The sequence below is a fragment of the Adiantum capillus-veneris genome, chromosome 22, assembly GCF_014529385.1.
Source record: "Adiantum capillus-veneris isolate H3 chromosome 22, ASM1452938v2, whole genome shotgun sequence".
Lineage (NCBI taxonomy): Eukaryota > Viridiplantae > Streptophyta > Polypodiopsida > Polypodiales > Pteridaceae > Adiantum > Adiantum capillus-veneris.
The window spans coordinates 109,182,550-109,246,141 of NC_140952.1; the positions used below are offsets into that span (position 1 = coordinate 109,182,550).

Here is a 63,592-nt window from a genome sequence, read left to right on the forward strand (position 1 = left end):
GCACTCTCATAATACCATCTGTGGAGCGATTTTTTGCATGCCAACTCAAAACCTCGCTCATACCCTTCGATCTAAACATGTGTTGGATGCGAGGGATGAGTGGAAAATGCCTCAAAACTTTACGTGGAATTCTGTTGCTCTGCATTCCTTCTTTGAACCTAGGCTCCCCGCACGATGGACATGTATCACAATCGGCATGCTCATTACGAAAGAGCACACAATCGTTCACGCAAGCATGAATGCAATCATAATCCATCCCTAATGCAGTCACCACTTCGCGTGCTTTTCGTCTATTCTCTGGCATGTGATTGCCAGCTGGCAGAATCTTTCCTCAAAAGTGTACCTCAAAAGTGCGTCGACACTAGCATTGCTCCATCCAAACATCGCCTGAAGGTTAAGGACTTCGAGAGCTGCCTTTAAAATGGAGTAAGAGCATCTATCATATAGTGCGGTGTGTGCCGAATCGAGTAGCTCACTCCTCATTCTTTCGGAAGCTTCTTCGCATGCACACTCTGGTTCATGCTCCTCCTCTCGTGCAAGGAGATCCTCAACCATTCTATGCAAATGGTCGTCTTCTGCATCCACGTAAGGAGATGGGATGTGGTCACTCGTAGAGGGAGCATCATTTGGCTGATTTGATGTGCTTCCTCCCTCTCTAATGGATTCTTGGCGCATGCGCTCTTCCACCCTCCTTTCCCCTCCTCCACCAACCACACGCCAATGAGGGGTGACGTCAATAGCCGCTACAATTCGCGGATCGTTTGTTTCCATCCGTGCACGCTTGCGAGGATCATCCCATAGTCCATAATCTTCTACATGGCTCAAGCATATTCGTCGAAGTCGAGCAATGGCGCATTTGCACCGCACGCATGGGCATGGTAATCGCTCGGCCAACCACCCTGATCTATCCGGTTCAGTGGACGGGCCAAAATCATCCCAAGCAACCTACATTAATAAATTACATATACTAATTAAAATCAAATTACCAAAAAATGTTAATAAAATATCAGTAAAAAGTAAAAATAAATAAATTTAACATGCATGGTAATCAAAACTTTTAGGTAAAAATGTCATTTTCAAAGTACTAAGAATACTTTCATTTTATATATATTTTATAAAAAACATAGTATCAATAGATTTTGAGGATCAATAGTAATAATGTCAGAACGTGGCCATCTGTGTGTGTGGGCTGGAATTGTGCCCCGGTAATAGTTGAGGTAATAAACGCAATAATGCAGCCGGTAATGCTCGCAGTAATATGAGCGGAAATTCAGATTTCAATTTTTTTTATAAATAGGGGCACTCGCGTGCCCCACGAAGTTCAAAACCCTAAAATTCGAATTTCATCGTCTTCTCCACAGAAGACGAGAGCGCGAAACCTCACAACCTTGAGCTCTTCCTCCATCTCTACTATCCTACTCTCCACCATCTCTACTCCTTCACTCTCCTACCTTCTCCTACCCTCTCCCAACAAGCTCTTCAATTCCATGTAAGTTTTATTGTTATGTTTTTTGATTTTTTCACACGCATACACTCATACACACGCATGCACATACATGCATACACATGCATACACACACACTAATTAGTGCATGTGTTCTTTACACACAATAATTAGTGTGTGCATTATTCTAATGCACACACTAATTAGTGTAAGTAAAGACACACCAAAACCTAAATTTGTTAATTATTAGTTACTTGAAAAATCTAAACTTGTTAAATTTGGGATTGGCCATGCACACACTAATTAGTGTGTGATTAGTGTGTGCATTGGCCAATGTGATTGGTCAATGTACACACTAATTAGTGTGTGATTAGTGTGTGCATTGGTCAATGGGATTGGCCATTGCACACACTAATTAGTGTGTGTTAACACACACTAATTTGTGTGTGATTAGTGTGTGCATTGGCCAATATGATTGGTCAATGCACACACTAATTAGTGTGTGGTTAGTGTGTGCATTGGCCAATGTGATTGGTCAAGGTACACACTAATTAGTTTGAGATTAGTGTGTGCATTGGTCAATGGCATTGGCCAATGCACACTAATTAACACACACTATTTATTGTGTGATTAGTGTATGCATTGACCAATGTGATTGGCCAATGCGCACACTAATTAGTGTGTGATTAATGTGTGCATTGGTCAATGGGATTAGCCATTGCACACCCTAATTAGTGTGTGTTAATTAATACACACTAATTAGTTTGTGCATTGGCCAATGTGATTGGTCAATGCACACACTAATTAGTGTGTGATTAGTGTGTGCATTTGCCAATGTGATTGGTCAATGTACACACTAATTAGTTTGGGATTAGTGTGTTAACACACACTATTTATTGTGTGATTAGTGTGTGCATTGACCAATGTGATTGGTCAATGCACACACTAATTAGTGTGTGATTAGTGTGTGCATTGGCCAATGTGATTGGTCAATGTACACACTAATTAGTTTGGGATTAGTGTGTTAACACACACTATTTATTGTGTGATTAGTGTGTGCATTGACCAATGTGATTGGCCAATGCGCACATTAATTAGTGTGTAATTAGTCCAATTACACAAGCCAATGCACACACTAATTAGTGTGTGTTAACATACACTAATTAGTGTGTGCACATTAAGCCAATTATACAAGCCAATGCACACACTAATTAGTGTATGTTAACACACACTAATTAGTGTGTGCACAAGCCAATGCACACACTAATTGGTCAATTGGTGATTGACCAATGCGCACACTAATTAGTGTGTAATTAGTGTGTGCATTGGTCAATTGGATTGGCCAATACACACACTATTTAGTGTGTGATTAGTGTGTGCATTGACTAATTAGTGTATGTATATTAGTGATCAATGCACACACTAATTAGTGTATGTTAACACACATTAATTAGTGTGTGCACAAGCCAATGCACACACTAATTAGTGTATGTTAACACACACTAATTAGTGTGTGCACAAGCCAATTACACAAGCCAACACTAATTATGTTAAATTAAACAGTAATCAACACAAAAACATAAACATATCTCCATGATTAAGTCGTAGGTGACGTATTAGGCCCCAATGGCCGTCCAAGTGATCGCGCAATCGATCACACTAATCATAAAAACAATAATCTCTTATTAGTCAATACACACACTAATATCTTATTAGCACTCAAGGCTTTGCAAGACTCTTTTATAGGTTGTAGACACACCTTGGATTCTTTCCACATTGGATACTATAGAGAATCCAATGTTTGAAAAAGATCAATGTGTAAATTTTTAATCATATATTCGAATTTGTATACCCTAGTTTAATCTTTGTCGTAATAAATGCAGACCATGTATTCTTCTTCCACACCACGCTTTTGCAGCATTGAGGATTTCACGGCGGACGGGATGTCATATCCCGACGCTCTCTCTGCCTATCATTCACAGTCGTCGCCTCAGCAGTCATCATCAGGGTTCGGCTGGTTTCGGGACGCTCTTGGTGGGTCCGCTGCCGTACCTGTGACCGATCCAGATGTGGAGAGGGCATTGCGTCTTCGGGTGAGTGGTTAGGTTCGCAGCAAACCCTTACGCAGCGCTATTCACCAGCGCAGCTAGCAGCTTTTGGATTATCAGAGGTCTCTACTCCAACTGGTGGCACTCCATACCTGCAGAGTTTTCCAGCTACAGCTCCAGGTTCATCTTTTCTTTCACAGGATCCAACGCCCCAGGGTCTGACGCCGTTGGGTACGATGCCACAGGGTCCGACGCCACGGGCATCCACCTATCCCACCTTCTGCCCCAGATTCACGTCGACGCTCTTCTGGCAGTCAGCGTCAGGGCAGCTCGCGCGCTAGCGCCGGTCAATCGCGACGAGGGAGCGAAGCTAGTTGTTGTTTTTTTTTTGGGGGGGGGGGGGGGGGGAGTACTACAGATTCTCCTCCACAATCACCGCTCCCTGCTCCAGCAGAAGATGAGGACCATGACATGCCTTGACCAGATGCTCGCGGGTTATACTACCAGCTTCATAGAGTGCAGCATCACAGGTTTATTGGCTGAAAAAGTTAGTTGATTTGAAGATGAATGAGGGCACACCCATGTGCAACCATCTCAATGAATTCAACACAATTTTCAGTCAGCTTTCTATGCAAGGAGTCAATTTCAACAATTCGGTCAAAGCAATATTCTTGCTAGTTACGTTGCCAGAAAGTTGGCATACTTTTCGCACAGCCATAAATAACTCAGCACCTCCTGATGGTTTAACATGTGCTAATGTTGAGGGCAATTTTCTTATTGAAGAGGTTAGCAAGAAGAATCTTGATACTCCTCGTCGTATTAGCAATGCTCTCATTGTTCGTGGTTGATCACAAGAAAAGGGCAAGCAAAATCAGAGAAGAAAATCTCGTAGCCGAAAATAAATTGAATGCTATCATTGTCACAAAAAGGGTCATATGAAGAAATACTGTGGAAAGTGGAAACGAGAGAAAGGTAAAGACAAGAAGTCGGAAGAAGGCAAGACTAAGGAAAGCACTATAAAGATTAAAGAGATCAACAATGTTTTTGTTGAAGATTCTGATGGAGACATTTATCTCACATCTGCCATGGATTCAGCATTTTTGGTTGCCATTGATGACTATGCTTTACAGGATTGGGTTATTGACTCAGGTGCATCCTTTCATGTGACTCCTCACATAGAGTGGTTCAATACATATGATGCAGCCCATAAAGGTCGTGCTCGTCTTGGCAATGATTTTGCTTGCGACATAGTTGGTGTCAGCGATGTGCAGCTAAAATTTCAGAATGGTTCTTCATTCATGCTCAAGAATGTGAGACATGTGCCGAAGCTTACCAAAAGCTTGATTAGTACAGGAGGTAACAGGACAATTGGATGACGCAGGATATTACTGCACATTTGGTGATAGTTCGTGGAAGATCACCAAAGGTTCTTTAGTGGTAGCACATGGTTCAAAGTCTGGGACTTTGTACATGCTACATGTATCCAATGTTAAAAACCATGTAATTTGTGTAATCGAGCAGCTAAGTGTTTTTTTGTGGCATCGCCGGTTAGGACATATGTCTCAAAAGGGAATGAAAATCTTGTCTCATTTTGGTTATGTGTCTGGCTTCAATTTCTCAGACTTTTCAATTTGTGAGCATTGTCTTTATGGTAAACAAACACAGTCACCACACAAAAGCGGAAGCACTCGAAAAAGTGAGCCATTAGAGTTAGTGCATAGTGATGTGTGTGGACCTATGCCTAACGTATCCATGGGAGGTTCATTGTACTTTGTTACATTCATTAAGGACTTCTCAAGGAAAGTGTGGGCATATCCTCTCAGGAAGAAGGATGAATTTCTTTCAAAATTTTAGAATTTTGTGGCATTAGTGGAGAATCAGTCTAGCAAGAAAGTCAAGTGCTTAAGGTTAGACAATGGTGGTGAGTATGTCACTAAAGCCTTTCAAAATTTTTGTGATTCCAAAGGTGTCAAAAGAGAGTTGACTGCTCCATATAACCCTCCACAAAATGGTGTTGCTGAGAGGATGAACCGTACCATACAAGAGAAGTTACGTAGTAGCAAGTTGTCTAATGCAGAGTTGCCTAATGGATTTTGGGCGGAAGCGTTAGCAACTGCTATCCATCTTATTAATAGATCTCCTAACAAGGCTTTAGATGAGAAGGTACCTCAAGAGTTTTGGTATGGGAAGCCACCTTCTTACAAGCATCTTAAAGTCTTTGGTTGTGAAGTGTATTGCGGTGTTCCAAAGGAGTTTCGAAGCAAGTTGGCTCCTAAGTCAAAGAAATGCATATTTCTTGGCTATGGCAATCTTGGCGAGATGGGATTTTGGTTATGGGATCTTGGAGCTAAAAAGATAGTTCGCAGCAATGACGTATACTTCAATGAAGAAAAGATCATAAGAAGCATGTGCATACAGTGGAGGTCAGGAGAGTTATCTTCCAAGAAAATGGAATTGTCCACAATAGGGTTGAAGTGCCTAATGTCAGAAAACAAGTACAGAATCCTCCTGCAGTACAAGATTTTGTTGAGGGACAACCAGCTAAAGCAATCATTAGAAGGTCTACAAGAGTTTCAAGGCCTCCTGATAGATTTACTCCCTCACTGGACTACATTATGTTGACAGGTTGCGGAGAGCCTTCCTGCTATAAGGAAGCCATGTCAATGGATGACAAGGCAAAGTGGGTGAAAGCAATGCAATCAGAAATGGACTCGTTGCATAAGAAACTTGGAAGTTGGTTTGGTTGCCTAAAGGTAAAAAGGCATTACCATGAAATGGGTGTACAAGCAAAAAATTACACCTCATGATAATAAACCCAAGTACAAGGCACGACTTGTTGCTAAAGGATTAAGCAGCAGGGTATTGACTTTGATGCGATCTTTTCTCCGTTTGTCAAGATGAATACTCTGTGGTGTGTACTTGTGTTGGTTGCTAAAGACAACATGGAACTTGACCAGATGGATGTCAAGACGGCGTTCTTGCATGGTGATCTTCAAGAAGAAGTTTATATGCAGCAGCCAGAAGGTTTTGTTGAGAAGGGCAATGAAGACTTGGTGTGTCAATTAGAAAAGACTCTTTACGGTCTAAAACAATCATCAAGGGAGTGGTATCATAAATTCTACTCGTTCATGATCTCTCAAGGCTACAAACGTAGCGATATGGACCGTTGCCTCTACAGTAAGCGCAAGATGGTAGTTTGCTGATTTTGGTCCTTTATGTGGATGATATGTTAATTGCCGGGAAATGCAGAGATGAGATTTCAGCCTTGAAGTCAGAGTTACATGCAAAATTTGAAATGAAAGACATGGGTGAAGCAAGCCATATCCTTAGCATGCACATTAAGCGAGACAGATGCAAGAAATTGGTCTATTTGTCTCAATCTCAGTGCATTGCTAAAGTGCTCGAGCGTTTCAATATGGAGAAGGGGAAGGCATTGAGTACTCCATTGCCTCCATATGTGAATTTTTTTAAAAATGATTGCCCTAAGTCTAAAGAGGAAAAGGCTGAAATGGCACAAATGCCTTATTCATCTGCAATTGGGAGTTTGATGTATGTTATGATTGCTACACATCCTGATATTGCTTTTGCAATGGGAGTTGTTAGATCAGTCTTAAAAAAATGTCTCATTTGATTGAGTGAGCAACATCTGGTTAATATGGAGCACAAGGATCAAAAGTACATCATATGAATATTGACATTCAAATTGCTCTTAGTCGAACTATTTTGAAAACAATGTCTAGCGAACTAAGCATTTCATACCAAGCATTGGAGCTTGCTTTAGACCTAAGTCTATACACCTTCTTTCTTTGGCTAACCATTTCTTTGGAAACCTATAAACCCCCTTCATCACATTGGTGAAACTAACCTACAAGATGAATGTTGAGGTGATATATAAACTTCTCAAAAAGGGATGGACAAATGGCAACAAACATGTCATATGCTTAGAGGTGGCTAATTGTGGCTCAGAGAGGGCTCAGAGGAGACAATCATGCATGCCAAATAAGTTAAACAATGGCCAACATGGCTTAGAGGCATGCTTCTTATTGCTTAAAGGATGAGAGAGCACATAACCTTCAGAAAAAGCCCATAACATACCCCCTTTAACCAAAAGAGCAAAAGTGTCCCTCCTCAAAACATACTAGGTTAAGGACGAAGTGATTAGGACTATTAAATGCAAGTGGAAAGGATGGTCTTACCACATACTACTAAGTATGGGCAGTGTTTAAACCCTTGACATACAACCAACTAGATTGATATACACATGGCAAAGGTAAATACCACATAGAAAAGTGCAATGCATAAAAAACGCTTAAATTTTATGGGGTTTGAAAATTTTTAGTTTCAAATTTTAATGAGAACCTCGAGAGGATCCTAGTAAAGATTTTCACATCCTTGTCTTAGATTAGGCTCCTCCTTCTCAATCTCCTCCAAGAGGTTATTGAAACTCAGAGAGCTAGTACCATGACGTGCATTACAAATGTCATAAACACCAGTACCATATGGTTCCATGTGAGATGTGTGGAGTGGCCCTAATCTTGTTGTAATTGTAGAAGCATAGTACCGAGTGTTGGAATTAGGGTTGCAGAGAAACACACACAGCTTGGAGAAGACGAAGGAAGCTCAAGGCACATAATAGAGAGTGTGTTACTTAGTGTGCAATGGAAAGATAGATAGCCCTAGAGTGATGGGCGTATATACAATGCACGAGAGAAAAAACCTCCTAAAGAGGGAAAAAATGCCCCGGCGGTCCTAGTGTGTTCACACACATCACTACCACATGTATATGGTAACAAATCCCCCCTGGAGTGATGCGGTGAACGAGAGCTGGCACATGAATAAAGGGAAGTGCCATGCCCTGAGGACAGGATCAGTCCACAAAGGGGTGTAAGCCCAAAGCTTTGCGGAAAGCTTCAAGCTTCTCACGAGACAATGCCTTTGTGAAAAGATCTGCAAGGTTGTCCTGTGTTGGCACATAAGCCAAGCTGATCTCTCCTGCTGAGAGCCTCTCCCTGACATAGTGGTAATGCACCTCAATGTGCTTTGTGCGAGCATGAAAAACTGGGTTCCTCGCAACTGCCAATGCGCTCTGACTGTCAGTGTAGATAGTGTTGGCAGTGTCCTGTCCAACACCCAAATCAGCCATAAGGCGTCTGAGCCATACACACTCAACCGTAGCTGTGAAGACTGCCCTGTACTCAGCCTCACAACTCGAAGTGGCCACAGTAGGTTGCTTCTTGCTCAACCAAGATATACATGAACTGCCAAGCATGAAACAAAAACCACTTGTGGACACTCGCGTGTCAAAACAACCAGCCCAATCTGAGTCCGAAAAAGCATGTAAGTCTAGCGGCAATGATCCCCTTGGGATAAAACAAGCCAAGATGTAAAGTGCCACTAAGGTAGCGGAAAATTCTCTTGACAGCCTGCCAATGCTTAGACCCTAGGCTATGCATAAATCTGCTGACCTGTGAGACTGCAAACTGAATATCCGGCCTCGTGTTGCATACATAAATGAGGCAGCCAACCGTAGTTTGGTAAAGAGTGACATCAGCAGGATCGCCAGCATCATGTAGACTCAACTTCAAACCTGTTTCCATGGGAGTGGCAATAGGTTTGCAATCCTCAAGTCCAAACTTACATAGCAATGTCTCTATGTAACTTTTCTGACACAAGGCAATACCACCATCACACTGCTTAAACTGTATACCCAAGTAATGATGCAAGAGCCCCAAATCTTTCATCTTGAAAGTAGCATTCAAATCAGCCTTAAATTCAGCAATATGTCTCTCATTTGGTCCAGTGATCAGCAAATCATCAACATAAAGAACCACAATGAGAAGTACATCACCCTCACGCTTTACATACAATGTGCTTTGTGTTGGACTGTTACGAAAGCCTTGTTTCACCAAATGAGTGTCAGCTTTCTCATACCAAGCACGAGGAGATTGCTTCATCCCATACAAAGCCTTGTTACATTTGCACACTTTGTCCTCTTGTTCTTTTATGACAAAACCGTGAGGCTACGTTACATAAACTTCCTCAAATATGTCACCATTCAAGAAAGCAGTAACAATGTCTGATTGATGTACATCCCAACCAAAATGAGCTGCCAATGCACATAGAAAATGCACAGTAGTCATACAACAAGTGGGAGCAAAATTCTCTTCATAATCTATGCCTTTTTGCTGTGCATAACACTTTGCAACAAATCGAGCCTTATGGCGATCGATCTCGCCATCCGGCTTGCGTTTCAACTTGTAAACCCACTTCGTACCAATGGCATTTTTGCCAGGAGGCAAATCACATAAAGTCCATGTGTCATTTTCTATAAGTGCATCATATTCTGATTGCATGGCAACCATCCAATTTTTTGAATTTTGTGCTTCATCAAAAGACGGAGGCTTCTCAACATCATGTAAGCTAGACACAGCCAAAGCATAACAATCTGATGCATAAGATGCATGGAGAGAGCCTGAACGAGTACGACTAGACAAAGGTGCATCCAATTTATTGTCACGCAAAGTGTGCACCAACCATTTTGGCATACCTCTAGCCTGCTCATTTTCAGCCCTTTCCTCATCAAGTACATCATGTACATCTGCATCAGTAATAGGCTTATCTAAAACATTTTCAAAAACCCCCATAGGCTGTACATTTGCCTCATTGGAACTTACATTCGTATTTCCACCACTGAAAAGAGGCAACAAAGTGTCATAAATGTCCTGTGAGCTTACATTATTGTCTCTAGTACATGACAGCAAGGGCTGAACAGAATCTTCCACAAACACTACATCCCGAGAAACCAGAATACGTTTTGTTTGCAGATGATACAACCTGTAACCTTTGCTTTCAGCACTATAACCAACAAAAATACATTTGACAGCCTTATCATCCAATTTTCTGCGCTGCACTTGTGGCACCAAAGCATATGCCAAACAGCCAAAAACACGCATGTGCTCCATCGAAGGCTTTCTATCATGCCATGCTTCATATGGAGTAATAGACTGCAAAGCTTTCGTAGGACACCTGTTAAGTACATAAGTGGCACACATGATGGCCTCAAGCCAAAAAGAATGCGGCAAAGCTTGACTTTTGACCATACATCGTGCCATTTTCGTCAGTGACCTGTTTTTCCTCTCAGCAACACCATTTTGCTTAGGCATATAAGGCACTGTACATTAGTGTTTTATCCCACGACTAGCCATAAATGCATTAAATTCATGAGACATATACTCCCCCCCTCGATCGGAACGGAGGGTGCCCATAGTACATTTCGAGACATTTTCATCCATAGCCAGAAATTGTTTGAAGCACATAAAAACTTCGGACTTCGCTTTAAGCGGAAATACCCATTCATGCCTAGAGTAATCATCAATGAAAGTCACGAAGTACAGGTAATTGCCCAAGGACGGAGTTTGCATGGGCCCACAAACATCACTATGCACAAGCTGCAACCTGCATGTGGCCCTAACTGAACCATCCTTTGGAAATTTAGAACACTGCATCTTACCCCAAATACAGCCTTCACAAACATGTTTGACAGGTGCTTCAAGAGGGGGCAAAGACGCAACCATATCAGATTTCTACAAACGCAGCAAACTGGCAAAATTCAGATGACCAAAACGTGCATGCCAAAGTTTTGCATCTGAAATAGCCCTTGAATCTGCAACCGCATTTGCAAAATTTTGTCCACACTTGTCATACAAAGTGAGCTTATACAGCCCACGGCACAAAAGCCCAGATGCAACAATTTCATCACCAAAACTGAGATCATGAACTGTACATCTGTCATCCACAAATTTGACTACAAGTCCAAGCCTAGCAAGTGCGGATACAGACAAGAGATTCTTCTTGATCCCAGGTACATAAAGTGCATCAACAAGTGTGAAGGAACTGCCATTAGCAATAGTGAGCACAATCTTTCCAACTCCTTGAACTGGATAAGAGGCGTTGTTGGCACAAGTGATTGAATTCCCATGAGGGACTGACTTGAGAGAGGTAAACAATTCACGATGTGAGGTAATGTGCTTTGTAGCACCACTATCAAAATACCACACATGTGAATCTGCAGCAACTGACAAGTATGCATCATGGACAGCAGGATTGTAAGTGCACTCTGCGCTAAAAGCCCATTCTGCATCAACATCAGCAACACAATCTCCTTTCACAGAAGACTCAACAATGGCTGCATTTGTAGTGGAACCAGCATTTGCAGTGGAACCACCCTCTTTCTTCTTAGCCTCTTTGGCCTTCAACTTAGGACACGACTTGATCAAGTGATCATTGACTTCACAATAATGGCAACGCATCTTCTTTTTGCCCTTATCACCAGAATTGCCAGATGAAGTACTACCAGCAGAAGCATTAGGAACAGAATTTTTGCCACTCGCAGCAGAACCATAAGAAGTGGCTGCATTACTATTACCACCCTTTCTTTGAGAAGCAATAAAAGCTTGTTCGACTGCACGCTGCCTAGTCCTGTTTTTTCTAGAAAGTGACTCTTGCAACAGCAATGTGTATAATGCATCAAACTTGACAACTTCAGGATTTCCTTGGGTCATTAGTCTCCAAGTACTAGCAAAAGTCTGGTAGGAATCTGGTAAGGCATCAAGAACAGTCTGCACAAGGGAACTGTCTGAAATGACTTCACCTGCAGAAATAAGCTGCTCATTGATATCCTTGACACTAGCAAGGAAAATGTCCATATCATCTTCCTCATGCATAATCTTTGACTCCAGCTCCTTACGTAGCAAAGCAATTTTAGCCTCATTGCGGCTTGCATAAAGACCTGCTAAAATATCCCAAGCCTGTTTTGCAGATTTTGCTGAACGGATGTGAGGAACAATGGTGCGATTCACAGACAACGCAATCAATGCATGAGCCTGCGCATCCTTAACATCCCAACGAGCTTGTTCTGTCGTAGGCAAACAACTCTAACAGCTGCAATCCTTGCAGCAAGACCTGCAACATCCTCAACATCGCCTACATCCTCAGAACGAGGACGTACATCAATGCCCTGCACAATGTTCCAGACACCCTTTGACACAAGAACATGTTGCATCATATAAGCCCACATAGGGTAGTTGTCCCCATCCAACCTGTCCTCAGCAGCAAACATCTTGAACACATCTGTGTTGTTGTTGTCAGCCATGGTAAATGCTGCACCTGATGTGAATACTACCCGAAAATAGGAGAAACGGAGCGGGAACAACCTGTGCTATATAGCACAAACCGTAGAATACTATAAGGCGCCTGTTATGCAGAAAACGGCACTGACAGAAATTCTGCACAAAATGACGAAATAGCTTGTGCAATACTGCCTGTAGTGGAAAAAGAGGCCAAAATGAGCCCAAAAATTTTGTCGACCTGCGAACACTCGCCAAAGCTCACTGAAATCAGAGAAAGAGAGCAGGCATGTGCTGGAGCAGCTGGCGACTAAGCCCGGGAGGGCGTGACCTGCTCTGATACCAATTGTTGGAATTAGGGTTGGAGAGAAACACACACAGCTTGGAGAAGATGAAGGAAGCTCAAGGCACACAATAGAGAGTGTGTTACTTAGTGTGCAATGTAAAGATAGATAGCCCTAGAGTGATGGGCGTATATACAATGCACGGGGGGGAAAACCTCCTAAAGAGGGAAAAAATACCCCGGCGGTCCTAGTGTGTTCACACACATCACTACCACATGTATATGGTAACACCGAGATCACGAGTACAAGGTACAAAATCAACATTGCCCTTATCCTCCTCCTCTCTCCAGAGTTGCATCTTGATTGGCTTTGATTTGCATATGGGCTTAAGCTTTTTTGCATGATGTCGAAATAATACTTTTTCTTTGTTTCTCAGAGCGGTCGAGGTGATCGAGATATCACAAGATGAATCCATGAATCCTTGTAAAGAGCTTGTGATGTGGAGAAGCTCTTTAGGTTGACGCTGAATGGTTTCTAAAAACTCTAGAAGTTTTATATGTTCTATGTAACAATATTACAGAGTCTCAAAAGACATGCTCATAGAACATGAGAGCATTGAAAAACAAGCCACCTATGATTGTTTGCTCCAAGAGCTATACGTGATGGTGATTAGGGGCACTGTGAGCACAAATCACGATTGCCCAAAGGTGCATGTGGGGGTTGCCCTATAGGTGCAAGTTGCAATTGCCCAAGGGTGTGAGTGCCAACCATTAGATGGCATGAACGTGGGTTGATGATGGTAAACCAAGAGTGTGGTGTATGCAAAGACATAGGAGAGGTCTAGCTCATGGAGGCAATAGATGAGTTTACTGTAGCTACAAAAAGAAAAAAATGTTGGATGTTTAAGTCTTTGAACTAATTAACTCACACAAGATAGCTGTGATAAAAGAGATAAATTTCAACCATTGTCAAAGTGAGCCTGATTATTGTGGCTAGTAGGATCTCTTGTAGATAAATAGATAAAGCTCGTTAGAGTATTTTGGATCAATCTCCAGGACTAACGAGACAAGAAAATAAGAAATACTAAAAATAGATGAGAGACACATGTTCTCCTCTAATACCATGATGGAAATTTAGAAACACGAGGGACATAACTTAGATGAAAACCTAAATAACTATAATGATAATGAGTACAATCAATGACGATACTAGCTCTAGGCTAGTTCAAGATGCATAAGATGCTCACCATGTGAGTGGATATGAGGCTATTTAATATATGATATGATAGGGTAGATCTAGAGAACCAAGGTGTGACATATTGAAAAACATTACAGTGCTTTATGAATCACTTGCACTAAGACAGAAGAAGGTATTTATGCCCATCTGGATGACTGGAGCAGAGAGGTCAAAGAAGATATTCAAAGAATCATGTCAAGGATCCAAGAAGGTCAAGCATTTCTAGACAATGTGAAAGTCGATATAGACTCCCTCTCCTGTGGATAAGGAAGCCTAACTACTCGGGTATAGCTATTGCCTAGAGGGGTTTTTTGTATAAGCTTGAAATTTTATGTAACTAAGCTCAATGGCCTCATCTAGAGGGCACCCAATTCCTATATTTCACCTCTCTTATAATATAAACTTTCCTTCCTTTTATGGCAATGAAAAGAAATGGTCAGAATTTGTTCATGGCTCAATCATGGGTGGGTCGCGAGGGTTGAACCCTTCAAGATTCCGACCTTCAAAAAATCTTTCAGTGGCTTTCATATGTTCTTTAAACACCTTTGTAAAGCCATTAATTTCACCAAGAGTAGGTTCACTACTTGATACTCTCCTAGGTGTAAGGATCGATGAAGACGGATAATGATTAGTCACATTCCTAATTACGACATTAAGTTGACGTGCTAATTGAAAAATTGACATAAGCAATCAAAGTACAAAATAACACAAAAATAGATAGATTAATAAGATGCATACATTTGTACAATGAGCTATGTGCTTATATAGCACTTTCAGAGTGTATCCTTAATCCACATCTTGAGCCACATGTCCTAATACATGGCACAGGAGGTGGCACTCTTAACTGAGAGGTAGTGGCATGTAGGTGGCATATAGATAGTCATAGGTAGTCATGCAAAGTGTAGGGTTGCTTCCCACTAGAGTGTGTGAGACATTTCACATAAGCATAGGATGGAAGCGAGTTTAACCCTAAAAATCGCCCCCTTAAACCTGATTTCATTAGGATTGTTTTTCACTTTAAGTGGCAGTCGCATTTATTTACATTGAGTCATGGGTCGGGCTTGTTGATTCCACATGTTTATTCATGGGTGATCGTCGATGATAGCCACACGCTAGATTTAGTAGAGAGAGAGAGAGAGAGAGAGAGAGAGAGAGAGAGAGAGAGAGAGAGAGAGAGAGAGAGAGAGAGAGAGAGAGAGAGAGAGAGAGCATGTTGGATTGTTGGCCAAGTGTGGGCGCCCATATGTTGATGGGACGACTCACATAAGTGGTCTATAACCCTAACTTTTGCTCATTCTCGAACGTATGATTTTGCTCTTGCTCTTCTCCTCTCATGTGCTATCTCTTGTTGTGTGTGAGCGTGAGCGTGAGTGAGAGAGAGAGAGAGAGAGAGAGAGAGAGAGAGAGAGTGCGAGAGAGTGGGAGCGAGTGGCGATACTAGAGCTACCAGACGATTGAGCAACGATGTTGAGCTTCCTCTTCACGACAGCCCGAGTTTCCTGCATCGACAGCTACATAGAGGCGAGTGACACACCCATCTGCGTCTATGAGCTTTCCTACATCTAGGTTCTGTGTTGCAGTCTCAGTGGCTCACACAGGACGCACATCAAGTCCCCCGTGATTAGACATTTTTGGCATTGTTGCCGGAAAGGCGATGTGCGTCAAGCTTCAGACGTAGTTGTGCTACTAGTTTTTTACAATTTTTTTGTACAGATCTATGTGCGATAGATTAGATCTGTCCATTCGTTCAATTGTTGTTTTGCGTAGATCTGTTGTTGCAGCAGTGTAGATTTGTTGTTTTGGGTGAGAAAAGTTGTTTTGTAAGTGTAGTTGCTATGTTTTCTGTGTTCTCTGCATATATTTTTTCATTTTCACTCATTTTTGTAATTTTTATATTTTTTGCATCAATTTTTGTAGTTTTTACATTTTTTTGTAATTAAAAAAAAATTAAACCTTTGTAATTTTTTTTTTATAATAACAAAAGATTTGAAAGAAAAAAAAGAAAAACAAATAAAAATTTTGAAAACAATAAAAAAATAAATTAAAAAACTAAAAAGAAAAAAGAAAAAACATCCCCATATTAGTTTGTGCTATAAAGAATGAGTGTGCAACAAGAAAGGATGAAAAATTGAGTGTGCAAAAGGGTATGAGCGGGCCTCGGCCTCGGTCTTGTTATATATATAGGAAGTAGGAATCTCCATAGCTTCCTTTCAAGTGAAGGAATAGTGTGTCCCATCTTATATATATACCCCACTTCTCAAGGGCAAAAGGAAGCTTGTGGGATAAAGGCTCCTTCCTTTTCCCTCCACAAGCCTCCTTTAGACTTTCCCCTTTTGCTTACATGCCCAAGTTAGAAACGACTATTTTGGGGATTATGAGAGCTTCGAGTAGACGAATTGTGTGTTGTTCCACATTACACATCTCAAAAAGTTAGGAAAATAAGAAAAAATCAAGCGAAAATGATCAAAATAGCTAGTGGCGATGCCTCTTGGGATAGTTGCCAACGCTTTTAGGGTATGTATGTCACATATATCTAGGCTCCGGTCGAGTCTTAGAGTTTGATAAGCTTGAGAGTGATTCAAATTACATGAGTAGTCACTATCCATCTACATTAGGTTCCGGACCTTCGATCGGACCCAAGGTAGTGCAACCAAGACCCACATATCACGTCTAGTGACTCTTCCTTTGACTACGACATCATGGAGGAATATGCTACACAAAACCCTGAGAGGTTGAGTCAAGACATGCATGCCTTGGGCCCACGGTCCAGGCCGAGCGTGTTTAACCTCTTAAAAGAGACTTGTAGTAAAGCCCCCCACGCTCCTTGAGAGTGCCATGTGAATATTCCATCCACTGCATTGTCTGGCCCTTCAGAGCTATTCCCCTCTGAAGTTATATTACTTGATGGTAGGAGTCTTGCCGAACTGCAAGAGGTTGAGCGCTATATACTTACAGCTAGGAAAAAGGAAATTGAAAGCTTACACAAGGCAGAGCAATGGAGAGAACTAAAGACAAAGGCCCCTATGAGAGCAGTCATGCCAATCGCGCAATCGAGTACTCCCGAATTAGCAGCCACTAAGGGTCAGACCATAGGGAGCCATATTGCATCTACTTTGAAGGACACTCTAGCACCTCAATCCTAGATGGGGCATTTCTAAATGAAAGTTGGGAGTATGAACTACAAACGGAGACTTGAACCAACCTATACATGGGTCACGCCTACCACGTGGGTTGGTTAGATGTCCTACAATCCACATCGGATGCTACTAGCGTAGAGGAGCAACAACAGAGAGTTTGTGATCTCATCCATAGGATTATCGAGTTGGAGAGGCAAAACAAAGGGATTAACATTCCTTCAATGGGTCTCATGCGATTCTTGGTTACGGGGAAGGCCAAACAACCAACCTTATAACAAATGGAGACTCGCTCAATGAGTCCAATGGATCATTCATATGTTGTTTCACCGGGAGTCTTAGTACACGTTTGAGCCCATAAGCAATAGTTTTACCTTTCCAAATTTATATCATCTTTCTCTCGACGACACTACGGTTACCATGCCTACCCTAGTGATGACCATAGCGGAAAATACACCATGGACCTCATTTGTTAGTAAAGCACCGCTACCTAGTATCACAATGCCTACAACATTACCCACAATTGTGTATGAATCATGTGTACATATTTCCCCTCGTACTCATGTAGTTACTACACCTCCAATTGTTTCAACACCTTATGCTCCACGAGCACCCTATCCAAGCCCTTGTTCTAGTGGATTCGTACCAACTAGCATTAACATATCACATCCTGCGTCTGTTAGGCCTAGGGCCACACATATGAACCTTGGGCCATCGCATGGTGCAATACCGTACCAAAATTGGGACCCAAGTACATCCCATATGTCAACCCCTATTCCACATGCAGGCCAAGGAGCGTCTCTACCCACTATACCTGCTCACTTGGGTGACTTGGCAAAATTTTCTCAAGCTATTGATCGATCTATTGCTGAAAATATGTGTAGCACTCCTGATAGAGAGCCTAGAAGCAAAGGTTTATATAAGCTCACACAAAAATTCAGTGAAAACGGAGATGTTAGAAAGCATATTGAGGTATTTGAACACGTATGTGTCATTAAATATATAATATCTAACCAACCCAAATGATTTTCTCATATTAAATTGATCATTTAATATGGGATAATAAACGGGAACAAGGGTTAGAATATAGACATGTGCTTACGGATCTATCTCAACACGAGGCCAATGGTAAAGGGACCCAAATGAGAGATGGTCTGTCAAAGAGCAAGGCTAACTAATGAAGCTTAAAAGACCTTATGGTTAGCTTCATTAAAGACCTCCAATGGTTAGTGTTAAAAGTCCTTTGACCTTAAGCAAACTAGGGCCGAGCTTGAGGTGGGAACCCGACCTAAACTTAAGCAAGCTAGGGCTGTGCTTGAGGTAGGAACCTTAAGCAAGCTAGGGTTGTGCTTGAGGTGGGAACCCGACCTAAACTTAAGCAAGCTAGGGTTGTGCTTGAGGTGGGAACTCCACCTAAGGTGCTTGTCATGCTTGATGACTAAGGTACTTGAGGTCCTTGTCACATTTAATGAGAAAGTTTCTTGAGAAGTTTTCTATGCATGGGGGGTAAGATGCTTGAGTCGTCCTTTCATGAGAGAAGCAAAAATGGTGCATGACTGGTCTAAAAACCATGTCTACTTACAGCTCCAAGAGTCTATCATTCGAGTTGATCTTGTAATTGGTCAAGTACATTCTCTAGGAAACAGATTTATAATTGACCACTAATTTGACACCACAATTCACTCAGCCCCATTGCAGTATTGTTACACATGTAAAAAGGACACTGATGTTGGGAAAGATTCCCCTTATATGGATGTTTTACATGGAATGGTTGAATCCGACAACGTGGACTGCGTCCACCTAGCGACAACCATAGACACTTGGAAAAATAGAGGGATGACCTGGGTAACACCTGAGGGGAATGAAGTGCCACAACTTGTACCTTTAAATATGATAGGAGAAAGCATGTAGCTCCCAATGATATACAAATTGAAGGCTTGACTGACATTGAAACCAGTAACGTCTCAGAAGACTGTAGCCCACACAATTCATCATCAATTGAAATTGACTCTGAGGATGAAGAATTTGAATTGAATATTGGTGAAAATATGGAAATGAACCATTTAAAGCCCAGTAGTACCTAATTGACAATCTATCCTAGAGAGGAGAAGACACGAGTAGCGACTCTAAAGTGACTCTGCATTAGAGACAACTCATAATCAAAAATTAGACAAGAGGAGTAAAATATTTAAGAGGCAATGATATAGAGCAAATGTGCGTGCTTGGATCAATAAAAAGAAGTCCATTGCGGATTGGCATAGTTATGTGGGGGCATGTGATGCTCATCAAAAGTTGGTAGATAATTGGGACGAATACCTTCAGAGTATCATGTGGTATAGTCCACAACCCTTTCACATTGCACAATTAAAGATTTCAGAGAAGCCAAAGTTAAGTCGTGCTATAAGGAGACGCCAAAACCAAGAGTTATCTCAACGACAAAGAGAAGCAAAAGTGAAATCACAATCCATGGCATAACAAGATCCCACAGACTTACATCCTGCACCTAAAGCATTTCAAATCCTACATCATGGAGGAGCGTAAGGTTGTGTACATGAAGGCACAAAGAACACCTACTGACAAAAGTAATGGAGTCTATGATGGTCTGATGATAGTTAAGGAAATAGAGTTAACAGACCCAGGTGAGGAGTCCAAACCTGTTTTCATTGCCCAAGACCTAACGGAAACCGAGGGATATGTACTCAAAGAGCTCCTCAAGGAATTTAAGGACATATTTTCTTGGACATATCATGACATGAAGGACGTTCCACCTTCCGTAGTGCAACATACAATTGCAATGATTAGCACTGCTAAACCAGTCCAAAAAAGACTCTACCCAGTGAATCCTAAGCATGTGAAGATTGTTCAGGAAGACCTAAAAAATAGTATCAAATGTGGATTCATATACCCTATTGAGCACTTGAAACGGGTGTCTGCAATAGTTATTGTGCCAAAACGAACGGGGAACTTAGAGTGTGTGTGGATCTCAAGAAGGTTAATGCAGCCACTAGGAGAGACCATTATCCCTTGCCATATTTGGAACATGTGCTTCAAAGAGTTGCATGCAAGGAAGCTTATAGCTTTTCAAATGGGTACTCCTGTTACAATCAAATCACGATTGCACTAGAGGACCAAGCTAAAACTACTTCCATAATAGAATTTGGAGTGTTTAGATTTCATGGTATGGGTTTTGGCTTAATCAATTTCCCTGCTACATTCCAAAGATTAATAAAAAACACTGCTTTTAGAGAATATTTAAGAGAGTTTAGTGAAGCTTTTTTAGATGACCTTTGTGTTAACTCTTCTTGGAAATAACATCTATCATGTGTCATAAAATCTAATATCTAACCAACTCAAGTGATTTTCTCATATTAAACTGATCAATTAATGTGGGACAATAAATGGGAACAAGGGTTAGAATATAGACATGTGCTTATGGATCTATCTCAACACGGGGCCAAGGTTAAAAAGGATCCAAATGAGAGATGGTATGTCAAAGAGCAAGGCTAACTAATGGAGCTTAAATACCTTAGGGTTATCTTCATTAAAGACTTCCAAAGATTAGTGTTAAAAGTCCTTAGGCCTTAGGCATAGGCCTTAGGCAAGCTAGGGCTATGCTTGAGGTGGGAACACGGTCCAAGCTTGAGGTGCTTGTCGTGCTTGCTGACTAAGGTGCTTGTCGTGCTTGGTGATTAAGGTGCTTAAGGTGCTCCATGACTAAGGTGCTTGAGGGGCTTAAGATGTTCCCAAAGTCAACCACAATTCCTACTCATGGGGGGGTGAGCCCTAATTGTAGGGGCAAGAGAGAGAATACACACACCCTCACACAAGGCGCAAGCCTAGTCTAAAGAAGCAACAATGACACAGGTCAAGTTCCTCTCCATGTTGCCCTCATAAGGTGCCTAAAGCCTATTGGTTGGCCTCTAAAGGGGTCCAATAATCTTTTAGCTAATTAAATTAATTGTGTATGCATTTATCAAGTCCTCTCTCTCAAAGGGGAAAGGGGGACACTTGTCCCAAGGCTAGCATGGTTGCTTGATATGCACTATGCATGTGAGTGGCTAAGCTTGTAGGGGTCCAATCAGCTTGAAGCTTGAGCTACAATGAGGGGTCGACCAAGGAATCTAGGGGCTTGCTTGCAGAGTATACTCTCCCGCGTGCGCGCACACACACACACACACACACACACACACACACACACACACAAATAGTGTGAAGTGCAAAGTGCAAGAGCTCCATCTCCTTCTCCAAGCTTGTTGAGAAGTTGAGAGCCTACACCAACACTCTTGGCTATGGAATGCAAATCCAACCAAGAGCCATGCTTCAATGCTTAAGCTTGACATCTTCTCCATCTTCATTATTATTATGCTATGCTAAGCAAGAAGAGTGATGATAAGTGAGGAACCATTTCTTTCTCCTATGAATGTTTATTGTTCCTCTTCCCTACCCTCATTCCCTACTAGCTCTCTCCACCTTTAAAGGTGTTTGAGGCCTTGGGACTAAGGCTGGGGATGGTTAATGCTTTTACAAATTTTTATGTTATGCTCGTGATGCATGAAGCTTTCCATCTTCACTGCATCCCCTAGGTCACAAGGAGCACAAATCTTGTATTGTACCAAGTCTCTCATCATGGGAGAGTCTATAATACAAAAGCCTATTAGAGGGGGGACCAGCTCCACATAAATCCTGTCCTCAACTGTTGTCATGTCAACCATTTATAGGCTACTTAAGGACCTCTCTTCTTAAGCAAGAAAAGAGAAACCAAATGCTCTGATACCAATCTAATGTAATTAGCCTATTCAACTTGAGAGTAGCGGAAATTAATGAGAATACTTTCGAGAAATAACTTTGTGAGCATAGCGGGTAGACATAATTGAAGATAGCAACATAATCATAGCAATTAGTTAACTTGGCATGAACAATACTTTTGCAAGAGAGAGAATTTAGAGAACATGACAACAGTTGAGGACCGGATTTATGTGGAGCTGGTCCCCCCTCCAATAGGCATTTGTATTATGATTTCTCCCATTAAGAGAGACTTGTTACAATACATTCCTTGTGTTCCTTGTGACCTAGGTGATGCAATGAAGATGGAAAGCTTCATGCATCACAATCATAGCATAACATGAACTTGAAGAAAGCTTTAACTATCCCAAGCCTCAGTCCCAAGACCTCAAACACCTTCGAAGGTGGAGAGAGCTAGCAGGGAATGAGGGTAGGGAAGAGGAAAAAGAAACATTTCATAGGAGAAAGAACTAGTTCCTCACTTATCATAACTCTTGTGCTAGCATACATAATAGCATAGTAATGAAGAAGAAGGAGATGGCAAGCTTAAGCATTGAAGCATGGCTCTTGGTTGGATTTGCACTCCATAGCCAAGAGTGTTGGTGTAGGCTCTCAACCTCTACTTGCTTGGAGAAGGAGAGGGAGCTCTTGCACTTTGCATACCACACAATGAGAGTGTTTTTGAGTGTGTGTGGATGAGTATACCCCTCAAGCAAGCCCCCTCCTTGCTAGGTCGACCCCTCCTTCTAGCTCATAATTGAAGCTCATTGGCTCTTGCCAAGCCTAGCCAATCACAAGCTTGGGCCATTTCTAGCATTAGGTGTAGGCTTGGGAAAAGTGTCCCCCTTTCCCCTTTGAGAGAGAGGACTTGATAAATGCAAAAACAATTAGGTAATTCAAGTAATTTATCATTGGACTCCACTTTATGGAGGGATCTTGGGGTTTGAAGAAAAAACAAAGTTACACATGAAAGCGTGTGTGAATAAGGCTCGTATGGTAGGCCAGGTGATGACGAGTGCCTGTAGTAAATGGGTGGATGCGGCTCTGATGGCGGGCTCGTTGATGTAGGCCTGGAATGGAAAGGGCATGTGGACAGCTTGTACAACAGCCTTTGGTGAGGCGACACGTTGAGACAGGTGCAAGTCGTGAGCTATTGATTCAGTTAAAAAATGCCAAATTGCAAGTCTCACGTTGTCAGTTGATAGCCACTTAAATAGTTTGTGAGTAGTGAGGAATTATGATGCTTTTAAACTATGATATTACTTGAGAGCCTACACATGCATGCAGAGCCACGAGTTACTCAAAAAAATCCTTCCACTTGACACTAGTTAAGAAGTAAACTTGCCAGTACCTCAACCAAGTGTAACGAGCTGCCTTAAAATCTTTTTCCACTTGGCGATTTGGGATTGTTAATGAGATGAAGCAAATAATTATGGTTGGTGGCCTAATTAATTATAAAAGAAGAAAATAAAAGAAAACTAAAATAAAACACGAGAGAAAAATTATAAAAAAATCTCATGCAAGAGAGATATTTATAATTACTAATGATAACTATTAGCCTTACAAAAACGCTCTGATGTCACTTGTAAGGCTCGATTAAGAAGGATACTGATTAATCGCATTCATTTACGACATTAAGTTGATGTGCTAATTTAAAAATTGACGTAAACAATCAAAGTACAAAATAACACAAAATAAATAGATTGATAAGATGCATATATTTGTACAATGAGCTGAGTGCTTATATAGCACTATCATAGTGTAGCCTTAAGCCACATGTTGAGCATAGGAGGTGGCACTCTTAGATGAGAGGTAGAGGTATGTAGGTGGCACATAAGTAGTCATGCAAAGTGTAGGGTTGCTTCCCACTAGAGTGAGTGAGAGTAGCACCATTACAGACAATTCACATAAGCATAGGATGGAAGAGGGTTTAACCCTAACACTAGGAGCCAGTTCTGCCCTCTGCCCTCTGACTTGCTACTCTCCTAGGAGCCAGTTTCGTCCTCTGTCCATTTCTCATAAGTGCTATATGAAAGTCATCAAAGAAGGATAGACGGTGGAGGGACAACAGGGCGCTTGTATGGATATACGTGAGCTATGCGCACGCCGCACACATATGGAATGAAATGTAATGGTACACAAATCGTTAATGGCTCGATTATGGGCTGGCCGTGGAGGTTGAACCCTTCAACCTTGAAACGAGCAGTTTCCGTTGACCGGATGGTTTCGGGGTAAGCAGGGAAAAGCACGTTCGAAGTAGCGGGCGGGTCAGGCTGGCAGGCCGCCTTCCTTTTGACTTCCTCGTTCGCATAGCTTGCAGGCTCACCTTCTCCTCTTTGTCTCCTCCATCGGCCCCTCAGGCCTTCTTTTAGGGTTTGCCTCTGTCAGACGCCCACTATTGTCCGATCGCTTGACTAGTGTGTCTGTCTGTCTATAGGCGCGCGCCGCACTCCCATTTGTGCTTGGATTTTTCTCGATTTTAGTTAGGTTGCCCTTCCGCCTTAGCATTTCCGGCCATTACAGTCTCGCCTCAACTCCTTATCCCCAGTCGTAAGGATTCCGACTTCGTCTGTTTTTGGGCTTGCAAATCTCTGATTGTGGGTATCTACTATCGAATTGAAACCTTGATTTAGCCATACTCATCGGCGCTTACAAATTTAATGCAGAATGATTCCTGTCTGTCCTATGGATCCTTCCGAGCAGGTGATGAAGCAAGTAGATCTTTTCCCCAGCAGCGATCTTCCTCATCCTCCGAGTGGGGCTTTGCGGGCTGATTTTGTAGATAGCTCCGATGCAGTGGACGCCTCCCTCGAGCCACCTGGCCTTATTACACAACTTACCAATCTTGTCAGTGAAATCTCTAATTTGGGAGAATACAGGAGAATTTTTAGAACAGAATGCTCCAACCTCACCAGGAGAGTAAAGCTTTTGGCTCCCTTGTTTGAGGAGGTCAAGGAAGTCAAAGGTGGGATCCCTGATCAGGCTATCATACGATTCAAACATATTGAGGGGGCTTTACACGAAGCGCGAGAACTGCTCAAATCTTGTTATTCTGACAGCAAAATCTATCTGGTATGTTTTTCTATTTATAAGAAAATTGTCTCAAATTGATTCAATGCCCTAGTGCACAGCTTTTGCTCGCACCTATTCAGACCAAACACAGAACCAAGGTGCATGCGTACAAGCTTGGATGCGTGCACACACACATACAGAATGAAAATTACCATGCCTAAGGCCTCAATGTGGTGTACTTCTTTGCTCACTCTTGGCACTGATTTCTTAATTATGGATGCTCTAGTATTTAGTTAACATTGTGGATGATGGAGCTGAATGGGTTTATAATTACATCTGAATTTGTATAGTTTACTGGATTCATCCAGAAGTGTCTGGGGATACTTGTTTCTCTACAATTGTCCACTTGCATTATTTTGACCTGAGGGTTGGGTAGTGTCAAAGTGAATCTTTGCTACTAGCTGTAGCATTTTGTAATGTGGTGCTGCTTCGAGTGTGATAAGTAGAGGTCGTCTTTGAGCTCTCAGGCCAAGTGATTTTGGTACGTTGAAACCATATTCAAGCGACAGGGATTGAATGCCTAAGCTTTGGAACAGAAATTAATATTTCACAATGTTCATGGCAGTTTTTGACGGTTTGCATTTTTGCAGCCGAAAGGATCTTTGGTATTGCTTCTCTTTATGAGTTTTTGTACTCTTTGTGAGTTACTCAACGAATGTCAGGAAATTTTTCATATTTTCTATCATCAACCTTCACCAAGGCCTTGTGTTAAGGTTCAACCTTAGTAATTTTGCGATCTTTTCTTTATTCACATGAGTGTCTTGCTCTTATTTCTCTTTCAGTTGTTTTAAATGTTTTTGCCTTTGGAGTGTGTTTGAATATCTTCTTGCCATATATTGTGCATGGAGTCGAGACATGTTGTCTTCTTGTATTAGAGAGGATTCTCATAGCCTGAAAGCTGGATATTACATGTTACATGGGAGTCGAGACACCCATTTTTTTGGGCTTCCCATTTCAAATGGTTCCCCTCCCACTGTCCTAGTACCCACCATGGATCAGACCCATTCTCCTTGGTTTGAAGCCCACTTATGGAAACAAGGTTCCCCTGTAAGCCTTGTTCTCGATGCCTATTACTTTGAGATATTATCGTATAATAGAAGTTTGTTGCCATTAGCCTCATTTGGGAAAGGCAAGGGTCAAAGGAGAATTGATGTCAAAGTGGCGACTGAAAAGAAGAATTTACATAGCATTATGCTGATTTGCACTTGAAGATGTCAAAGTGGCGGGCAAAAAGGTGAATCAGATGATGAAAGGGAAATGGTGATGACAGTGCACTTTGGATGTGGATAGCCATCAGGCCTACGATGTCTTGCTGAAGATCTTACTCCGAGCAGCACTAAACTACCGTGTGCTGATGAACTGCTAGGGATGCTCAGGGGCATTTCTGGCGAGGAAAAGGCCTGTAGAGGCTAGCGCTGGTAGCCAGTAGCAAAAACGCAAGCAAGGCTGATGAGATCTTGCAAAAACGCAGGTGGAGGGGGGTCCTCTGCGATGAAAACGCAGCTGTCCGATTGCGTGCGTGGTCATTTGCAAAACGCTGGCAGATTTGCATAAAAACGTTGATGCTGGTTCTTCTTGGGAGGAGTACCTTGATGCGGAGATGCGCCTTGGACATGAAGAGCCTGAAGCTGCTGATACCATGTGATGCTTGAGCTCTGATACCATGTGAGAGTGCGCGTGCGCGGAAGCGCGAGAGGGGAGAGAGAGAGACAGTAGACCACAAAACGCTGGTGTAGGGAAAAGGGGGCGATCAGCCCCCCATGACAACCAGAGCAAGAGACCCTTAGTACAATTAGTATGTGATGGAAGTGGGTACCCCCCTGCCCTTTAAATGTGTGGCCAAGGGGAGGTAGGGCAAGGCCTGATAAAAATCCCCACGACCCAACAAAAAAATGATGTATGGAAATATATGAGGGCGCCCGGACAAAGGTGGACGGCTGGCCCCAAACTCGGGCGGTCGGCCAGGTACAACCTAGACTATGGGTGGCCAGCCTGCATACTAGCCGTCCAAGTATGCCCTAGACCTGTGAAGCAGCAGAGCGGTGTAAATCTAACAGGATGTTGACATCAGCGATGATGGAGACAATCCTCTAGAAGCTTCTAGTACAAGCTTGTAGATAGGATCTTCCTTCTAGAATCTTTTAGACTTTTTTGGGAGCTTGATTTCTTGGCAAATTGCTTTTCCATCTTGGGTCAAGGTGATGGTTCTGTTTCGGATGTGAATGGTAGCATCGCTTTGATATTCCCAAATAGCATTGCAGTGCCCCAACTTCATAATGTGAAAGTCGGCCTTGCCATGGGATCCCTGAATGGTGATAGAAAGGGCATCAATAAGCAGGATGTTATTGGTATTCCCTATTGTCAACTCTATTACAGGCTTGGACACCCCAAGCGAGAAATCAATAGCAACACACGAACAAAAACTACAAAATTACTGAACTTAAATAGAGAGAGAGAAGGAGAGTCGACACGGCACGGCAGAGTTTCGAGCCAAGACGCACTAGCCTTGTCACAGAGTGATGACGTGGCCCAATTGGAAGGGAATGACTGACTTTTGAATTGATTGATTCACAAATTGCTGACGTGTCAAGCCACTAAAGAATGGATCCAACTTGCTGATCTCGGCTGAGGGGCCTAAACCCTAAGAAGCAGCAACAAAAGAAGCATAAGCAACAAAAGATGGTTTACCAACTTATGAAGTCTGGCCGAGTGGCCTATTTTTTTTAAAAAAGAAGTGTTCCCTCCAACTTTCAATGTTTTGTTTCGAGCCGTTGTTTTTCTCAGAGGCAGTGACATACAGTGGTGGATGTAGCTACCAAGCCGCACACTCCAAGGAATTGGCAAGCTTTCAAGAAATTTTTTGCCCGAAGTTACATGCCTTCATGTATCTTCTTTCGGAGTGCAACTTTTGGCAGAGTGGGGTATCCTAAAATGCTTGCCACGGAAACCCTAACAGATTACAACTTGAAATTTCTCGACATCTCTCAGTAGGTGTCTCTTCTCGAGGTGATAACCTTGGAGGTCCGATGTGATTGCTATGTCTTGAGACTACCATCGCCGCCATAGGAACAGTCTGTCCAAGAGCTGATAGACCATGTTGAGGTTGGCTACGACCTTGTGGAAGGAACCTAACCTTAATTTTTGGTACAGGTTTTAGGATGGAAAGTCAATCGACTTTTCGAGCTCCACCGATGTCGAGATTGCTTTTTAAGTTTGAATCTGTTTGAGAAATTGCTTGAAATGGATGGGATCTATAATAGGGAAAATAGGTCTGTGCGTTGTAAAAATACTCCTGATGGGTTTTGATGGAAATCTGATGATCATGCTGTGTGCAACCAGAGGATATGCATCTACTCTAAGTGTCTGGACATGTACGGACTGCAAACAGACTCTAAAAAGTGCCATAACACTTCGTAAGCTAGGCTAGCTGAACTGAACTGAATCCATGTCATGAAGTAGCTTGTCCACGTACACATAGGGTTAGATGTGCACGTGACATCCCCTCCTTTTTAAAGTGAGGTACTAGTACCAAATTGTATGGTGTCGAGGGAGATCGCCAACAGCGTCTGGAAGAATCTTGGGAAGGACTCTTTGTCGGCCCACTCAGATGCATGGGGCGTGCGATACTTGAACTTCATAAAGGTCTGTAGCGATTGCTGCTTTGGCCACGTCGAAAGCGACACAGTCATCTGTGGCTCCTTCAATGCTTCAACTTCGTCTATAGTCATGCGTCTATCTTCTTCAAGAATCTCCGAGGAGGAAAATTCCTGAAACCACTTCCAACACAAAAACATGAACATACCCATTCCATGTAAAGTGACTGGAAAAATTATAGTCTGCTTTAAAGACTGCATACAATGTAGATGAACCAAGAGACGGAGTGCCAAACTGTTTATCAAACACCCGCAAACAATGGATTCGAAACTTGTCTTTCTGATCTAAATCAATCAACTGTGGCAAATCACAATGGAAATGCTGATGCTTGATGCTCAATTCTTCTTGTGCTCTTTCACCAAGGAAGAGACATGGAATGTGAATTCCTTGGGTGTTGCGTGACACATCCAACCTTATGTGTCCATGGACAAGCTACAACACGATAAGGGTTTAGTCAGTCCAGTCAGTCTAGATTTAGAAGTGTTCTTGCACTTTTGTGAGCCTGTTCGCAGACCGTGTATGTCCAGTCACTTAGTATAGATGCATATCCTCTGGTTGCACACAACATGATCATAAGCATTCCCATCAGAATCCTTCAGGGGAATTTTTCTGTGCATTTAGCCTATAGTTGGAAAGTAGGTAGGGCAAATTGAGTAAGTGCAAACCTAGACTAGCACTAATTGGGAGAAGAGGCAGCAGGAGCACCATCGCTCAACAAGCAACTTCTCAGCAGAACCCCTAGCCCTAGCTTTTTTGCTCCACAGCAACCACCTAGCGTTTTTGGACCTGATCAGCCAGCGTTTTTACTTTTGCAGATCCCTGGCGATAGAAGACTCAACAAGAGACCTAGCGTTTTGTAGTTGCAGGCCATCCGGCGACAGCAAAGCCATTTTCAGCCCTAGCGTTTTTGATTTGCAGATCAGTCCCAGCGTTTTGCAGATTTACCGCGACGGATCATCAAGAACCACCAGCGTTTTCAGTTTTCAGCCCTGAGACACCGCACACCAATTCCCGAACCTCGTAGATCTCACCTTCCCGCAGCAGTTCCTCGTTGCACGGTCAGATCCCGCGCAATTTACAGTTTCAGCCCGGAAAACGCAGATTTCTGGATCTGCGTTTCAGCGCGTCGTCGTCGCATCGTCGCCATCGACATCGTCACCGACACAGAGTCATAATTCAGCAGGTAGAAAATTTGCAGATTTCAGCCCTTAGCGTTCTCAGATTTCAGCCTGTCTCGTCGTTGTCCTCATCGTCGTCGACATCGTCGGCAAGTCCAAGCATTGTAGAGATTTGTGCAATCATAAGTAGACTGCCCTCGCCATGGAGAGTGGGGCCTTCAGAGGAGGGTTTTACAACGTCTCTTGTGTCGTATTCTCTTCTCTCTCTATCTCTCAGTTTCATACACTTTCACGCACAGTGTCCATTTACTTTGTTTGTGATCATAGCACTCTCTCATTAAGAACGGAAGGATCTCCCTTCCATAAGAACAAAAAGGAACCTTGAGCAGAGTTCGGAGCACTCATCTTGAGCAAAGTTCAAACATTCATTCCGCTGCACCTTACATTGGGTGCAAACTTTTCATCTTTCCATGAGCAATCTGCATACATCCGTGCTCATTCATGAGTGAATCGTGTTCATCGTGCAATATGGCATGCCTATGAAAAGGGATCACAGAAAGACGGTGAGTAAAATATAGGAAACCATCACGAATGAAGCACCGAACAATGCGTGCTGACTAATCATGCGCACACATAATACTTCCTGTAGAGGTTCTTGGAACCTCGACTCGAGAGCCAAGATCGGTTCTTCGTGATCTATCGAATCTGCAATGAGGTTAGCTTCACTAGACAAAGTATCAACTAAACCATCATCCTTGTGAACAATCACATCTTTATTGTGCAAATCATCATCATTGTGAATAATCACATCTTGATCATGCAAATCATCATGCTTATCATTATCAAGCAAATCATAAGTGTCGTGCTTTGGAGAAGACAAGACTGAAAGAATCTCCTTCTCCCGAGTCTCTTTAAGCTGCGCCTGCACATTAGAAAAGAGTCCGAACAACTCTTGTATGTGTTGGGCTCTCTGCACTTCATACTATAACCGTCTTTCTTCGCACTTGGGATCGAATTCGGCTATTCTTTCTTTGTGTTCACGATTCAATTCGGCCATTCTTTCGTCGACCGCCAAGCGCGCTTGCTCACGCTCACGCTCAAAGTCGACCTTTCTTTCTGCTTTTCTTGCTTCGCGTTCTAACTTGCTGTCCATCATCATCTTGTCGAAAGCCTCCATAGGAGTTAGTGCAATCCTTGGCATAGATGGGGAAGGGGGAGAGTCAGAAAAACCTCCAGGTGGGGAAAACTCTTCCTGCCACTCCCATACTCACCACCTCCATGCGAAGTATCCAGTCCGTTTCGGGTGATGACCATCGACTAAAGTCTTGGGTTCTGAAGTTCACGAGGAACTAGGGTTCTTGTGGTTCTTTGGTTCTTGAGGGTCTTGAGTCTTGAGGGTCTTGAGGTTCTTCTTTAGTTTGCAATTTGTGTTAGAGAAGGATCTTCTCTTACCCAAGCTCTTCTCTTTCCTTGGCGGCCTTGCGCTCACACCAAGGTTGCTTTTTCCCACCTCGCGTCGATTGACCGGCCGCTAAGTACACGGTCCGCTCTCAATGAGTGAAAAGAGAAACAAGGGGAGGCTGGACAAGCCCTTCTTTCTTGGGTTTCTTGTCACTCGTCAAAAACACGATTAGGAATCGACACACCCAAGTGGACTTGGGTTACGTGCGACCGCAACAAGCAAAAAAAATTCTTGTGGTTCTTTCCTTGAGTGATAAAGATCACTACCAAAGCTTTGATACCAATGTAAGGTGTAGCGGATGTGAATGTTAAACTTTGCTCAAGATGAGTGCTCCGAATCGGCGAATTGTGCTGAAGGTTCCTTTTACTTACGGAAGGGAGAGCCTTCTGTTCCTTTAGTGAGAGAGTGCAATGAACTCAAACAAAGTGGTGGACACTGTGAATGAAGGTGCCGAGACAGAGATAGAGAGAGAAGAATACGACACTAGAATGTTGTCAAACCCTCCTCCGAAGGCCCCACTCTGTATGGCGAGAGTTGTCTACTATTGATTGCACAAATCTCTACAATGCTATGGACTTGCCGACGATGCCGACGACGATGAGGACGACGACGAGACGGGCTGAAAACTGAAAACGGTATGGGCTGAAATCTGCAAATCTTGTATCTGCTGAATTCTGACTCTTATGTCGGTGACGACGGCGATGATGACGATGCGACGACGACGTGCTGAAAACGCAGATGCTGAAATCTGCGTTTTCCGGGCTGAATCTGCAAACCTTGGCTGATCTAACTGTGCGGCAAGGATCTGCTGCGGGAAGGTGGGATCTGCGAGGTTTGGGACTTCTACTGCAGAGTTTGACTGCTGAAAACTGAAAACGCAGATGCTAATCTCGGTTCTATCGCCGAGGAACTGCGAAACGCTGGTCTACTGTGCTGTTCCAAAAGCGCTACTGAATTGGGGTCTTGCTGCAAAAACACTAGGCTTCTGCTGATTCAGCTAACGCTAGGGCTGATCAGTGTTCTACTGTCGCCAGGCTGCTGCAAATGCAAAATGCTGGCTGATCTTGATGAAAAACGCTAGTCTTGCTGTTGGTTGAAAACGTTGAGTTTACCGCCAGGGAAGGTCTTCTGGAGAGTCTCTTCTGCCAGAAAGTGCTAGTGCTAGGTTTTCTTGTATACATGCTTAGGCAATTTTCCCTACTGAGTTTTCAACAAAAGTCACTTAAAAATAATAAGTGAAATTGGCTAAAATAGGGAAAATAGGTCTAAATGCTCCTGATGGGTTCTGATATGGAAATCTGATGATCATGTTGTGTGCAACCAGAGGATATGTATCTACTCTAAGTGTCTGGGCATGAACGGTTTGCGAACAGATTCACAAAAGTGCCAGAACACTTCCTAAGCTAGGCTAACTGAACTGAACTGAACCCAACCCATGTCATGAAGTAGCTTGGCCACGTACACATAGGGTTAGATGTGCACGTGACAAGAACCCAAGGGGGCTCCCTCTGCAGAGCATCTGGACGCAGAGTCTGAGAGAGAGAGCACCCGCGGGAGTTGTACTTTTCTTGAAGATTAATATAGAAAAGAAATAGGGACGCCATGGATTCAAGCAAAGGACAGTCGACTTCCTCTGCATCCGGAGATGCGGGAAGAGATCATGAAGAAGATTCATGCGAGTACGGTCTGCCTCGGTCTACTCGGGCAGAGCTTGAAGAGATGGAACATCGGAAATTGGTCGATGATGCGACAAAGTTGATGATAAATTTGGCGAAGGATCCGAAATTTACAAATTTTTTGACCCAGACATCCTTCGACGAGGTGCACTCAAAGTGGTGGCAAACCACGGAGCCACCCCTCAAACTGGCGCTCAAACAACCTCCTACTCCGAGGATGTTTACAGAGCAAGAATTGGAAGAGGTGGTTGATACACAGATTAACCAGCTTTTTGACGCGCAGAACAAAAGCAAAAAGCACGACAAAAAGCAGAAGAAAGGAATCGTCAATCTACTTTTGCCTCGGCAAGAAAGCAGAAGAAGCGTGTGTGATTTGAAGGAGTACCCAGTTCTTCTTCTTCTTCTTCTTCTGACAATTCTTCTAGCTCTTCCGACTCGAGCGAAGAAGACAGAAAAGGGAAAAAGCGAAGCAAAAAGCAACACTTCGGAAAGGGCAAGAAAAAGGCAAAGAAGTCTAAATCTTGCCCAGTTTCGGACAGTCCTACAGAGGACTCGTCTTCGGATAGTTTGGACTTCGACGACATCAGATTTTATGCAAGGAGGAAGAATTTTTATAAAGCCAACCAATATGACTTTTTGGAAGATAAAAGCAAGAAAGTCCGAGAGTTTAAAGAAGGTGGACAGTCAATTAAATTTGACACGTTTTCTGGATTTTGAGATGCTTCGAAGGCTTTGGCCTTTATATAGCAGTTTGACATAGCGCAGAGTCTGGAGTACCGGCTTGTACTGTGTTGATGCAATATAAAGAAATACCGAAAGGGGCCAAGGTTTGGGGCCAATACTCTCTGGGGTGGAATTCCGCCACTCCGTGTCACGTGTCGTCTCTCTCTCTCTCTCTCTCTCTCTCTCTCTCTCTCTCAGTTCTGTTTTTATTGAAGTGCTAAAAGTGTGTTCAGTCTGTTCTTTTCTATTGGCACGTGGTGCCCGTCTTCTGACAGTCCACTCTTCTAATGAACAAGAAAGCGCCACTTAAATGGCTGAAATTTAAAATGCTTTTTATTTCTTCATGGCTGACTTCGGAGTACGAGCGCGACATACGAACTGCTTGGAACCATCTTCGAATGACCAAGAAAGTTACATTGGACGCATATTGCGAGAGATTCTGGAGCTCTTTTCTACCAGCTTCTTCATTTAAGAAGATCTCGTTTAAAGAACAGATTGAGCGGTTTACCTTGGGACTTCCTACAGAGATCCGAGATCACTGCTTAGAACAAAAGTCAGATTCTAATCAAGAACTGATAAGTCATGCGAAACGGGGTTTTGCCATTCATTTAGGCAATTTGACTTACCCCACATATGAGATCATGACGCAGAGAACCGAACAGACTTCTAACAATGAAAGTAGAAATAAGAAGAGTAACCCAGAAAGAAAGAAAATGATGCACGACCCCAGCTCACTCTTTGAGAGAGGGTTAGCTATATCAAGGGGAAGTGCTTTGGATGCGGGGAAACTTGGCACATCTCTGCGAAGTGCCCTAAAAAGGCACCGAATGAACAGGATGAAGAAAAGTCAAAGAGTTCGAAAGCAGCTGAGGAACGTGGTAGAAAAGGCAAATGAAAGCATCACTGGTACCGCATTGCGTGGGGCCCGAACCAAATCCGATGAATGAAAGTACAAACTTTGCTGCTTTTAGGGCAAAGTGAAAGATTCGGAAGCCCTCATTTTCTTTGATGAAAGAGCCAAGACAAACTTCTTTTCACTTGAATTGGCGGCTCGACTTGGTACTACGCCCGACAGAGGCCGAGGCCACAGGCAGAGGTAGTTCTAGCGGCACCCAGACAGGATGTTGCCATTGCACCGATCATTGGCAAACTTCGTTTGCAATGTCAGGGTGTTTAAGACACGAGGGCTTCTACGTAATTCCCTTGCGAGGTTGTGACGTCCTGCTCGAAATCCCTTGGTACCACAAGAACAACGCCGTGGTTGACTATCGAGTCGAGAAAGCGACTTTGACAAATGAAGGGTGATGAGCGCGAAGCGGTGTGTGCAAGTGATAGAGCATGCGAGGAAGTGCAGGGTGTGTGTAGAGAGAGGTGGCGATAGCCTGCAGGAGAGAGGGCGTTAGCAGAACGAAGAGGGAGAGAGAGAGCGCTACTCGTTGCCTGGGGGAATAAGTAAGTGAGTTAAAAAACTCACATTCCCTTTATTAATATGTATAGGACCAATTTAAAGTTAGTGGCCAAGTTCAATGTGAACTTTTGGCCAAAGGTTAGTAACCTTTAAAATATACATTAAAGGGGGCCATTTGGGCCTTTAACCCAACAACCTCCCACTTAAAGGCATAAATGGCGCCTTTAAGCTAGTGACTCCCACCATCTCTATGCATAGATGATGTTGTGCTTTGGATAAGCACTTAGTGAGAGCATCAGCTGGATTTTGTGATGCATGGACCTTAACCAATGTAATAAGGCCGTCGTCAAGCACTTCTCGTATGAAGTGATACCGCACATCAATATGCTTTGTGCGTGCATGAAACATGACATTCTTTTCCAGGCATATGGCACTTTGGCTATCACAACCAAGCATAGGTTCCTTGGCAAGCAAACCAAACTCACTGCATAGGCGTGCTAACCAAATAGCTTATTTAGAAGCCTCAGTGGCTGAAATATATTCAGCCTCTGTCGTAGACAATGCAACAATCTTTTGTAATCTAGAACACCATGAAACAGCACCTCCCGCAAGAGTAAACACATAGCCACTTGTGGATTTCCGTGTATCCACATCACCAGCCATGTCGTAGTCACAAAATCCCTTCAACTCCATTGGTCCTTTACCATAGCAGAGGCATTTGTTTTTTGTCCCTTTCAAGTACCTCATAATGGACTTCACTGCATCCCAATGCAACCTGCCTGGATTAGCCATAAACCGGCTCACAACTCCCACTGCATGGGCTATGTCAGGCCTAGTAGCAACCATAGCATACATAAGTGAACCACAAGCTGAAGCGTGAGGCACACTTTGCATGTCATTGGCTTCTTCCTTTGACTTGGGACAATCATCCTTGGAGATTTTGACATTTGGCTGTAATGGTACACCAAAAGGCTTTGCTTCAGCCATGGTAAATCTGACCAGCACCTTTTCAATGTACTTTTCTTGCGACAAATACAATAGGTGCTTGTCTCTTTGCCGTGTAACACGCACTCCAAGTATTTGTTCAGCTGCCCCAAGGTCTTTCATTGAAAATGCAGATTTCAGCTGCCCTTTAATAGCATCAACAATGCTTCTTTTCTTTGCAGCTATCAACATATCATCTACATAGAACACAAGAATGATAGGGCTGCCATCCTCATCACGTTTCGTATACAAACAATGGTATGCATGGCTTCTTTTGTAACCATGTTTAAGCATGAAGCGATCAAACTTCTTGTACCACTGTCTACATGATTGTTTCAGCCCATACAAGCTTCTATTGAGCATACATACCAAATGTTCCTTGCCAGGAATAACAAAACCCTCGGGTTGCTTCATGTAAAGCTCTTCTTCCACATCACCATGCAAGAAAGCGGTATGTACATTCATTTGGTCCATTTCCAAATCAAGAGCAGCCACTATGGAAAACAATACACGCAAAGTGGTCATCTTCACAACAGGAGAGAACACTTCCTGAAAGTCTATGCCCTTAGTTTGAACATATCCCTTTGCAACTAGCCTTGCCTTATACTTGGGTTTTGCATCAACTGTCTTGATTTTACACACCCATTTGTTAGGAATAGCCTTCCTTCCTTTGGGCAATTCCACCAAATCCCAAGTATGATTAGCATGCAAAGCTTTAATCTCTTCCTGCATAGCAAGCTCTCACTTGTCGTTGTGCTCACATGTCTTTGCCTCTTTATACGTAAGAGGCCCTCCCTCATCTGTCAGCATAATGTAATGCAAAGAAGGATCATATCTGCTCACAGGTCGTCTTTGACGAGTAGACCGCCTCACCCAATGATCCACATTATCCGGCAATGGGTTTACATCAGGTGGCATGATAAAATCATCAACAATGGGTTGTTGTACATCAATTTCAGCACCATTTTCAGCCATATGTGGTGCATCCTGAGGGTGAAAATTAGGCCTAACAGGCGGTTGGTCATGCTGAAATTTGACCCTTTTATGGTCATGCTTTGAGGCACAATTGTTTTGAAGCAGCCTTGCCTCATTGAAAACATCTCGGCTGCGTACTACCCTTTTGAGCTGAGGTAACCAAATCCTGTAACCTATTTCGCCTTCTTCACCATATCCCATGAAAAGGCCTTTAATGGACTTGGTATCTAGTTTACTCCTCAACTCAGGTCTAACATGCACAAAAGCCTCGCAACCAAAAATGCGTAGGTGATCATATGAAGCAGGCTTGCCAGACCAAACCTCTTCAGGGATGTCACCTTTCAAAGACATGTGAGGGGATCGATTGCATATATGCACTGCAGTTTTCAAAGCTTCTCCCAAAAATCCATGAGAGGGATTAGCTGTGGATAGCATGCATCTCACCCTCTCACAAAGTGTCCTATTGAATCTTTCAACCACACCATTAGAAGAGGGACTGTATGGCACAGTAAGCTCCCTCTTAATGCCCAAATTTTCACAAAACTTGTTAAATTCAGCACTGGTGAACTCCCCCCCATTGTCCGTACGCAAGCATTTTAGCTTTCTACCTGTTTGGGTGGTCACAAATGCATGAAATTTCTTAAACGCAGCAAAGGCTTCATCCTTAGACTTAAGCAAATAAACCCAAATTTTCCTAGAATGATCATCAACAAAGGAGACAAAATAGCATGCACCTCCCATAGACTTAGTAGCATAGTAACAGGGAATGGCCGTTTTTTGGTCTCCGTTCCCCGTTCCCATTTCAAGTTCCCGTTCCGAATCCCCGTTCCGTGTTTCAAACATGAGTACCCGTAACATGGAATGGCATTTTGTTCCGCGTTCTCGTTCCGTTTTCCCGTTCCTGGTAACTATGCTTAGTAGGCATACTACATACATCAGAATGTACAAGATCAAGCACATAAGATTTGTGCCTTTAGCATCAAGCTTGTTCAAAGTACAAAGTTTAGAAAGGCCCTTTTGGCTCATATGGGCAAGCCTCTTGTGCCACAACTCCATGTGAGAGTTAATTTCAGCCAATGCAATAAACTTGCCCAACACGGCCTTTCCATGCATGTAGTAAAGTGTCCCTTTCTTTGTGCCCTTTACAATCAGCCTTGAGCCTTTAGTCATTTTCCATGATCCTCTCTCAAACAAGATGCTGTAACCATGCATATCCATTTGACCAACAGAAAGCAGACTCTTCTTGATTCTCGGCACATATCTAACATCATGCAAGACAAGCTCATTTGTGCCATCTATGGAGAGATGCACAGTGCCAATACCTTCAATGGAACATGCGTAATTGTTTCCAAGGTATACATGGCCACGCTTGCCCGCATCAAAAATAGAGAAACACTCCTTGATAGGAGTCACATGAAATGAAGCATCGGAATCAACAATCCAAGTCTGGGATAATGCATCATTGACAGTCAACAAAGCATCAATAAGATCACTCTTGGTGATTTGCATGTCCTGTGAATGAACATTAAGAGAGGCATCAATGTCATAAGCATCATGATCTGACAAAGTGGCACACAAGATGTCCTCTACATCTGACAGCTCCTCAATCACAACACTAGAAGCCACATTGGCCTTCTCTTTGTCCTTTGAGCTATCCTCTGCATCTGTCTTGACTTCCTTCTTCTCTTTCTTTTTGTCTCCGCCATTCTTTTTCCGCTCTAACTCGGCTTTGTAGTACCTGCAATCGGGTTTCTTGTGACCTTTCCTGCCACATTGATAGCAAGTCACATCACCCTTGCCTTTGCTGGCATTTCCCCTTTCCTTACTCTTACTCTTACTCCTTTGTGCATAGGCATTCTTCTTTTTTGTCCTGCCTCTAACCATGTTGGCAGAGCTGCCTCCCTCTCCACTTGCTTTCCTTCCGATTTCCTCATTGAAGATAGAACCCCTAACACTATCAAAGGTCAAATTGGGGTTATTGGACAATGAAACCGCCAATGTTTTTCATGACTCAGGTAAGGTCATAAGCAAGAAGATAGCTTTCAGCTTATCATCAAAATGGGGCAAGCCTGAATCCTGGAACTGTGACAGAGTACTTGCGAACAACGACAAGTGCTCTGCAGCGCTCTTGGACTCATCTAGTTGCATGCCAATAAGTTTTCGCATCAAATGCACTTGGTTGACAGGCGTTGTATTCTCATACATTCCCTTTAACTTCTCCCACACATCAAAAGCACTTGTGAGACCTTTCACATCAATGACTGTCTCATCGGTCATGGCCATTTTAATGTAACAGCCTTCTTGTTCAGGCTAACCCATGCTTCATCCGTCATATTCTGTGGCTTTACCTGTTCAAGTGTCCCTTCACAATCCTTAAGAAATAGGATTCCCTGGATCTTGTCTTTCCAAAGGTCGAAACCTGTTCCATCGAACCTCCTAATCTCGAAGAGATTCTTCACATCTGAAGAAGATGAGGCCATGGTTGCACGAATAAGAGAGCTAATAGGCTGAATTTTTGGGCAAAATGCACAAAAACCGGAGTATAGCCTCACAGAGGTGTGCACTACAGCTCCAAATGGTCACAGGAGCAATTTGGGGCAAAATAGGTCGCTTTAGGCACAAAAAACAATTTCTGAAATTTATGCGCAGGAAATTTCAGCGAGCGAATTTGTGCTCAAAAACAACAAATTTAGTTGTTTTTAGCCTCACAGAACATACATAACGCTAATGCACAGCCTTTAGAAGCATGTAAGAGCAAAAGCCCCAATTTGTAGCATCAAATTGCACGAAATTGAGCCACAAATGGTCATACATAGCCAAAATTTGTCACACGTGCATAGATTGCATGAATTTGCACTTTCCCCAATGTAGTCGCATCATAAAAACACTTGCAAAAACGTGTGTAAATCTGAAATTTGCTGAAAACACCTGTTTTGGGATCTGTTTTTCGGCAATTTCAGTGTTTTCGGGTAGCAGGGACTCAGCAGAGATGTTGCCACACCTTAATACATCATTTGCAAAACCTGTATTTTGCTGTCATAACTTGGAATTTGCTAATTTTGACCTAATTTCAACTTGTTTTAGGTCAATTTGACTTGCCGGGAGCTCTCTAGTGTCCAGGGACGAGTCCTTTGGCGATGAAATTGCAAAATCTCGCGTGAAAGTTCATTTGCAAAACTTGTATTTTGTTGTCATAACCTGTAATTTGCTAATTTTAACCTAATTTCAGCCTGTTTTAGGTCAATTTGACTTGTCGGGAGCTCTCTAGTGTCCGGGGACGAGTCCTTTGGCGATGAAATTGCAAAATCTCGCGTGAAAGTTGACCTCCTTGGCTGAAAATCAGCGTTTGCAGGTTTGGGAGCAAACTTTAATTGGGCTCTGATACTAGTTGATGAGCGCGAAGTGGTGTGTGCAAGTGATAAGAGCACGCGAGGAAGTGCAGGGTGTGTGCAGAGAGAGGTGGCGATAGCCTGCAGGAGAGAGGGCGCTAGCAGAACGAAGAGGGAGAGAGAGCGCTACTCGTTGGCGGGGGGAATAAGTAAGTGAGTTAAAAAACTCACATTCCCTTTATTAATATATATAGAACCAATTTAAAGTTGATGGCCAAGTTCAATGTGAACTTGGCCAAAGGTTAGTAACCTTTAAAATATACATTAAAGGGGGCCATTTGGGCCTTTAACCCAACAAAGGGCACATACATTATACTTGATGAAATTTAGTTTCTTTACTTTCTGGAAAGGATTGAATGATGATTGAAGGTCGAATATGTTTTGACCTTGAAAAAGAACGCCAAGATTTTCTCTACACTCATGCCGATTGCTTTTCAGAGGGCCTGCTAGGCGAGTTGCCGCTAGCTCGTCCTGAGGATCATACCATTGATCTGATACGTGGAAATACACCACCAAACCGGCCACCTTACTGTGTGAGCCGAGCCTAGAGATACACCTTTTTTGGGACACATTGTCTCAGCAGAAGCAGGAGTGCAGATGGACCCGGCCAAGATAGAGATTATCCGTGATTGGTCCGATTTGAAGAATGTCCATTAAGTTAGAAGCTTCTTGGGCTTTAGAAGCTTCTTGGGCTTTAGAAGCTTCTTGGGCTTCTGTTCTTCCAATCGGCGGTTCATCAGAAAGTTTGCAGAGGTTGCTTACCCCTTTGCATTTGTTGACATAGAAAGGAGTCCTTTTCTCGTGGGGACCCATAGAGGTGACTGCCTTTCAAAAATTGAAACAGAATTTGACTACAAGACCAGTTTTGACTTTGCCAGATTTGCAGAAGTCGTTTGAAGTATATTGTGATACTTGTGGTCGTAGTTTGGATGCGGTCTTAATGCAAGAAGGCCATGTCATTGCCTATGAGAGTCGATTGTTTTCAAGGCCGGAATTGACAATACAGATATGTGAGAAAGAGCTTTTGGCGGTTATCCATGCTCTTACTCAGTGGCGACATTACCACTCGGAGCCAATTTTACGGTTTTCACAGATGGTTGAAGTTAACACTACTTCTTGTCACAAAAGCAGCTATTGGAAAAGCAGATGCGGTGGGCAAACATCTTGTCACAGTTTTACTTCCGGATTGTCCATGTGCAGGGACATAAGAAATTGGTGGCAGATACTTTGTCTTGGAAGCCGTTGGTTCTGGCTATTTCTGCGATACATTATAGCAACTTCGAGGGTATGGTCGGTCAGTACGCCACAGATACAGATTTTGCAGATGTATTCAATTGAATACAGAATGGGGAGGTAGTAGCGGACTATTCCATTAGGGATGGCTACTTGATGAAGAAAACGATGTTGTGCGTTACACGGCCATCGAGGGAAAAGGTTCTAACTGAATGCCACTGTCCACCTTCTACGGGTCAGCGCGGCATAACTACCACCTTGAAAGGTGTGGAGAGATACTCCTTTTGGTCGAGACTCAAGAAGGGCGTGGACGATTCTTGTACGCAGTTGCTTCGTTTCTGGCAAGTGTTGACAGGCATAAAGCAAAGGGATTGTTACAGCCTTTACCCATACCCACCCGCCCTTGGAAAAGTATTGCAATGGATTTTCCCGAGAACATAGCATGTTCACGATTCTTTATTGCCCAGATCTTCAGATTACATGGCATGCCTGAGACAATTGTCTCCGACAGACACCCTAAGTTCACGAGTTCTTTTGGAAGGCTATGTGGGAGAACATTCGCACACAGTTGCAGTTCTCGTCATCGTTCCACCCGCAGATTGACGGGCAATCAAAGATTGCTAATTCAGTAGTACTAGATTTGTTGAAGTCTTCGTCTTTGGATCTGATGTCACAAGACGGGCACCACGTGTCAATAGAAAAGAACAGACTGAACAGTCTTTTAGCACTTCAATAACAACTGAGTTGAAAGAGAGAGACGACACGCAACACGGAGTGGCAGAATTCCACCCCGGAGAGTATTGGCCCCAAACCTTGGCGTCCCTTTCGGTATTTCTTATATTGCCTCAACACAGAACAAGCCGGTACTCCAGACTCTGCACCTTCTCCAAGAAGCATGCCAGAGAATGAGCCCTAACCTCATATTTAAAGGCTCTTGGCCTGAAAAGCAGTTACAGTGAAAAGCCTTCAAAACTCAAAAGCTTTTGATCCAAAAGCAATGCCAAAGAGTTGCTAGTGTAAATCACGGAAATCCGTACAGTCCTGCCACGTCAGCACTGTCAGTGTAAGAAGCGAAAATCCGTATAGTTCTGCTTATCGGCACTGCCAACGTGAAAAGCGGAAATCTGTACAGTTCTGCCACGTCAGCAGTCAGCGGAATTTTCGAAAATCTGTTGCTGCTTCTTCTATTGCTTCTACTTCTTCTAGGGTTTAGGCCCCTCGGCCGGTCGCTCCGTTCTTCAGTACATCGACACGTCAGCAGTTTGTGACATCTCCCCTTCTTGAAAGAGAGTAATCGTCCGCGATTACAACATATCTGCAAAACAACTTAAGTTAGCTCAAAAAATTTCCAAGGTCATTCCGAGGGACAATCAGTTTGCTCTTTTTGTTAAGGAGTTAGCTTCTCCTTTCGGCTCTTTTGATCAGTTTGCGAGGGACATTCCGAGGGACAATCAGTTTGCTCTTTTTGTTAAGGAGTTAGCTTCTCCTCTTGGCTCTTTTGATCAAGGAGTTGGCTTCTCCTTTCGTCCAGATCGGAACTCTTGACTCCCGGCCCTGACTTAGATGGTTATGCGGGAGGAGTAATAAGAAGTGTGAGCAATGGTTACTCTCAGCACCCCAAACGACGCAGGTTGCGGTCTGGGGGACGTTTGGTTGTAAAAGGCCTCTATATCTCCCGGCCCGGGCCTTTTTAGGTTATGCGGGAGGAGTCATGAGGGAGTCGTCGAATATCTCCCGGCCTGGACCTTGTTAGGTTATGCGGGAGGAGTGTTCATCGACAGCTTTATTTTTCTATCTCTTGTAACATGCATATGTAAGCATTTGTGTTGCATTGTGATGTGCCAACCACTGAATATTCCTAATTAGATGAGATTGCCTGGGTATGTAATTTTGGTGCATCAAGACACCTGTGGAAGATCAGTATGGTCTGGGTGTGATGGCTAATTTTACTACGCCGGAATATCAAGAGTTCCGATCTGGACGAAAGGAGAAGCTAACTCCTCGATGAAAAGAGCCGAAATGAGAAGCTAACTCCTTAACAAAAAAAGCAAACTGATTGTCCCTCGGAATGACCCTCGGAAATTTTTGAGCTAACTTGAGTTGTTTTGTAGATATGCTGTAATCGCGGACGATTACTCTCTTTCAAGAAGGGGAGATGTCACAAGTTGCTGACGTGTCAAAGCCCCGAAGAAGGGGGCCAACTTGCAAATGTCGGCTGAGGGGCCTAAACCCTAAGAAGAACAAGTAACAGAAGAAGTCCTCCCAACTTATGGGGACCCCGTTCGATGGGGCCCCAGGTGACTTAAAGGATTAAAATAAAGCAAGACCAACACACGGGAAAAAAACTGATGACGTGGTAGATTTTCGAAAATTGCGCTGGCATGATGATGTGGCAGGTTGTACGGATTTCCGCGCTTTGCGCTGACTGATGACGTGGCAGTTGTACAGATTTCCGTAAATTACGCTGGCAACTATTTGGCTTTGCTTTTGGACCAGAAGCTTTTGAGTTTGAAAGCTTTTTATTGTAAACTACTTTTGGGGCCTAGTGCCTTTAAATATGAGGTTAGGGCTCATTCTATGGCATGCTTCCTGGCGAAGGTTCAGAGTCTCGAGTACCGGCTTGTACTATGTTTTTGCAATATAAAGAAATATTGAAAGGGGCGCCAAGGTTTGGGGCCAATACTCTCCGGGGTGGAATTCCACCACTCCGTGTCGCGTGTCGTCTCTCTCTCTCTCTCAGTTCAGTTGTTATTGAAATGTTAAAGGTATGTTCAGTCTGTTCTTTTCTATTGGCACGTGGTGCCGGTTTTGTGACAGAGTTTATTTTTGATCTTCCCAAGACTCAAAGTGGGCAGGATGACATTTGGACAGTCACCGACAGATTCAATAAACAAGCCCACTTCATTCCAACAAAAGAAGACAGTTAAGCCTGATCATTTGGCGAAACTGCTTCTCTCAAAGATTTTCCGATTACATGGCTTGCCTGTGTCCATTGTTTTGGATGGAGATCCCCGGTTTACTAGTTTGTTTTGGAGGGCAATCAGGGAGAACATTGGCACACGATTGCAGTTCTCGTCCTCGTTCCACCCCCAGACAGATTGGCAATTTGAGATAGCCAATTCAGTGGTTTTGGATTTGTTGAAGTCTTATATTTCGGACCAGAAGACTCAAATGGGATTAGTATTTGCCCTTGGTGGAGGTTGCCTACAACAACACAATTTATTCTTTGACGGGGAAGGCACCATTTGAGGTAATTGACAATGACTAAGAAAGATACATTGGATGACTACTGCCAAAGGTTTTGGGATACTTATTTACCAGAGAGACCAGATTGAGCGGTTTTGCTGTGGTTTGCCAAAAGAGATTTGAGACTATTGTCTGGACCCGAAGTTTGACTCCATTCAGAGACTTCTGGGACATGCTAAGCAACGATTTGGAATGCATGCTGGCTCATTGACTTATCTTATGGACAGGATAGTATCCACCTCAATAGGGCAAGAGTCCGCCAGATCGAAGAGAATGAATTAGGGGAACCGGATGATAGCTTATCACAGGATTGTGGAAAAATCAGATGGTAGCACATCTGAAGGTCCGACGAAGGAAGGGAACCGGATGCTAATTCATCAAAGGATTCGGAGAAAGGGGATCAGATGATAGCGCATCTCAGGGTTCCAATGATTGAGACCGACGTGCCGATGGACAAGGAAAGCTAGCGAAGCTACCCACAGGTTCCAGGACACGGAAAGAAAGGAAAAAGGAATCAACTAGTAGTTCAAAGAATTCCACAGACCCAGGATAAGATTTTTGAAGTAGATCAGTATGATCTAGATCTAGATACTGCTTTTGCCAAGGTGCATGAGTCTCTTGAGAAGTCTCAAGCATGGCATAAGAAGGCAACCGACAAGAATCGATGCGACTTGCAGCTAAAGGAAGATGATTGGGTGCTCTTACGGTTTGAGACGACCCATGAAACCGGCCTGTTCAATCCAAAAAGGGCGGTAGACTTTACTTTAAACCTTGATTTAGCTTTCACCCATTATTAGTCGTCTATTTTACCTGTACTTTCAAGACACAACAAAGGGGAGAGGGATACAGGCTGCTAGATTGCACCTGTATGAGTAGACAGACACCAGATTGGCCCCTAACTTAGGCGCCCCTTTCGGTATTTCTTTATTGTTCAAAAGAGGGAATAAACGCTGTGGTTCCTACAAGCTGCCCCGCACAAACTCGGCTGAATTTCCACTGTTCCAGCCTGATTTCGGCAGCATAACTGTACTAGAACCCTTCACAGTCAGTATTCCCACGCATTGGCTGACTTTCCCGACGCCTACGGGCACTTTGCAAAACCTGGCGAGAATCTGCAGCACGCTGAATTCTCTGTTTTCAGCCCTGAAAATGCGCCAGATCACCTGTACAGCGGTCCCCTTGCGTCCCCGAACCTCCTGGGGGTATTAGGGTCCGTTTAGGGCCAAAACCCTAAACCTGCAAAAATACACAGCAGGCTGTAATTCACTGTTTCGGGCTCCGTTTCGCGTGCCGGTCGCATCCCTAGCAAGTCCTCGAGCTCCCGCACCTGTAGGGCTACTTGCCCTTTGAATCGGACGAGATTTCTGGCGTGAAACCTCTCCGAATTCACCTGTACCTGCGGGGGGATTAGCCGCTAGCTAATCCAGTACCTGTGCAAGAGGCTCTTGCCTCGGCAATCGCGCATGAACCCACACAACTGTACATTGGTCAAATGAAAAGCCCACTAGAGGGGCATAACATACTGCCAAAGGGGAGAGAGAGGGCAGTGCGTAGCGTGCAGGGCATCACTCCTGGCACCGCACTGTGCATAAGAGGGAAAGCAAGCACTCCATAGCTCTTAACCTGTGACAGAGACTTGCAAAATGAGCCTCCCAGCTATAAATCACGTTTTTGCCTTCTCTATAAGTAGTAAACTGGCCTCAGAGTGCCAAGTGTCACTCATTTGTGCATTTTCCCGCTTTAGACCCTCGGGTCTAAAAATATCTCACCTGCAGCCTCTGTTGACTTGGCCACAGAGTAACAAAATGATCCCCATGTCAAACTGCACGTAATGACGCGAAGACATTTTCAGGTCCCAAAATAGCAGTTCCCTAAATTTTAGGAGATGCTGCCATTATATCTTTCTAGGTCATCCGACCCTCTTTGTACACTGCGGCCACATCCAGAACTGAAATGTAGCCTCTGTAGCAAAGGATTCCACTTTGGCTAGTCAATGACCCCACTTGGCTAACCATAGTCCTTGTCCAACCTTAGTGCTCTCTTGCCCTCAGGCCTGGACTCCCTCTGGACAGTTCCACACTAGCTATGCAATGCAGGGCAGTTAGATTTCCCGAGGGGTGTTTCCAAAAAGTGAAAGTAAATAGATAATAAGAAAGAAATCAACAAAAAGGATAGATAGTAGTCACACGCTGGTGACAGACGACACGTCTAAGGAAATGAAAGGGAAAGGAGCGACTTTTTCCAAAACTAAGAATGCGAGACTATGGTCCTTTCCAGATTCAAGAGAAGATAAATGATGTATCCCTCAGATTTGGAACTTTATCTTGAGGCTTCGATCTAGCTTCGACTATTCCGAGAGATCTCGTGGATCAGTAGGGTTGAATCTGGTGCAGACGGGACTGCACAAGAGGGGAGTCACTCCGCTCCTTTGTCACAAGTTACCCAGATGGAATAAAGTCACTGATTTCCCTTTGAATTTCAAGGATACTGATGGGGTGACAGTATTCTGCTGGATGACTTTATGAAAGAAGTACTTCGATATGAGAGTTCTCAAAGTGATTCTGATTTATGTGTGCTCTTACATGTGATTGTGTTTGAGTGCAGGTTTGAGAGACTAAATGATTGCAGTTTTTCGGTTTTGAGATTCTATGGACATGATAGCAATAAGAATTAGTCGATCCGACATCAGTGGGATTTGGTGTGGATCTAGATGCGATTGCTAAACACATTTCCGAGAGATCATAGTCCGAGATCTCGATGGACTTTATGTGATTTGGTTTGTATGTGATGTGGATGTTCAGTGACTATCATCTTTGTGCAAGTGTTGGATTTGTGTCGTCTAGTGCGTTGGTACTTAGAGTCAGTGTCTACTAAACTGGTATTTGGCTTGTGTTTGATTTTGAAGGCGTAATCAAGGACGATTGCAACTCTTTCAAGAGGGAGGCATGTCACAAAATGATGACATGGCATGTCCGTCCTAGCAACTGACAAAAAATTAAAGAATAAGTTGTTTCCAACTTATAGGGTACCGTTTGATGGGGCCCTAGGGGACAGAAGACTCATTAAAAGAGAACTAGCGCAAAGATGTTGATGTGGCAGACTGTCCGTACAATCCCGCAAATCGTGCTGACTGCCGACGTGGCACTTGTACAGATTTCCGCGATCTGCGCTGCCAACTTTTGGCGCTAGATTTTGGGTCCAAGATGCTTTTGAAATGATTGCTTTCGGGGCTTTGCTTTTGGGGCATCCCTTGTAAGAATAAAAGAGCCCTTGGGGCCTCACTCTGCAAAGCATTTGGACGCAGAGTCTGAGAGCAGAGGTCCCTCAGGAGTTGTACTTGGCAATGATTAATGATAAAGAAATACCGAAAGGGGCGCTAGACTTTGGGGCCAATACCTCTGGGCACAGAACTACGCCGGGCCGTGTCGACTCTCTCTCTCTCTCTCTCTCTCTCTCTCTCTCTCTCTTTATTAAGGTTTAGTGATTTTGAAGTTTCTGTTTGCGTGTTGCTATTGATTTCTCACTTGGAGTGTCCAATCCTGTTACAAAACTACTCTAAAGTGCTTGGACATGCACGTTCTGCATACATGCTCACAAGGGTGCCAAAATGCTACCTAGGCTGTCCTAAACCCTAGAAGGATGAGTTAGCTTGTCCACATGCACGTGACATTTGAGTAGTGAAAGGGTGGTATCCCCCCCCCCCCCCAAGCTGCCCTGAAGTCTCTCAAACTGGCCCAAGTGTATGGATCAGCTCCAACCAAATGTCACGAGCAGTCTCTGCCAGTGGGACAGGACGAGCCTTGAAGATGCGAAAGCAGCGGGCCTCTTTCTTTTGTTTCGACTTTAGTCTTTTCATAATAATACCATCATATTCATGTGTACGGGTTTGTTTATAGCTGCAAGTTTCCTTGTGCAGGGGCTCAATAAACAAGGGTACAAATTGAATGGCATGCACTAGTTTAACTTGACATTACTCAATGTATAAGTATCTTTGATAGAGTAATGCAGACTATGCCTTTTGAAGGAGTTTTGTATCTTTTGCTGTGTAAGGTTTTGGAGAGCGAAGCTGTTTTAAAACAATTTGCAGCTGTGACGTCAGCTCTAGAACAGGCCCTTGACGACTTGCCCTATGATTCTCTTGAGATTTCTGATGAAGTTCGTGAGCAGGTATGCGTCATGCAGGAGTGGTTTATGAGCAAGAGCTCAATGGGGCAAATGACACCCTTAAGTACCTTGTAGTTTACTTTGTTTTGTTCATGCGGTCTCTGTTGGTCTCCAGGTGGAGCTTGTGCATACCCAGCTGAAAAGAGCTAAGGGGCGAGCAGATGCACAGGATGTTGAGCTGTACAATGATGTGGCTGTTCTGTCTCAAGAGAGTGATAAGGCTGTTACGACTGCTGCACTGGAACGGCTAGCAGAGAAACTTCATTTGAAGACTTTATCAGATATAAAGCAAGAGGAAAGGGCTCTGAACCGTGCTTTATCTGCCAATGGAGGAGCCCAAAGCGAGAGACTGACAGAAATGACGTCTTTATTGGATTATTTTAAGAAATTATCTATTAATGATAACGGCTTGTTGGATGTACTTGACAATGAGAAAAGCATGCAATCTGAAAAGCTCGGATCTCCCATCATTCCAGATGATTTTCGATGTCCCATCTCTTTGGAACTTATGAAAGACCCGGTTATTGTGGCAACTGGTCAGGTAAGTTTGGTCCTCTTGTAATTGTGTTCTCACTAAGATTTATCTTTGATGACTTACCATGTTTTTTTTGTGACATTCTGAAGACGTATGAAAGATCTTGCATTCAGAAATGGCTAGATGCTGGGAACAGAACCTGCCCAAAGACGCAACAAGTTCTTGCTCACTTGATTTTGACACCAAACTACGTTCTTAAAAGCTTGATTGCTCAATGGTGTGAAATACATGGAGTAGAGTTGCCAAAAAAGGTTGAGCCTGTTGTTGCTATCTGTACATTTACTTGCGTGCATTTGTGTTGGACTTGGGCAGGAAAATTAAGGAATTTTTCAATATTGTAACAGATCCCTTCAGGTGAGCGCCAGACTATTGATGTCCTACTTCAGAAGTTGTCTCTTGGCCAACCAGACGTGCAGAGAGCTGCAGCAGGAGAAATACGTATGCTTGCAAAAAGAAATGCAGAAAACCGAGTTTGCATTGCAGAGGCAGGGGCCATCCCTCTTCTTGTGAAACTACTTTCATCTGCAGATCCGCGCACCCAAGAACATGCAGTTACAGCACTTCTGAATCTTTCAATACATGATGGTAACAAGGGGATGATTGTCAGCAGTGGAGCTATTGATCCTATTGTGGAGGTTTTGAAAAATGGAAGTATGGAAGCAAGAGAAAATGCTGCCGCGACTCTGTTCAGTCTCTCCGTTGTGGATGACAATAAGATAACCATAGGTGCTTCTGGGGCCATACCTGCATTGGTCAGTTTACTCCGTGATGGTACGTTGAGAGGAAAAAAAGATGCTGCCACTGCATTGTTCAATCTTTCTATCTTCCAGGGAAACAAAGCCAAAGCGGTGAGAGCCCTTGTAGTGCCCCCGCTGATGCAGCTCCTAAAGGACCCGTCCTCTGATATGGTTGATGAAGCTCTGGCAATTCTTGCAATATTGGCGACTCATCATGAAGGCAGAGCTGCTATTAGTCAGGCTTCTGCCACCCCAGTGTTGGTGGAACTTATCAAAACAGGATCACCCCGAAACAAGGAGAACGCTGCCGCAGTTCTTTTAGCTCTTTGCTTGAATGACGTGGTACAAACAGCATTGGTTGGACAGCTGGGAGCTCATGGACCTTTGATTGAGCTTGCAAAGAATGGAACAGGGAGAGGGCGGCGCAAAGCTTCCTCGCTTTTAGATCATATGAACAGACATGAGAAGGCTGCTCCTGACTTGGTTTAGATCAGATGTCTGGTGTGCATGGAGTGGTCTAGTTGTGATGAGCTTTCAAGTAGCATGTATTTTAAGGAAGATTGTGGAAGTGATGCCTTGGCTGATTGTTACTAGTGGGACTGATAATTGCTCTGTCAGCGTGTCTTTGAATCACTCAGAAGAGGGTCTCTGTCTATGAGTGTTCTTAGGAAGTAAATATTTATTCATGTATAAATGTGCTGGACATCTTCACTTGCTAATGCAATCTGAAGATCTGTATTACCTGAAAGATGAGTTTTTAGCTTGCCGACATTTGTTGTATTTGATATTATTTATAGACAAGATATGCATGCGCTTGTGCATGCATTTGTGGAAGGAAGAGAGAGAGAAACAAATCAATGTACATGTGTGGTGTATACTCTTGTCATTTCAAAGAAAAGTAAAGGCTGAACTGAAAATAGAAAGGCTGTAGCCAACTGATAAGCTGATGCTAGGACTCAAATCTGCATGGGGGGGGTGGTCATACGGTTGGCGATTATATGGTTGGATAGAGCATGGAGCCTGATGTGTTAATATAAGCATTGGGTATGCAAGCATGAGAAGCAATCTAGCCAGCTCCATCGTGTACTATACTGGGGATGGAGTATGGTGTATATCAAAGAGGGAGTTGTCACCAGCTCCTTCAAGAATTCAATACGAGCTGGCCAGGTGATCTGCAGTTTCTCAGTGAAATTGGTCTTTTACCTCTGTCACCTCTCCTTGGTAGAGACGGAGCATCTGAAAACCAAGTGCTCTCTGGCTCCTGCTGATCCCGAGTATTTTTGCCCTCTGTTGGGTGACTCCCTGGCTGCGCGGGGGGAGTGTACAAGGCATGGGGGGGGGGGGGGGGGGGGGGGGGGGGGTTATGAGGGTGGCGACCATGATGGTTGGATGGAGCATGGAGCTCGATGTTTTACTATAGGCATAGGGTATACAAGCATGATGTGTAATCTAGCTAGCTCCATCTTGTACTATACTGGGGATGGAGTATGGTTTATATCAGAGAGGAAGTTTGTCATCAGCTCCATGAAGAATTTAATCTGAGCTTGCCATGTGATCTGCAGTTTCTCGGTGGAATTGGTCTTCTACCTCTTATCACCTCTCCTTGGTAGAAATGAAGTATCCGAAAACCAAGCGCGCTCTGGCTCCTGCTGATCCCGAGTGTTTTTGCCCTCTGCAAGGTGACTCCCTGCTGCGCAGGGGACAGGAGGTGCAGTGGATCTCTAAAAGTATTTAGTGATCTGCGTCTTGTCCCCCACTTCTTGTTGTTTGTGCCTATAAGGAAAGCTCCTTGTGTCATTGAATGTCTAGTATCTAAAGTCCACCCAGCCTGCCCTGATGCACTGACTCTAAGAGTTGACAGAAGTATCTATCCTAGTGGCCCTGTAGCCACATATATAACGCTACTTATCCTCCACCTCCCCATGCTCCTCACCATCCATCTCCTCCCTACAAAGTCTGCATATTCTCTCGTCTCAGTCTCAAGGTGATGTGATGAAACCTTTCGATGGCCAATTGCCACTCTAGAACCATGTGGTAAAATGGCCTCCATGTATTTAGGTCTCTTTAAGAATCCATCCTTTGAAATGCTCATAAAGTGCTCTGTAGTGCAGCATTTTTGGAGGTAGGGGTTGTTTGGGTGATATCCATGCCTCGTAACGATAGTTGAAAAGGGTCTTGCTTCAAGACTTTGCTTTCCTCTTGCTATGTGCGAGGTGGATGTGTGTTGTCTCTGTCGTATTGGAATGGTGGGAGGCGGTCCATCTCTAGTCCCTATTGCTGCGTGAGCGAGACATATCATGATCCCCTATCCCTTGCCAGCTCTTTGTAAGTATTGGAAGCTCTATATGATAGTTGGTTAGATAGTAACTTTCGGAATCTCTCTAGAAGACGCATGGTCTGAAGTGTGCCCTCCACCATCATGGGTAATGCATCAAACTCAGCGTGAACAAAAGAGGTATTGGGGGTTTGCTGCGTATAATACGTACCATCATGAGGGTGCACATACCATAGCCGTATATCAATGGTTGTGTGACTAGAGTCTCAAAAAGCCACCCCTTCGTCCGGGGCCCATCGAAATGTGCTAGTGGCACTGGCATTGATACACTATCTCTAGCATGGCCAAAGCAACATATCCCCGTGTCCGTTTGGCCCTAATTGTTGGTCCCTTAGTGAATCGTGTGGCAGTGACAGAGGAGGTGACCCCAAGGTAAGTATGTACAAAAATCATCTAATGCATGTTGGCGTTGTTGTAGACCTCCCAATTTGATATCATCAGCATAAAACATAACATCTCATCAAAGCATAGATACCCCATCTCAGGGGCAATAAGGATCCCAAGTGACTATGCATTAGAAAAGTCTCTCGTGGCAATGTGTTGAAGGCTTTGCAGCAGTCTACAAAGCAGCAACATAGCTTTCTCTTCCTCAACCTGGCCTATCAATCAAATATCTCAAAGTGAATACATGATCAATGGTAGAGAAGGCTCGCGTGAAGCGTACTTGTCCGGATGCGTGTAAGCCTTCATGCTCCATAAAGTATGGGCAAGACATGGCCAACCATGATCGTCTTGTAGCTGGTTGGAGCGAGCATATTTCATGCTTTGTTGATCGACACAATGGTGCATCCACTTGGCTGGTAAACCCTCCATTAGTGCCCTGTTGAACATGTGTGCAAGAAAAGGAACTAGTGAATTTACTACATATAAAATATGCTCACCCTGTAAGCGCATGTGGTTAGTTGTGCGTCCATGATGGAGATGGTGGGTAACATTCACACTATGCCCTCCCACAAATCAAACACCGAGGTGGGCCACTGTCACAAAATTTTCTTTGTCCACAAAACTGCCACACGCTATCTTTTTTTTTTTTGAGAAGTACCTACAACTTTGAAATTACAACACACACACCTAAACACCATCCTTTTTTTTTTTGAGAATTACCTACAACTTTGAAGTAACAACACACACACACACCCAATCCTCATAGAAGGAGGTAGCCTGACTCTTAAGGTGGGTCTTCTCGGCCGGATAAGGTTGGCCAACCCATTATATGGACTAGGGGAACGACCCCTAAGGGCTACATGTTACACGAGCTGTCAAGGGGGTTAAACCCAAGACCTTGGACACAAGGGGCTCTTGCTCTACCAATTGAGCTAGCCCTTGTTGACTATAAATAAATGTCATCTTGGTCTCCAAGTCGTGAGTTTTCTCTTCACCACTAAAGAACAATGCATTTTGCACGCTCGTAGCCTGTTGCCCACATATAATGCACCCGATGCTTGATCTCGTCGCACATAATTTTGATGGATGTGTTGGAGATTGTAGGTAGCTTGTGATAAGAATTACATTAAAGATAACTTCTATCACCAAGGGCTCTCTGGAATTAGACACCATGGCATGGATTGATTGAGAGAGAGGAGGAGATTCTAAGCTAACAATGGAAGAGAACATGCACTATGAAGTTCTTTATTAAGGGGCGGTATGTTGATATAAGCATATTGACACCTTGATTTTTGGCCCATTTTTTAAGGTGACTAGTTATTCATTCTTTGATAGACACACTTCAAAAACTAACAAATTAATACACTTTACAAAACTTGTTAGGGCTAGTAAGGAGGAGAGGGTCACGAAGGGATGAGACAACTCATGAGGAGGCATCTCAAGTGGTATATTGTGTTGGGGACGGCCTCTGTTTCGTGGAGCTTGTGGCTTGCACCCATCAAGGACCTGAGTGTGATGGATCCTACATATCTTTGGTCCTTCCAAGATCATCTTGTAGAGCCTTCCTCAACATCGACCACTTTCTCTTTCCCTTTTCGGTGCCACCTACGGAGAAAACTATATATTTAGTATTTTAAATACCATCATAACACATTTATTGTCTACAATGGAAAGTATTACCTTTTCTTGAGTCCATTTCGTTCAGTGGGCACTTCCCTTTTCGGTAGTCAAGGGACCTAGGGAAAACCAACCACCATTTGCTTCCCATAAGCTGCTCAATCATCTTTATGGGGAATATCTAGGCCTCCTCTTGCTCACCAAAAGCGCATGCATTGGTTGGATGCTCATGATAAGATCTTGCTACCTGAATGCCTGTTCCTTGAGTCCATTTCGTTCGCTAGGCACTTCCCTTTTCGGTAGTCAAGGGACCTAGGGAAAGACAACCACCATTTGCTTCCCATAAGGTGCTCAATCATCTTTATGGGGAATATCTAGGCCTCCTCTTGCTCACCAAAAGCACATGCATTGGTTGGATGCTCATGATACCATCTTGCTACGTGAATGCCTGTTTGGTGGACACAACGGACTGACACATAATAGGCGGATGTACACCAAACCCTGTAATACTCGCTCATTTTTTCGAACAAAGCGGTGTAATTCAGCTAATGAAGATTTGTAATTGTAATATATTTTGGCATACCCTCTCAACCTCTCTGAGTCTACACCCCTTGTAAGTGGCCGAATGGCCGTGGGAGAGTTCCCTTAGCCTTTTAAGTCAAAACCCTTAGTTTTAGAAAAGGAGTTTTGAACTTTCATTGTGAGAGCCTCTTGCTGCTACAAGTTGTAATCCTCTTTTCTCGTAGAATGGTAATTAGAATTCATTTCCGAATAGCACATTGTGTTCCTTGACTCTTGCTCTACAATTTAAGTATAACCATTCTCAATTCTGCTGTGATTCCCGACGCATTGCTTGTGAGCTAAATGCATTGATTTGAAGGTTGAAATGGTTTTTTTTAATGTTTTAACCATGGATAAGTGTTTCTATGCTTAAGGGGGATCTTTTCGTATAGTTCTGTTTCAGTCTTTTGCACATTTTTTGTGATGGTTCATGATTTATGTACCTTCCCGAATGGTTGCAGAACTTGGTAGGATTGTGCCCCTAGGTGTTGTAGTACCTCTCCTTAAGTTTCGTTGCTTTCGAATTCGTTTGGATGTCGAGAAGGCGTGATGACTTAAAGCGGTGAGATTGGATGCATACTGATTCTCTGACTAAGAAGTGGTTGATTTTCTTTTGTCATATGAGAGGCCCTCTGAGTTCACTTTGGTGAGATTGACATTCTCATTAAGTCTCCGTGTCCCATCCCGGGTCGCTTCCTTGCATATTGATATTATTTTAGTACAAAAAGCTATGCTGCAGACATCCGTCGCGGTGATCCGCTAACATTGACGTCGTTGCCGAGGAAACAAATCCTTAGGTGGTGAGTGACTCAGTGTAGAAAAAAAATCCATTCCAAAGTTTTTGACACCCATTCCGCTTACATATAGACAGTAAAGTAGCTAGATGTAGGTTTAGTGCTTAGTAGAGACTAGAGTCTGAGACTAGCCAGTGCTACTCCTTATGAGTAAAGAAAGTTGTGAGTGAAGTACAAGAGAGTATTCCGTTCTTTGATTTTTCCATGCTTGAAAAGCATTGTTCCACCATACACTTCGTTGTCGTTTTTGTACTGCTAAATTCATTTATGGTTGTAAATTTATTTTACTTTATAGGAGTACGTTAAGTAACAATTTGCACCATCATTCGGGGCCAAAAGGATTGAGAAAAAAGTTTTCCAGAACCTTATTTTGATGTCAAAGACCATAACTCTGAAAAGTTGAAAAACTGATAATCAGAGCTTCAAAACTGAACCAAACCCTGTAAAACCTTCAAAAAGGGGATAGATAAGCTTGTTAGAAATAGATTGTGCAAAAAATTTCCAATTTGCCTGTCCAACATGGATCGTGATCCATGTACCTTTTGTTACCATATACATGTGGTAGTGATGTGTGTGAACACACTAGGACCGCCGGGGCATTTTTTCCCTCTTTAGGAGGTTTTTTCCCCCGTGCATTGTATATACGCCCATCACTCTAGGGCTATCTATCTTTCCATTGCACACTAAGTAACACACTCTCTATTGTGTGCCTTGAGCTTCCTTCGTCTTCTCCAAGCTGTGTGTGTTTCTCTGCAACCCTAATTCCAACAATTGGTATCAGAGAAGGTCACGTCCTCCTGGGCTTAGTCGTCAGCTGCTCCAGCACACGCCTGCTCACTTTCTCCGATTTCGGTGAGCTTTGGCGAGCGTTCGCAGGTCGACAAATATTTTGGGAAAGCTCAAAGAGCTTGGTCTGCTCAGAATTTTGATTTGGACTCATTTCGGCCTCCGTTTCCACTACGGGCAGTACTACACAGGCTATTTCGTCATTTTGTGCAGATTTTCTGTCAGTGCCGTTTTCTGCATAACAGGTGCCTTATAGTCTTCTACGGTTTGTGCTATATAGCACAAGTTGTTCCCGCTCCATTTCTCCTATTTTCGGGCAGTTTTCACATCAGGTGCAGCATTTACCATGGCTGACAACAACAACACAGATGTGTTCAAGATGTTTGTTGTTGAGGACAGGTTGGATGGGGACAACTACCCTATGTGGGCTTATATGATGCAACATGTTCTTGTGTCAAAAGGTGTCTGGAACATTGTGCAGGGCATTGATGTACGTCCTGGTTCTGAAGATATAGGCGATGTTGAGGATGTTGCAGGTCTTGCTGCAAGGATTGCAGCTGTTAGAGTTGTTTTGCCTACGGCAGAACAAGCTCGTTGGGATGTTAAGGATGCGCAGGCTCATGCATTGATTGCGTTGTCTGTGAAGCGCACCATTATTCCTCACATCCGTTCAGCAAAATCTGCAAAACAGGCTTGGGATATTCTAGCAGGTCTTTATGCAAGCCGCAATGAGGCTAAAATTGCTTTGCTGCGTAAAGAGCTAGAGTCGAAGATTATGCATGAGGAAGATGATATGGACACTTTCCTTGCTAGTGTCAAGGATATCAATGAGCAACTCATTTCTGCGGGTGAAGTCATTTCGGACAGTTCCCTTGTGCAGACTGTTCTTGATGCCTTACCAGATTCCTACGAGACTTTTGCTAGTACTTGGAGACTCATGACGCAAGGAAATCCTGAAGTTGTCAAGTTTGATGCATTATGCACATTGCTGTTGCAAGAGTCACTTTCTAGAAAAAACAGGACTAGGCAGCGTGCAGTTGAACAGGCTTTTATTGCTTCTCAAAGAAAGGGTGGTAATAGTAATGCAGCCACTTCTTATGGTTCTGCTGCGAGTGGCAAAAATTCTGTTCCTAATGCTTCTGGTGGCAGCACTTCGTCTGGCAATTCTGGTGATAAGGGCAAAAAGAAGATGCGTTGCCATTTTTGTAAAGCCAATGATCACTTGATCAAGTCGTGTCCTAAGTTGAAGGCCAAAGAGGCTAAGAAGAAAGAGGGTGGTTCCACTCCAAATGCTGGTTCCACTACAAATGCAGCCATTGTTGAGTCTTCTGTGAGAGGAGATTGTGATGCTGATGTTGATGCAGAATGGGCTTTTAGCGCAGAGTGCACTTACAATCCTGCTGTCCATGATGCATGTTTGTCAGTTGCTGCAGATTCACATGTGTGGTATTTCGACAGTGGTGCTACAAAGCACATTACCTCACATCCTGAATTGTTTACCTCTCTCGAGTATGTCCCTCATGGGAATTCAGTCACTTGTGCCAACAACGCCTCTTATCCAGTTCAGGGAGTTGGAAAGATTGTGCTCACTGCTGCTAATGGCAGTTCCTTCACACTTGTTGATGCACTTTATGTACTTGGGATCAAGAAGAATCTCTTGTCTGTATCCGCACTTGCTAGACTTGGACTTGTAGTCAAATTTGTGGATGACAGATGTACAGTTCATGATCTCAGTTTTGGTGATGAAATTGTTGCATCTGGGCTTTTGTGCCGTGGGCTGTATAAGCTCACTTTGTATGACAAGTGTGGACAAAATTTTGCAAATGCTGTTGCAGATTCAAGGGCTATTTCAGATGCAAAACTTTGGCATGCACGTTTTGGTCATGTGAATTTTGCCAGTTTGTTGCGTTTGCAGAAATCTGATATGGTTGCTTCTTTGCCGCCTCTTGAAGCACCTGTCAAACATGTTTGTGAAGGCTGTATTCTGGGTAAAATGCAGCGTTCTAAGTTTCCAAAGGATGGTCCAGTTAGGGCCACATGCAGGTTGCAGCTTGTGCATAGTGATGTTTGTGGGCCCATGCAAACTCCGTCCTTGGGCAATTACCTGTACTTCGTGACTTTCATTGATGATTACTCCAGGCATGCATGGGTATTTCCGCTTAAAGCGAAGTCCGAAGTTTTTATGTGCTTCAAACAATTTCTGGCTATGGCTGAAAATGTCTCAAAATGTACTATGGGCACCCTCCGTTCCGATCGAGGCGGGGAGTATATGTCTCATGAATTTAATGCATTTCTGGCTAGTCGTGGGATAAAACACCAATGTACAGTGCCTTATACACCTCAGCAAAATGGTGTTGCTGAGAGGAAAAACAGGTCACTAACGGAAATGGCACGATGTATGGTCAAAAGTCAAGCTTTGCCGCATTCTTTTTGGCTTGAGGCCATCATGTGTGCCACTTATGTACTTAACAGGTGTCCTACGAAAGCTTTGCAGTCTATTACTCCATATGAAGCATGGCATGATAGAAATCCTTCTATTGAGCACATGCGTGTTTTTGGCTGTTTGGCATATGCTTTGGTGCCACAAGTGCAGCGCAGAAAATTGGATGATAAGGCTGTCAAATGTATTTTTGTTGGTTATAGTGCTGAAAGCAAAGGTTACAAGTTGTATCATCCGCAAACAAAAAGTATTCTGGTTTCACGGGATGTAGTGTTTGTGGAAGATTCTGTTCAGCCCTTGCTGTCATGTACTAGAGACAGTAATGTAAGCTCACAGGACATTTATGACACTTTGTTGCCTCTTTTCAGTGGTGGAAATACGTATGTAAGTTCCAATGAGGCAAATGTACAGCCTATGGGGGTTTCTGAAAATGTTTTAGAACAGCCTATTACTGATGCAGATGTACATGATGTACTTGATGAGGAAAGGGCTGAAAATGAGCAGGCTAGAGGTATGCCAAAATGGCTGGTGCACACTTTGCGTGACAGTAAATTGGATGCACCTTTATCTAGTCGTACTCGTTCAGGCTCTCGCCATGCATCTTATGCATCAGATTGTTATGCTTTGGCTGTGTCTAGTTTACATGATGTTGAGGAGCCTCTGTCTTTTGATGAAGCACAGAATTCAGAAAATTGGATTGCTGCCATGAAATCAGAATATGATGCACTTATAGAGAATGACACATGGACTTTATGTGATTTGCCTCCTGGCAAAAAGGCCATTGGTACGAAGTAGGTTTACAAGTTGAAACGCAAGCCGGATGGTGAGATCGATCGCCATAAGGCTCGACTTGTTGCAAAGGGTTATGCACAACAAAAAGGCATAGATTATGAAGAGACTTTTGCTCCCACTTGTCGTATGACTACTGTGCGTTTTCTATGTGCATTGGCAGCTCATTTTGGTTGGGATGTACATCAATCAGACATTGTTACTGCTTTCTTGAATGGTGACATATTTGAGGAAGTTTATGTAACGCAGCCTCGCGGTTTTGTCATAAAAGGACAAGAGGACAAAGTGTGCAAATGTAACAAGGCTTTGTATGGGATGAAGCAATCTCCTCGTGCTTGGTATGAGAAAGCTGACACTCATTTGGTCAAATAAGGCTTTCGTAACAGTCCACCAGAAAGCACATTGTATGTAAAGCGTGAGGGTGATGTACCTTTCATTGTGGTTCTTTATGTTGATGATTTGCTGATCACTGGACCAAATGAGAGACATATTGCTGAATTTAAGGCTGATTTGAATGCTACTTTCAAGATGAAAGATTTGGGGCTGTTGCATCATTACTTGGGTATACAGGTTAAGCAGTGTGATGGTGGTATTGCCTTGTGTCAGAAAAGTTACATAGAGACATTGCTATGTAAGTTTGGACTTGAGGATTGCAAACCTATTGCCACTCCCATGGAAACAGGTTTGAAGTTGAGTCTACATGATGCTGGCGATCCTGCTGATGTCACTCTTTACCAAACTGCTGTTGGCTGCCTCATTTATGTATGCAACACGAGGCCAGATATTCAGTTTGCAGTCTCGCAGGTCAGCAGATTTATGCATAGCCTTGGGTCTAAGCATTGGCAGGCTGTCAAGAGGATTTTCCGCTACCTTAGTGGCACTTTACATCTTGGCTTGTTTTATCCCAAGTGGGGATCATTGCTGCCAGACTTACATGCTTTTTCGGACTCAGATTGGGCTGGTTGTTTTGACACGAGAGTGTCCACAAGTGGTTTTTGTTTCATGCTTGGCAGTTCATGTATATCATGGTTGAGCAAGAAGCAACCTACTGTGGCCACTTCGAGTTGTGAGGCTGAGTACAGGGCAGTCTTCACAGCTACGGTTGAGTGTGTATGGCTCAGACGCCTTATAGATTACTTGGGTGTTGGACAGGACATTGCCAACACTATCTACACTGACAGTCAGAGCGCATTGGCAGTTGCGAGGAACCCAGTTTTTCATGCTCGCACAAAGCACATTGAGGTGCATTACCACTATGTCAGGGAGAGGCTCTCAGCAGGAGAGATCAGCTTGGCTTATGTGCCAACACAGGACAACCTTGCAGATCTTTTCACAAAGGCATTGTCTCGTGAGAAGCTTGAAGCTTTCCGCAAAGCTTTGGGCTTACTCCCCTTTGTGGACTGATCCTGTCCTCAGGGCATGGCACTTCCCTTTACTCATGTGCCAGCTCTCGTTCACCACATCACTGTAGAGGGGATTTGTTACCATATACATGTGGTAGTGATGTGTGTGAACACACTAGGACCGCCGGGGCATTTTTTCCCTCTTTAGGAGGTTTTTTCCCCCGTGCATTGTATATACGCCCATCACTCTAGGGCTATCTATCTTTCCATTGCACACTAAGTAATACACTCTCTATTGTGTGCCTTGAGCTTCCTTCGTCTTCTCCAAGCTGTGTGTGTTTCTCTGCAGCCCTAATTCCAACACCTTTTTGGAAAAATATGCTAGAACTGTTTCCTTTGCTTAGAACAGGCTCTCAAGCACCAGAACCTTGAGTTTGGTCAGAAATAGAGTACTAAAAGGTCATTTAAATCAAGAAATTGGATTGAGCAAAGCAAAACCTTGGAAATTGAGAAAAATTGAACTCCTACTTGTCCAAATTCAAAAAGGGAAGAGAACTGGATCAACTAGAAGCAGAGAACTAGCAGAACCAAAAATCATGACCAGATGCTTCTCAACATGGATCATGATCCATGTACCAAGTAGACATCTGACAGTGAAATCTGACCAGTGTACTCCTGATTACTAGGGGAACAACTTTTTCAAAAGGAACCATAGCCAAAAGTGAAAAAACCTAATCAAAATACCAAGTCTTACCAAATGGCGAGCGAACATTCTCGAGCAAAGAGAAAACCGAGCGACTTTCTCACAAGCATTGAGCAGAGAGAGAGAGAGAGAGAGAGAGAGAGAGAGAGAGAGAGAGAGAGAGAGAGAGAGAGAGAGAGAGAGAGGTGGCATCAAACGTCCCAAAAAAAAAACCCTTGAAACAATCAACGTGGATTGTTTTAGGGTTTTATTTTATTTTTTGTTTTTGGCGAACTCTTTGAGGGTATTTTTTTGTTTTTGGAGGTTTGATGCAACCACCATGCCGACTCTCTCTCTCTCTCTCTCTCTCTCTCTAACCATTATTTTAGGCTTTTTTCTTTAGTTTTTGAAGGTTTGATGTCACTACCATGCCTGACTCTCTCTCTCTCTCTCTCTCTCTCCCTCTCTCTCTCTCTCTCTCTCTCTCTCTCTCTCTCTCTCTCTCTCTCTCTCTCTCTCTCTCTCTCTCTCTCTCTCTCCCCCCCTCCCTCTCCCTCTCTCCCAAAACTTGGAATTTTGATGTTGCTACCACGCCGACCACTCTTCGAGAAAAGTGTGCCTCAGCGTAGCCTTGAGAGCCAATTTTATCACGAATGTTTTGGATGAGCATTGGATGTTGAAAAATCAAAATACCCAATAAAAAGGAGGGGGAGAAGGAGAAAATTCGCTTAGAAAATTCATGAAAATAGAGTCCTATTTGAATCTATCATAAAGGGAATTTAGTATGTTCACAAAATTGATCTCTCTCTCTCTCTCTCTCTCTCTCTCTCTCTCGTGTGTATGCACTCTAATGCAAATGCCTTGTTCTCATCCCTCCCTTGCGCATCTGAGCTGTGCAGAGGCTATCGACCAAGGACTGAAATAATGCTTGGCCATTGCACTGCACCATGCAAATCTCCTCAAAGTGGCTGCATCACATCACCTCCCTAACGTCAGGGAGTTGAGCTTCATCCTCCGTAGCCAAAGCCTTGCCATCTCAATCTCATAAAAAATGTGTATCTCTCACACTGGCTCTATTGCAGATCTGAGTATGAGGAAACACGCCATTGGAGATTTCATATAGATTCTTAAAACGGGTTGGCCTATAGTAAAGCGGGGTGCGATCACTAGGGCCGACATGGTAGCCAAAGTAGGGTGTAGTATAACCATGAGCTTCCTTCCATCCACTGCTTGAGATTACTTAGCTTAGCTTCTCTATCCACCCACCAAAGCGTGTTCACATAGCTCGACGACAACCTTGGCGAGCTGCGTTGTAAGCATAGCTTCCATAACAAATATGCTTGTCGGCGAGGCACAAAGAAGTTTCAATTATCAAAAATTCACCTCAGGCCTTCCCTAGTTTGCTTCCCCCGCCTGTATTCTCTTCAGAAAC

At 43.4% G+C, this 63,592-nt stretch overlaps 1 protein-coding gene across 2 annotated transcripts; it reads left to right on the top strand.

Annotated features, from left to right (window-relative positions):
- Positions 1 to 24,198: 24,198 nt before the first annotated feature.
- LOC147430003 (U-box domain-containing protein 13-like) lies at positions 24,199 to 51,198 on the top strand. Of its 2 annotated transcripts, XM_086496201.1 has the most exons (7): positions 24,199 to 24,284; positions 24,541 to 24,603; positions 24,720 to 25,125; positions 49,044 to 49,160; positions 49,273 to 49,698; positions 49,782 to 49,943; positions 50,037 to 51,198. In XM_086496201.1, exons 1-7 carry the CDS (start codon positions 24,214 to 24,216, stop codon positions 50,916 to 50,918), a joined length of 2,127 nt encoding a protein of 708 aa, XP_086352327.1. In that variant the 5' UTR covers positions 24,199 to 24,213; the 3' UTR covers positions 50,919 to 51,198. The 2 variants fall into 2 exon arrangements, with proteins under 2 accessions (XP_086352327.1, XP_086352326.1); XM_086496200.1 differs by having other exon boundaries at positions 24,283 to 24,603.
- The last annotated feature ends 12,394 nt before the right edge of the window (positions 51,199 to 63,592 follow it).

Excerpts from the sequence above, each read along its gene's own strand:
- LOC147430003 (XM_086496201.1), top strand. The coding sequence starts at position 24,214 with ATGGGCTGGCCGTGGAGGTTGAACCCTTCAACCTTGAAACGAGCAGTT. Across the intron at positions 24,604-24,719 it reads TCAACTCCTTATCCCCAGTC|AATGATTCCTGTCTGTCCTA; the intron begins GTAAGGATTCCG and ends AATTTAATGCAG. Across the intron at positions 49,699-49,781 it reads TTATTGTGGCAACTGGTCAG|ACGTATGAAAGATCTTGCAT; the intron begins GTAAGTTTGGTC and ends GACATTCTGAAG.